We start from the raw sequence: 72,089 nt of genomic DNA, 5'->3' as shown, positions 1-72,089 counted from the left end.
AAATCTAAGGATGTTGCGTTCAAAGCACTAATGGATACTAAATTACTTGATAAAAGTAAAAAAGTGTATATCTCTGAAGATGATCACTCTGAGACAAATTCATCTGATGAAGATCTTGACAAATCAGTCTCGATGATAACAAGACAGTTTAGGGATCTTCTGCTGAAGAGAAGTAAACGGTTCTCCAGAGATAAGCCTGAGGCATCAGTCAAACCTCATAATCGTGTTTCTCTTAAAAATAAGGATACTGATAAAACTGATGACGAGGATATGCCTCATTGCTTTAAGTGTAAGGGATTTGGTCATTTTGCAAACGAGTGCCCAAATCGTAGAAAATACACTGGGAACAAAGGTCTTGCTGCAACTCTTGATGAAATGTCTGACATATATGATTCTAATGAATACGAGAAATCAAGTGTTGCACTTCTTAGTGACAATATTGATTTTGATTACTGTAGCAATACATACATCAATCTTGATATTCTTTTAGAAGATAATCCAACTATTCTGGAAGATAAAGTTGACCCATCCTTTGGAAACTCTGTTTATAATGTTTCAGGTTCCACCATGTGCCTAGCTGCTCGCACATCTCAAAAGCCTGATTTTTATCCTAACTTGACATGTTCTTATTGTTCGTTAAAAGGTCATGAACTATAAAGGTGTTACAAGTACAAACACCAACGAAGGCACGTCAACAAACTTCAACGAAGAGAAAATCATTTAGCAAGAAAGCTTAAACTTGCTCAGAAGACCGCTGAGGTATGTAGGATTTTATCTTCGTCTAAGAAGTTAGTTTCCAAGGATAAACTAAGACCATTAGAAAAGAAAGTATGGTCGAGTCATTTTGATAGACAGAGGTCTGTAGATTTCTCTCAAGAGGAAAATGGTGGACAAATTGTTGTTCACCACAACACAACTTGATTGTGTTGTGTTTTGAAATATTGTCTCATGTGCATGATCGAAAGAGACAATGATTTTGTACCACTCGGGCTTTAGGAAAAGTTTGTTTTCTTCTTTTCTTATATTTTCCTTCTTTTTGTCTATAAAACAAAAGAAAGGGTACTATCGACAATTTTACTCTTCATAGGGTTGAGAGTTGGTCGTGTACGAACCTGTTTAAAGGTTTCAAAACCCTGCATTCCTTTTTCCTTCTTTGAAACCTATTTTTATCTCAAGACTACTTGTTGAGCAAATTGTGATTTCCTCTCACAAACCCATACGTTTATGGATACTCCAAGCATGATGTCTTCTGATGGAAAAGATGTTAATATGATTGTTAAGCCATCAATCAAGAAGGAAAAAGAAAAATCTCCATTATCTCCAACATTAAAAATCAAAAGGAGGAATGTGAGGAAGCCAAGAGCCGTTCCTTCAAATTCTCAGAAGTTTTCTGATGTTCTTGATGGGTTAAAGGAGATGCGTAAGGAGATTCAACAAATAAAGGCTTTTGTGTATAAGACTCATGAGATTCAGAAGACCCTGGTTCGACAACATCAGCCAAGAAGGTTTATTGATATAAACTCCTATCTTAATAAACCTTATGTTCCAATGGAGGTTGACGACAAGGAGTTCGGGGACGATAAAGAATTCTTTAAAGGTCTTATTGCCTAGTAAATCTTCTATTTTCTTGTTTTGCTTAGAAGAATAACTAGAGTTTGGAATATCCATTATTGTGATTACACATAGCTATGTCCAACGTTTTCATCTTCATGTTTTTAGATTTATTGGTTTAAATTCAAAATTTGTTTGGAAGATGATTTTTGCAGTATTAATCTTTATGGTTTTATACATTGCAATATTGTTATGCGATATGTGTGTTTACGTCCGTGAACTTGATTGTCCCATACTTTGTCAAAAGTAAAGTCGTTCGTGAGTTGATATGTATGTATTGATGAAAGAATGAATTGACTTTTAACAAATACAAAAGTTAAGCCTATTATGTCAATTTTTGATGGAAGATAGGTTAAAATCTTTTGTTTTCAAGTATTATGTCTATTGGTTTTCATTGTGCAAATGGTGATAGAAAAATAGAATGAATCCTTGTGTATTCCGCAGTAATTGATCTTCCCTGATCCATATTTTATGTATTACTGTGAGGCTCCGTAATGTGTCTTATGTTGAGCACTAAACAATCAAGTTGATTATTTTTATGATTAACCTTGTTATTGTTCCGTCAGGTACTTTATGTCGAGCATTTTGAACTAAATTAATCATCTTGTTTGGTTATTTAGTTATGACTCCGTAATTTTTCTTATGTTTGAGCGTTTTTTACTGGGTTGATTATTTTCATGATTAACTTAGTCATTGCTCCATAGATTCTCTTATGTCGAGTATGACCGATTAAATTGATTACTTTTGTGATCAGTTTAGTTGTGTATTTCTATTAGATTAATTGTGGGGTTTCTTGTGATTAATCTAATTGAGTGTTTTTAAGTCTCCATAAGTTTACTTGTGTTGAGCATTTAAGTAAATCATGGGTCCTCTTATGATTAATTTAATAGAGTTTTTTGGATTCAAATTCATACTTGTATGTAATTTGTTATGTCTAAAGAAATCCTTCTTTTTTTTTTGAAATTAGGGTCGCTCTTGTTGTTCTTTCGGGAATGACATAAAATAGGGGAGAGTTCTTAAGAACTTGTGATTAATTGCCAAATCTTTGCGGGGAGTGCAGCTGTGGAATATTTTAGGGGTTATCTTATATCTTAATAGACTCCTTGATGAATGCATTTCGCTTCGGCTTTATGATTGCATCTAAATAAGATGTTTTGGTCATGAAATGTCTCTTTCGGAAATTTCATTAGGATCCCGTTCTTGTACCTTTGCTAATTTTATTGACAAAAATGGGGAGAATTAATATGTAGTTCACACTATAAATACATATGGTTTTCGGATCATTATGTAAGGGGGAGTGGTTTCCATGTGAGATGGATTATTGACTAAGGGGGAGTGACATATCACCATAGTATTGTTTTTAAAGTTGTGATACAATTGAACTTTGACGCTGTGTAATGATATTATGACACTGTATAACACTAATTGAGAACTCTTGTTTTCTCGTTGTTATAGCTACGGATTTTCAACAACGGTGATGCTAAACTTACAACCTTTGGGATCATTGGAGTACTTGGAAGTGACGAAGATTTCAAATAATGTTGAAGATTAGGCATGTGGAATAGGAGTTACAAAAGTTTATTTCTACATTTTTTTTGTATTCCATATGTATTGATAGTTTTGTCACTAAAATTGACAAAGGGGGAGATTGTTAGAGTATTGCTCGGTCGAACTCGCATGCGTTGCTATCTCAAGTATGTTTGTCAATGTTAGTGATCAAAACTGTAAGTCTTGATTTCTAGTCTACTATAGCTAAGGTCTCAGACTAGGATAGAAAGTGTAGTTGAGCTCAAGAACTCCATGGAAATCATCATACAAGACGAAAGAATACTCAAGGAACTGGTGGATCTTCATCGAATAAAAGGTACTGGAGACTTGAACTTATCTATCACTCAAAAGTATATTTATCTCCTATCTTGAGACAAAAGTCGTTTTGCTATATAGACTTAGATTATACACATTTGGTATTTCGAGCCGAGTTTACCTCGCCTATATATTTCTCGAAATATGTGTTGGTAAAGCTTTCGCTTTAGCCAGTTCATCTTTACCTAGTGACGAAAGTCATGTTATGTTTCAATCACTTTGAAAATTGCTCTGACGAGAAATGGTTTGTGAATAACAACTATATAACGTCCTCTGAGAATGTTTCAATGATTGAAATGAGAGTTTAGACTATATAACCATTTGGAGGATATGAGCATTGTTGTGGAAACACATATATGTATAAGTCCTTATTGCTTGAACCGAAGTTTGCGAACTTTGTGAACTTTGTTGATCAAGTTAACCGGAGAAGTGCATGAGCTAAGTCCGCGAACTGGCGAAGTTCTCAAACCCGAGAATTTCTGCTGGAGTTTGTGAACTCCATCCAGGAACTTAAGTCTGCGAACCCAGTCCGCGAACTTGAGTAGGTTATGTCTAAAAACGATGTTTAGTAAAATTATCTTTATAAACTAAGGAATACCATTGCAAACCATGGCTATAGAGTTCATGAACCGATTCATGTGAATCAAATCGTTTTTGCTTCAATTGTGTCTTGTGTAGTACATAAGATTTCCTTGCAATTGAACAACCCTCTAACTAGTTCATTTGAGTCATTTGAACTAATTATGGTGAAGAAGAATATGGTTGATATGAAAGTGATCATATGGCTAACCATTTAGTTAACTATTTTTGAACCAACTAATGTACAAGTTTGGGTAAGGTTACACAAGCCCAAGAACGTGCATTTCATTTGTGTATAACAAGCTATGTTTTCGATCTAACAGTTGATAAATATTAGCTTGAATCTAATCAGATTTTCATCTAACGGTGAATATTGAATGCTTTGTTACTAAGCTAACATTGATTGCAAACCCTGATTTGAAAGACTATATAAGGGAAAACTCTAACAACTGGGAAACCTAATCCCCACACATTCTGTGTGATATTAGTTGTGCTAAGCTAGAGTCGATTTTCCTTTAAACTTTGGTTTCTTCTTCTAAACTAGGTTAACGACTTAAAGACTTCATTGGGATTGTGAAGCCATACCGATACTAATTTTCTTGTAGTTGTGTGGTCTGATCTTGCTGTTTCTATCGTACGAGTACAATTGTAATAATTGGCTTGAGATTTCTATCTCTGATAGGCAAGATAAAAAGTAATCACAAACATCTTCGTCTCATCGTTTGTGATTCCATAATATCTTTTTTCGTTGCGTCGATTAAGACTATTGGAAGGTGATTGATAATACTAGGTTGTTCTCCGGAAGTATAAGACCGGTTTATCAATTAGTTCTTGTTCACCTTGATTTATCAAAAGACGGAAAAAAACTCATAGGTATATTCGTGGGAGACGGATTCATCTATTATCATATACTTTCTGTGTGATACATATTTGTTTATTAAAGTCTCCGACTTTGGGCCGTAGCAACTCTTAGTTGTGGGTGAGATCAATTAAAGGAATCAAGTATGTAGCATCCTACTGGGATCAGAGACGTATGAGCATAACTGTACCTTGGATCAGTGTGAGATTGGTTGGGGTTCAACTACAGTCCAGACCGAAGTTAGCTTGGAGTAGGATAGTGTTTGTAGAGGCTTAATACAGTGTGTGTTCAATCTGGACTAGGTCCCGGGGTTTTTCTTCATTTGCGGTTTCCTCGTTAATAAAATTCTGGTGTTTGTGTTATTTCTTTTCCGCATTATATTTTTTTAAATAATTGAAATAATGCAGGTTGTGCGTTGTTCAAACAATTAGAATATCCGACCTTTTGGTTGTTGATTTAAATTGATTGACACTTGGATATTGGTCTTTGGTACCATCCAAGTTATCTCTCTTTAATAAAGACTCGCAGATTTCTATTTGCTTGAGTATAGATCAAATCGAGAGATTGAGATAAAAACTCTTTGATATACTTTTATATTGATTGAGTCTAACTGTCTAGTTGATTTTCTAGAAAGTATAATCGAGTTTGTCCATACACATTTCTAAGCGAAAAATTGGGTGTGGTTGTTAGACCCCCGCTTTTTCAGATAGGTACAACAATTCACAGACATGCTAAATTAAGGATTGAACTGCTTCCTAAACAGGTGGTTCAGAGAGAGTGAAAGTTCTGACTAGGACAGGATCTCTGTGAACTCCTTCAGTCCCTAAGTTAAGGTCTCTTGATTCGACTTTCTCTTTGAATATGCGCTTCAAAATTCTGCAGTCACTTGTAGGGTGATTGACGAATCTGTGAAAGCGACATTAATGAGGATTTTTCATGTCCTCTTCAGTTGGTTCTTTCTTGATATATGGAAACTTGATTACACCGTCTTGGACCCAGACATCTAGTAGTTCGATCACCTCTTCAATGGGAAAAGGGAAATCAGGTGCTTATTGATCAGTTCCCGTGCGTTGGGTTGAAGCTTGTGCGTCTCGGGTTTGATTATCCTTCCTTTGTTCTTTAGAATGAGCTAAGGAAGTATGCTTGCGCTGTGGCTCGGCTTTTCGTTTTCTCCCTTCTGCAACAATATTTTTGGAAGGTTCGAGGTTGTACTGTTTGTTGATTAAACGTCTGCTACCTCGAGTTTCTCGTGGTTTTTCAGTTTTTGTAGCTTTAGCTCTCTCCAGTAAAGCAGGTGCGGTAGTTGCTGATCTCTTAGCCGCTTCATGAAATTCTGAAAAGGTATGGGACCGGAGATTTTCCAGTAAATCTCTGTAGACCGGGATCATTCCATTGATGCACAAGTCCACAAGTTGTTGTTCTGTGACATTTGGATCATGACAGTCCAGGGCTTGAACTCTGAACCTTTTCACATAATCATTAGGATGTTCATTGCTCCTTTGAAACATCCTTCCAAGATCAGAGAGGGTGATTTGCTTTGAAACGAAGAAATATTTTCTGTAGAAAGCATTAATAATCTCTCCCCAACTTGTGATACTTCCCGGTGCGATGTTGTTGTACCAGGTATATTCCCTGCCTTTTAGAGACTTTGAAAATTCCTTCAGACGAACGACATGGTTGTGCTCATGTTCACCCAATGCTTCCAGAAACCGAGAAACATGTTCCCGAGCATTTCCTGTCCATCATAAAGGGTGAATGTTGGAGAGGTATAACCTTTTGGCAGAGGAATCTTTTGTGTAGCAGCAAGGTATGGAGATTGGTGACGGTGGACAGAGGTCGTCTTATCTTTTCCACGATCCTCCAAGAGGCGCTCCAGGTCTTCACAAATGATGAATTTGGAGGGTTCTTTCGCTGACGGGTTTTCTGCAGCCTTATGAACTTATTCATCATCTATTACATGGATTGGAGTGACTTCAGAGAGTCTGGAGACGTTTCTTTAGCTTTTCCTTTCTCCGCGCCAAGTCATGCCAACCATGCCAGCCACATCTCCACGCCAAGGCATGCCAACCATGCCGGCCGCGCCACTGTGCCAATAGCAAACCATGCCAGCCACATCTCCGCGCCAAGGCATGCCAACTATGCTAGCCGCACCAATCGCCGATGGCATGCCAAACCCTTGGCCCCACCATGCCAAGCCAACAACACCTTGCCTTGTCACCAACAATGCTAGCCGCACCATGCACCAATGGCATGCCAAACCCTTGGCCCCACCATGCCAAGACAACCGCGCCTTGCCTTGGCCCCAACCATGCTAGCTGCACCATGCGCCAATGGCATGCCAAACCCTTGGCCCCGCCATGCCAAGCCAACCGCACCTTGCCTTGGCCCCACCATGCCAAGTCGTCCGTACCAAACCCTTGGCCCCACTATGCCAAGCCATCTGCGCCATTGGCCTTGGGCGCACCATGCCGGCATTCCCCATGCGTCTACCAAAACGAAGGAGTGCGACGATCAACGCCCACCCTTCCATCCTGGATGCAAATCCTAGCCGTCCAAGGTCGTCAAACAACGCATGGTAACCTTTGGCTCAAAACCCTAGTTTTGGCCATGCCAAACCGCGCCAAGGCATGCCATGCCACATGTTCCAATAGCATGCCAACCACCTTGCCGCGCCATACCATGTCGGCCTTCCCTATGCGGCTACCAAAACGAAGGCGTGCGACGATCAACGACCACCCTTCCATCCTAGATGCAAATCCTAGCCGTCCAAGGTTTCCAAAAAATGCATGGTAACCTTTGGCCCAAAACCCTAGTTTTGGCCACGCCAAACCGCGCCAATGCATGCCATGCCACATGTGCCAAAGGCATGCCAACCACCTTGCCGCATCATACCATGCCGGCCTTCCCTATGTGGATACCAAAACGAAGGCGTGTGACGATCACGGCCACCCTTCCATCCTGGATGCAAATCCTAGCCGTCCAAGGTTGCCAAACAACGCATGGTAACCTTTGGCCCAAAACCCTAGTTTTGGCCACGCCAAACCGCGCCAAGGCATGCCATGCCACATGTGCCAATGGCATGCCAACCACCTTGCCGCGCCATACCATGTCGGCCTTCCCCATGGCTACCAAAACGAAGGAGTGCGACGATCAACGACCACCCTTCCATCCTAGATGCAAATCCTAGCCGTCCAAGGTCGCCAAACAACGCATGGTAACCTTTGTCCCAAAACCCTAGTTTTGGCCTCGCCAAACCGCGCCAAGGCATGCCACATGTGCCAAATGGCATGCCAATCACCTTTCCGCGCCATACCATTCCGGCCTTCCCTATGTGGCTACCAAAACGAGGGCCTAGAACAATGAACGACCACTTTTTCATCTAAGATGCAGATCTTAGCCGTCCAAGGTTACCAGCTAACGCATGGCAACCTTTGTCCTTAGTTTGGTCGCGCCTAAACAAAGCCAAAACGCTAACTTTTGGCCGCGCCTAAACTGGGACACATTAAATCCATACTGATCATACTTTCATGCCATTGGCTACCAAACGAAAGGTTGCAATAATCAACGACGACCTTCCTCTTAAGATGCAAAATCTCGACCGTTGAAGGTCACTACCGAGCCGGCAAGTCTCTCAAGCTCAACTTGACAGACAAAAACAACATGCTACATGTTTTCCACGAAAACACTCGAGACATCAATACATGTCACAAACTGGGGGATGCTCATTGGGTATTGGTTTGGCGGTTTACAGCGTGCGGCGTACACTACGCTCGTTATAAGAAAGTGTCATAAGGATGAGGCGGTTAGTAAATATAGGGAGTAATGGTGAAACGCTTTATTTTATGGAACATCAATTCCAAGTGTTACCGGTTACCACCTCCTCCCATTTACTCACCCGTTTTCCATTTCTTAATGAAACTAGAGTACGTTTCACTTCGACTTGTATAAATAGGCATTACCTATTTCCACCGAACGACAAGTTCTGGTCAGGAGCATACAACACTCAGAAAACGTTTGCTATCTTTCCCATTTGTTAGCTTCCCACTTTCTTATACAAGCACAAAATAACTACTCATCCACAATCAACTATTCTGGTCTCAACACTCTCTTCGCTTCCTCCCCAAAACCAACCCTTCTCCTCCTCTTTGTGACCGGAGCAAGTCTGGAACGACCATTTCTTGGTTTAGGCCGGATTTGTACATATTGATCTCTCGAATCTAAAGTACTCCCTTGCAGTACATTGTTTAGGGTTTAGACTCGTTTCTCACCCACACGCCCGAAATTACCGAAATCAGCAGAAACTGTTTTCACCCTCAAACAATTAACGAACACGGTGAGAGATTTATCTTTCGGTTACAATGTCAATTTTCGACCATCGATCTCATGCTTCGACCCAGACATCAAGGCGGTAGAAGCAGGCGATCAGCTCAGGATCGACGACTCAGTTACCAGACGACCCGATTATCAGTCTTGACACGAAGAGGGATAACTGGGGACTGCCTAGAGGTTAAATGCAAACGATCCAACCAGGGATCGACAACTAGATTTTCAGATGAGACGACTGGATACTTTCCACAATTATGGCGGTGCCTCCCGTAAAACTCGGTCTTACACCCGGAAGATTCCCTTTTCATCAGGTGACCTGAAAAACCGAGTAAGTCTTACCTAGACAAAATACATGGTTTACTATTTCAAGTTTTCACGAGAATGATAAAACCGATAGCCATGTTATGTTTCACCCCATGTCATCTACCGACACGCAACGCTCACGGTTTCGTGGTTTTCCTGGGATGTTTGCGTCACTTGCAATCGTAACCATGACAACATCATTCCTAAAAAAATCCATTCCAAAACAATTCATTCCAAAAGAATAATCCAAAACCCTTAAGGTAACTTTTGTCTATCAACCCAAAAATCCAGGAAATCAAAACCATAAACTAGGCGTTTCATTTGCCTTACAAAAAAAAAAAACCTAAAAATAAGAAGTTCAGAAGACAGAAATACATTCAAGGAAAGTTTTTCAACAATGGCTTGATCTTCTTAGCAAGAGCCTCCTTCGTGCTTTGGAGAGCCGCGCTCTTTAACTTCAGCTTCTTGGAAAAATTTTCGACTTCCGCTTCCTGCTTCTTCACCATATCCGCGGAAGGACCTTCGACTGTTTCGACCAGCAACTTTTCAACCTCAGAGAAACCGTCAACGAACCAAGGAACATTGAACTCGAGGTTTACACACATGTCACGATGGAACCTCCAGCTTAAGATTACATCCTCAGAAACAGTATTACCGGTCACGTTGCACATGTCGTCAATCGAATACAAATATTCCTCCACACGCTTAACCAACGCAAATCGACTAGTAACCTTCTTGGTCGTGGAGATATGTCCGTAGCTTTCCCATATCTTGGTGTATAGCGCCGCATGTTTTGCTGGCACGTTAAATCCCCCAATCAACACATGATCCGGATAGGAACCAGGTATGGAGGGTTGAAAGTGGCGCCCGCGTCTACATCAGCAACCTACAAGGGATTCCTAACGACAATTGCACCTGCGGCCACTGGAGTACTCTCCATTGTCTGAGTCACAACGATGTTTTCATCTCGATCAACATCCATTTCAAGGTCTCCCGGTGCGGCTGCCACAATTGGAGACAAAGTTGTATCACCACCAGTCTCCGTCTCAGGGTCATCTTCAGAAACGGTTTCCCCCTATGACATCACGGATTAGATATTTTCCAAAGAGAAAGAAAAAAAATCATGCGGGAGACTCACTGATTCGCTTTCAGACTGGCTAGAGGAAGATTCAGCACTGCTGTCGGAAGAACTACTCTCGCCATCACTGAACTCTGAGCTTTCATCTTTCTCGGGTTCCCCATCGCCACGGATAGGCTCAGCACCGCAACCCTCCGTCTCGAGAAGCGATGTTTTCTGACTACTTGCAAGTTTGGTAAAGGCGCTCACGCTGCTGAGACCTTAGGCAAGATACAAAGACGGATACTCAGGAAAGAAACAAGGATATACACGATCCAACTAAAGTCAAGAGGAAAATCACACGTACCCGCGTATTGGACGAACTGAAAGTCGGTAGGGCTGTCGAAACTGACTGGGAACCATCTGCACGACTTTTAGATCTTCGCTCCTTCATTTTGGGAATATCTGCATTCGGGCTAACGGATTTTCGCTTGGACGAAGAAGGATCCCTCAGCAGTGGATGCTCCGCTAAAACCGCAGGAGAAGGCTTACCGCGACGGTTTTCTACCACATCATTCACAAATTCATGGAAAACGAGAAACTCATCCTTCCAAAATATGTTATATTTGGAGGTTGTTGATGGATTTCGTTCCGCAAGCAGGAAAGGGAGACTTTTACCCGACACAAGAACAGTAGCATCGAGAACAGTTGGCAACGTGACTTTTGGAACAACCGGCTGACGAACAAGTGGGACCCCTTGGTCAAAACCCATATGCCAAGCCGCCCTATCGATATTGTAAGAGACTGCTTTGCAAGATCCTCGAAAGAAAGATGGCACATAACCAGGCGTGCAGCTTCGCATGAACACCATCTCTCCAACACTCATATCCTCTTTATCAGAAGACAAAGACATGCTCGGAGCAGGAGCAAAGGTACTGATCTGAGTTATGGACGCATGCACTGGATCCCATGGACGAAAATTGACCGTGTGCGAGTTGTCAAGGAATCCAACCAGGTTCGAACCAATCTTTGGGCACCTATTCGACCAGCGCAGTATCCTAGAGCCACCCCAAGACTCGGGAAGTACGGTGAACGGTTTTGGAGCATACCTTTCGAAGTGATCCCACAACCACGCTTGGAGAAAGGCGCCATGAATATACGAATCCACTTTCATGTAACCATTTGAAGAGCACATGTCCGCGACCAGCTGATCCAAGTGTGTACAGAGAACCAAGAAACAAGCCGCCAATAGGGAGAATGACACCTTTTGCCAATTTTATGGCAAACTTGATAAGTTCCTATCTTATCCCCTTCTTACCCGAGCCGTCATTGAAAATATCTCTGGATAACCAAAGAGCCAAGAACGTCGCGACATGAAGCGTACTATTCTTCTGATTCGGCTCCAACCCATCGGGAAACCACTGAGACACCCACCAACCATAGAAGCACCTCGTCTCATTTTCTTTCCGAACGAATCCTTTTGATTTCGCAACCAAAGCGGCGTGCATTTCTTCTTCATCTGCAGAAAATTTGACATTGAGGTTTCCTATTACAGGAAGGTTCAGCAACACGGCCACGCTCGCTAAAGAGATAGTCATTTGACCCCACCTTCATATGGACGTGTGAGTGTCTGGACACCATCTAGAAATAAAAGCAACCAAGCCTGGAATATCTTTCCTAATTTGAAGCATTAGGAAGCCACGACAACATCAATGATCTGCGCCTTGGTCAAACTGGCTTTTACGCATTCCTGGCTCATCATGAATCTCATCCATTTCTCAAAGGGACGCAACAGACTCACAGAGATTTTAAAGTCAATAGGAGAAGCATGATACTCTTTCCTATGAAGACAAAACCTTATTACACCTCTTGGCCGAACCGACCGGGCCTTTTCTTCACTTTCTGGACCAGTCAGAAGAATCGACACATACTTGGGATGATTTCTCCTAATCGTGGCGGATGTTGTAAAGAACTCATCATCTATGTTTGGCTTGGAATTGCCAACATCTTTCGGTACGGCAGAACTTTTCTCAAATGACATCCTAACGAAAATTCTCTCACGCTACTTCCACCTTCGAAATAACTACAATAGAACAATACGAAGAGAAATTATTACGGAAAGTGCACGGAAATTATTTTATCAGACACAGGAGATCCATCCTGGACACAAGCCAATTTGTTTCAAAGTCATAATGCGCATAGGCAAAGAAATGGGGACTGACAGACCCTACTTCACCTCCTCATGCCAAGACCATACCCTGCAGCGGGAAATTTGCTCCCGACCGAGGAGGCGTGCCCCACCACGGGAACCATACACACGGTCACACCAGGAAAAAGGATAAAACCCTAGAAGCTAGGTTTTCGGGGGAAGGTAATGACAATTACCAGCTCATGCATGCCTACTTTGCACAGTAATTGAGGCGGCCAACATCACTACGGTATTCACGCCTAAATGTTACTACAAGTTCGTGCAAAGCATACCTACGGCTAGGATTCATACCAATGCAGAAGGACAACATTTCTACAAGTTCACGAAAAGGTACGCCTACAGCTAGGGTTTGCACTAACACAAAAAAAAAAACACAAGAAAAACAAGTTAAAGAGGAAGTGTTGGAAGACATACCTGGGATTCGCTCGTCCGCTTTACTGTTACCACACGGCCAGAATAAAAAAAAATAGGTGTGAAGTAAAAGGAGAGGCAGGCCCTCCTTTTATAGGCGTGATACTTGGGGGTTTGAATAAGGAAAGGACTTCCTATTTGAGTCAAGTAAGGAAAAGAGGCAACCGGGCCCGCGAAGACCAATCACCATGCCAAGACCGTCCGCGCCATTGCCTTGGCCCCACCACGCCAAGCCGTACGCCATGCTTGCCTCACCAGGACCGCGCCATGCCTTGGCCCCACATGCCAAGCCATCCGTGCATGCTTTGCATCACCAAACTGCGCCATTACCTTGGCCCCACCACGCCAAGCCGTCCGCCATGCTTTTCTCTCCAGCACCGCGCCATTCCTTGGCCCCACATGCCAAGCCGTCCGTTGCGCCATTGCCTTGGCCCCACCATGCCAAGCCGTCCGCGCCACGACTTGCCGCACCAACACTGACAACTCGCCAAGCCAGCGTCATGATGTTCCCTAACCCAGCCAAGGTGATGCATAACCAAACTAAGCCAACGATCTTCATCTCACCACTTCACGGTCTACACCACGAATAGAATCTACGCAAGGCCGCCAAACACGAGGATCATGGACTCTCCTTACCTCTCAAAAAAGGTTAGTCGGACCTTCCTAACCATCTTTCCATGACTTGTCGTTTCGATTTTTGTCCTTGACCATCACCATCTTATGCTTACCTCGCAACAATGCTCCTACTCCGAGCTAATCAGGGGACTTAATGTTGATGGTGGTTTTTAGCTTAGGGTTAAAATCGTAAAACCATACAACTGACATGACGTCACTATGACCATTAGCACATTTATTGAATTTATCAGCATGCCTACGTAAGAATTACCAGGGTACCCTTTTTTTATGTGTCATGTTCCACGGCAGAACCCTTAACATTTACCGACATCATCTATGCCAAGCCCTAATTCTCATGCTACCCCTCCAAGGCATGCCAACCATGCCAGCCGCACCACTGTGCCAATGGCAAACCATGCCAACCACATCTCCGCGCCAAGGCATGCAAACCATGCCAGCCGCACCACTGTGCCAATGGAAAACCATGCAAGCCACATCTCCGCACCAAGGCATGCCAACCATGCCATCCGCACCACTGTGCCAATGGCAAACCATGCCAGCCACATCTCCACGCCAAGGCATTCCAACCATGCCAGCCGCACCACTGTGCCAATGACAAACCATGCCAGCCACATCTCCACGCCAAGGCATGCCAACAATGCCAGACGCACTACTGTGCCAATGGAAAACCATTCCAGCCACATCTCCACGCCAAGGCATGCCAACCATGCCAGGCGCACCATTGTTCCAATAGAAAACCATGCCAGCCACATCTCCGTGCCAAGTCATGCCAACCATGCTTGCCGCACCATGCGCCAATGGCATGCCAAACCCTTGGCCCAACCATTCCAAGCCAACCGCACCTTTCCTTGTCCCCAACCATGCTAGCCGCACCATGCGCCAATGGCATGCCAAACCCTTGGCCCCACCATGCCAATCCAACCGCGTCTTGCTTTGTCCCCAACCATGCTAGCCGCACCATGCGCCAATGGCATGCCAAACCCTTGGCCCCGCCATGCCAAGATAACCGCACCTTGCCTTTGCCCCACCATGACAAGCCGTCCGTACCAAACCGTTGTCCCCATTATGCCAAGCCATCCGCGCCATTGGCCTTGGACCCACCTTGCCGGCCTTCCCCATGCGGCTACCAAAACGAAGGCATGCGACGATCAACAACCACCCTTCCTTTCTAGATGCAAATCCTAGCCGTCCAAGGTCGCCAAACAACGCATGGTAACCTTTGGTCCAAAACCCTAGTTTTGGCAACGCTAAACCGCGCCAAGGCATGCCATGCCACATGTTCCAATGGCATGCCAACCACCTTGCCGCGCCATGCCGGCCTTCCCCATGCGTCTACCAAAATGAAGCCGTGCGAGGATCAACGGCCACCCTTCCATCCTAGATGCAAATCCTAGCCGTCCAAGGTCGCCAAACAACGCATGGTAAACTTTGGCCCAAAACCCTAGTTTTGGCCGTGCCAAACCGCGCCAAGGCATGCCATGCCACATGTTCCAATGGCATGCCAACCACCTTGCCGTGCCATACCATGCCGGCCTTCCCTATGCGGCTACCAAAACGAAGGCGTGCGACGATCAACAGCCACCCTTAAATCCTAGATGCAAATCCTAGCCGTCCAAGGTCGCCAAACAATGCATGGTAACCTTTGGCCCAAAACCCTAGTTTTGGCCATGCCAAACCGTGCCAAGGCATGCCATGCCACATGTGCCAATGGCATGCCAACCACCTTGCCGCACCATACCATGCCGGACTTCCCTATGCGGCTACCAAAACAAAAGAGTGCGACGATCAACGACCACCCTTCCATCCTGGATACAAATCCTAGCCGTCCAAGGTCGCAAAAAAACACATGGAAACCTTTGGCCCAAAACCATAATTTTGGCCACGCCAAACCGCTCCAAGGCATGCCTGCCACATGTGGCAATGGCATGCCAACCACCTTGCCGCGCCATACCATGCTGGCCTTCCCCATGCGGCTACCAAAACGAAGGCGTGCGACGATCAACGACCACCCTTCCATCCTAGATGAAAATCCTAGCCGTCCAAGGTCGCCAAACAACACATGGTCACCTTTGGCCCAAAACCCCAGTTTTGGCCACGCCAAACCGCGCCAAGGCATGCCATCCCATATGTGCCAAATGGCATGCCAATCACCTTGCCGCGCCATACCATGTCGACCTTCCATATGCGGCTACCAAAACGAAGGACTGCAAAAATCAACGGCCACTTTTTCATCTAAGATGCAGATCTTAGCCGTCCAAGGTTACCAGCTAACGCATGACAACCTTTGTTCCTAGTTTGGTCGCGCCTAAACAAAGCCAAAACCCTAACTTTTGGCCGCGCCTAAACTGGGCCACATTAAAGCCATACTGATCATACTTTCATGCCACTGGCTACCAAATGAAAGGTTGCAATAATCAACGGCGACCTTCCTTTTAAGATGCAAAATCTCGACCATTGAAGGCCACCACCGAGCCGGCAAGTCTCCCAAGCTCAACTTGCCATACAACAACAACATGCTACATGTTTTCCACGAAAACACTCGAGACATCAACACATGTCACAAACTGGGGGATGCTCATTGGGTATTGGTTTGGCGGTTTACAGCGTGCGGCGTACACTACGCTCGTTATAAGAAAGTTTCATAAGGATGAGGCGGTTAGTAAATACAGGGAGTAATGGTAAAACGCTTTCTTTTATGGAACATCAATTCCAAACGTTACCGGTTACCAACTCCTCCCATTTAATCACCCGTTTTCTATTTCTTAATGAGACCAGAGTACGTTTCACTTCGACTTGTATAAATAGGCATTACCTATTTCCACCGAAAGATAAGTTCTAGTCAGGAGCATACAACACTCAGAAAACGTTTGCTATCTTTCCCATCTGTTAGCTTCCCACTTTCTGATACAAGTCACAAAACAACTACTCTTCCAAAATCAACTATTCTGGTCTCTTCGCTTCCCTCCACAAAACCAACCCTTCTCCTCCTCTTTGTGACCGAAGCAAGTCTGTAACGGCCATTTATTGGTTTAGGCCGGATTTGTACAGATTGATCTCTCGAATCTAAAGTACTCCCTTGCAGTACATTTTTTAGGGTTTAGACTCGTTTCTCACCCACACTCCCGAAATTACAGAAATCAGTAGAAACCGTTTTCACCCTCAAACAGTTGTGTAATAATACTATGACACTGTATAACAATGATCAAAAATTATGTTTTCTCATTGTTATAGCTACGGATCTTCAACAGAGGTGATGCTAAACTTACAACCTTTGGCATCGTTGGAGTACTTGGAAGTGACGAAGATTTCGAGGAATGTTGAAGATTAGACATGTGGAATAGGATATACTAAAGTTTCTTTATCTTTTTTGTATTCCATATGTATTGATAGTTTTGTCACTAAAATTGACAAAGGGGGAGCTTGTTAGAGCATTGCTCGGTCGAACTCGCATGCGTTGCTATCTCAAGCATGTTTGTCAATGTTAGTGATCAAAACTATAAGTATTGATTTCTTGTATGTTATAGCTAAGTCTCGGACTAGGATATAAAGTGTAGTTGAGCTCAAGGACTTCATGGATATTCATCATACAAGTAGAAGAACTACTCAAGGAACCGGTGGAACTTCTCGACAAAAAGGTATGTGAAGACTTAAACTTATCTATCACTCAAAAGTATATCTGCTCTATCTCCTACTTTTTGAGTCAAGAAGTCGTATGCTATATATATATATATATACATTTGGATTATACCCATTTGGTATTTCGAGCCGAGTATACGTCGCCTATCTATATCTCGAAATATGTGTTGGTAATCTTTTCGCTTCGATCAAGTTTATCTTTACCATGTGATGAAAGTCATGATATGTTTCAATCATCTTGAAAATTGCTTTGACGAGAAATGGTGTAACAACTATATAACGTCCTCTAAGAATGTTTCAATGATTGAAATGAGAGTTTAGATTACATAACCAATGGTGGGACATAAGCATTTTTGTGGAAACACATTTATGTATAAGTCCTATTCCTTGAACCAAAGTTTGTGAACTTTGTTGATCAAGAGAACCGGAAGAATGGCGTGAGCCAAGTCCGCGAACTCAGTCCGCGAACTGCTGAAGTTATCAAACCCGAGAATTTCTGTTGTAGTTGACAAACTACTTGCGTGAAGCTAAGTTCGCGAACTCAGTCCGTGAACCCAGTCCGCGACCTGGGAAAGTTCTCATACCCGAGAATTTCTGCTGGAGTTTGTAAACTCTGCCCGGTAATTTAAGTCTGCCAACCTAGTCCGCGAACTTGAGAAGGTTATATATCTGAATATGATTTCTGAACTTAAACTTAAAAGAAGAGATTTTCATGACTATCACAAACTTTATTATCAACTTTTCTTCCAACAGAACCTGCATCCAAATCTTAGTAGCCAGGAACGGGAACGAGGACGGGGACGGAAGCGAGGACGAAAACAGGGAACGTAAAATTTTCAAAAAATGAGATACCAGAAGCGAGTTGGGAGCTTGAATTAAATATTTTCATAAATATTAGTTATATTACCAATTTTTCAATTTTCCAATCAAGAAATAAGACAAGTACATAAAATATTTAGAAATTTTCAATTGTGCTTTTTAATTTATTAAAAATTTTCTATTCTTTATATGCTTAGTGAAAATTGTTTTGGGTAGTTTAAATACCGTTCTTTTATAACCGAAGGAAAATTAGGCCTTAGAATAGCGATGAAAGTCATAAAAAAAAGCTTGTATTGTTATATCTTCCAAAGCATGAGATTGGGTTTGAAACTGTTTTGAGTAAAATATGAGTTTTTGGCGCCAAAAAAAGTTTTTGGCGCCGCCGACGCGGATTTGTATTAGGTTTTAGATTTATTTGATTATTTAGATTTTTTTTGTTCTCTTTTACGCATTTGGTATTTTTTTGATTCTTTTCAGATTTAGAGCGAAGCTACAATGAAAGAAAAAGTGTTATAAAAGGAAAGCATCGCCAAAGAAGGAAAGAAAAGAGGAATCCGAAAGGAGTGAAGAAGAAGATTTTGTACATAACTATTTTATTTCTTTTTATTTTTGGAAATTATATTAGGGTTTGGTTTGTTGTAATTTTTCTTTTTATTTTTGGACAACTTTTTGGACTTTATTTTTGACTTGGACATTATTATTAAACCCTAAGGAAGGGTCAAAAAATTAAATAAAACTGTTTGCAGGGAAGGACGACAGTTACGATACTGTCTCGGCCCCTCGGGTTCGTACACTGACATAGGAGTCGGTGGCCTGAGTCGACTTCAACGGTTCATCGCCCGTCTGGTACGGGAGGTAAGACTCTATCCACCCACGAATCCCCTGTCAGTGGGTTATATTTTGTGATACAAACACGTGCACACACCATATTGCATCGTCAGACGCCGATTTTTAGGAAAACACGTGGTTTAGTACGGTGAACCCTTTGGGCGTTATCATCCGAAACACCACAAGCCTCAGCATTGTACCTTTGACCAGTCTTTGACTGTAGGTATACTTCGCTGTGGTAACCTGAGCTTACCCATTTTAGTCGACCCTGCATTTGCACGTACACAAAAGTATGTCGAACTGGTATTACAATAGCCAATACAATGAATATCCGACTGATTTTCAAAATGAACATTACTTTGACCGTAGTGTGAATAGTGATTGGGAGCGCTGACCTATTCAAGGTTATGGCCCATACCATGGTGATCCCAATTACTATCCGCACGCGTACCGGTCTTACGAGCAAGAAAATAAGAAATATCATAGTACTAGCTCTTCGTCTTTGGACGACTTAATTAAACAGTGAAAGACTAGTCCTTATGATTATTTTGTTCCTATTCTTCCTCTAGAAGAGTCTCTGAAGATAATAGTTGATCATTCTGGTCATATCCTTCCTCTAGAAGAGTCTCTCAAGATACTAGCTGAAAATACAGATAAGTTTGCGATAGAGAGGAACGAAAGAATTGCTCAAAATAAGCTTAATTTCCAATATGGTGTTTCCAATATTACCCTTAATAATGAAGATAGTTATTCACATAATCAAGATGACAAGGTTAGAATTGATAACACTACATGTTTAGATGAGGTTCAACCATTTTCATGCTATTATAATGATGATTATGATGAGGAGAGTGTTGATGAAGAATTTGAAATATGTAGGCATAATGATCAGGAATTTGTTACTCCAATTAAGCTTTGTAACAATAATGTTATTTCTAGTTCAGATCCAAATAATTTTAATAATTATTCACCTATTCAAAAGTACGGGGATTTGACCAGAGATACCCCCGTTTTAGACGATGTAGTATTTCCTTTTGATTACGAAGCCGATGATCGTTTAGAGGAACGAGTTTATTATGAGAATACTGTTTTAGAGTACAATGATTTAAAAACTATAGTCTTAGACAAAGAAGATGAACTCGTAGAAATTTTAAATTTGCGCGAGGATGCATCACCTGAGTATAACCAAAAAGAAGCAATTGACTATTTTCAGGATTCTGACGATCTAGAAATTATGGAAATTGTAGCTAGTCTATCTAGAGACACCCAAAACTCTAAGTTTGGGGGTGATTATCATTCTCCATGTGCCTTATATTTAGCTCATACTGACATATATACCTCTACCATTTTAAAATATCATCTTCAGACACATTTTCCTGAACCTAGTGATGTCCATAAGGAAGTTCAACTGTTAGAAACTCATCCTCTGGTTGATGTGGTTTTCCAGGCTATGATACCCAGATTGATTTTGTTTTCCTACCAAAAACTTTTTTTCAATTGTGGGAACATTTGAATTTGAAATGTGTCAGTTATTAAGTTCTGAGACTAAACCTAAACACTTTAGGAAAATAAAAACGACACATTTGCTTAAGAATGACCACCACTTTCATTATGGTCAACTGTATGAGTGAAATATGATTGACTATGCGGATCCTCAATTATTCAGGTTATTATTATGTGCTTCTAAGTTTTCATTTGAGTTTTTACAGACTTTGCAACCTGATAATTCGGATCTTACTTATGAGAAGGTGAAGCCCATGAAGATATTTTATTTAGACCCCTTTATTGAACCTGAATCTGAACCACAACTAGATATAGTTGTCTTAAACAAGAAACTAGGCAAGGGTATGCTATGTTTATCCACTTTCTTGGTTTGTTGCAGTTTCCTTTTGTCCGTGATGACACTTTTTGATGCAGAAGATCCACAATTGTTTCGGTTATTTCTATATGATTCGATGTGATTAGTTCTTTCTTATGTCTGGCTGAAGACTTTAAACTTAGCACTTCTTGGGAGGTAACCCAATCTCATGCAACACGGTAATATATTTCCTTATCTCTTTTGCTTCAAATGGTAACAGTTTCTCCTTGTTCATGCTTTTAATTTTATCTTTAGAACATTGAGGGCAATGTTAGATTTAAGTTCGGGGGTATGGGAGAAAATTTTTAGTTGCAATAAATAAACTCCAGAGCCTAGAATATGCTTATTAAGGATGACACTAACCAATCTAAGTGGATGGAAACATCTTGGTTGTAGGAGTTGAGGAACCAATATGATTAGATGGAAACATCTAAAGAATCTATTCATAAAATCACAGATCTCAGTTGTTAGAAAAAAACATGGTAGTTTGGCCATATCTTGTTGAATCCTTTTCACCTTCTGTTTTTATTTTCTTTTCTTTTAAATATGTTTCTAAGTGATTTGGTGGGGCACACGAATCAAGTTATTACCACTGCTAGGGTGAAATAGAGTGACTGAGTTACCAAAAGAAGAAAAAAAATGAAAAGAAAATGAAAAAAAATGAAAAAGATGAAAAAAATTATTATGGAAAAACAGAAAAGAGAAATTGAGACCAGACCATCAGACCAACCGGAATAAATTTAATAAAGTCGACCACTGGTACTCTTGTATATGCCAGTTGTGTTGACCTAGAGTTAGGATTATTAACCACTGGTTCCCTTGTACATACCAGTGTGTTGATATTAGTCCAGACCAGTATCTCAGTCCATTAGGATAGGTTCGTTTTGGCAGTGGCCTTCAGACAGATATGGGAAACACCGTTCACCTTAGTCAACATCAAAACCATCTATGTTTTTCTACATCCATCTTCTTAATCTATCCATGTGATTGGTTGACTCCGGTTATAATGTGCAGAAACTATCTGAGTAGAAATCTGTCACTTATATATGAATTTTAGTATGCTTGAGTGCAAACTCGTGTACAACAATTGGAATTTCGCATCAGGGTACTTACTCATGTAGTCAAAAAGTATGCCAACCAAGGAGATTCTTTAGTGCCTTCCAAGGTTTCTCCTAAATAGCTAGGGTCTGGAGTAAAGGTTTTGTGGGTATATCTCTGGTAATCCCTCCCGAGACTATAACTCGTCTACTAGGGTCACCTAGGGGTTTAAAGGCTTGTTGGACATGCTAAGTGCAACCGACGATGCCTGCGATAGTGAGTTAGGATTTTTATTTTTTAGATTTGATTTACTCGAGGACGAGAAAATAATAAGTTTGGGGATATTTGATAGACACATTTTTGTGTCTGATATGATCTCAATTCTATGTATTTATAATGCTCGATTTTATACTTATTTGGTTATTTTATTGTTTTGTAGGTGTTTTTGGAGAAATAAGCTTTCGCGGCAAAATTGGTTCGAAAAGTGGTCCTAAAAGAATACTACAGGCACCCCGGAAGTATGTTGGAGATGACCCAGAAAAGTTATATTGACATCCCAAAAGAATTGCTAAAGGGACCCCAGCAGTGGATAAGGGGTAACCAAATTACTAAGGGGAGACCACCTTCTATTCGCACCCATGGTCTGGATAAGGGGCACTCATCCCCCAGCTTTTGAAAATTCAATTTGGCGAGAAAATTTCTTTCACACTGCCAGATTTAGGGTTCGAAAGTTGGACGTGATTTGACGAGATTCAATCGCTGATTCTCATGGATTGGGCATGTTATGGATATATGAGAATGGTCTGGGTGTTTTATTGGACTGGATTTGGTTAGAATCTCAAGTTGAAGTAAAACAGGGTATCGGGTTTTTGGGTGAGTTCCTGGAAATATTTTGGTAGAAATATAATCGGATTTTGTCGATCAGTTGGATTGGATTGGGCTCGTTTGGGTGAAATAGGGAAGGTAGTTGAACGAGTCACGTAAAAGAAGAAAATCCGGGTATAAGGTCGTTAACAAGTTTAGTCTTTATTGTATGCATCATATGACCTCACGAACTTAATCCTACTTAATAACTCATATTTATCAAGTTTGGACGAGTTTAGGAAAGTGAGAAGACGCGTAAAGAAGGTGGAGAGAGATTTATTCATGTGACTTGGTCGAGGGAGAAAAAGAAGTTATTTTTGGGATTAACTTGAGTTTTACGGGACCTGTTGGTTATATATAGAGCTGTAGAGACTCCAGAGAAGGTAATCGGGAGTTTGGGGTAAATACAGAACGTCTCTGGTTCAAAGAAAGAAAGTTGCAGACGAGTTCTGCACTTTCAGGGAAGAAGACGAAGGTGAAGAACATAAGACCCAGTTAGACAGTCGCAGAAACCGTGATCTATACTTTCAAACTCAATAACTTTGTAACAATTTTTCCAACAATTATTTTGAGTTCGCAACAGTTCAATTAGGGTTCTCTGTAGCATTGGGTTCTGTAATAATTATAACTGTTACAAACACACTGCTTTATACCGTTTCTTCAATAAAACACCTTTTTGAGATATGGATTATTATTTTGAGCGAGTTTTCACCATGAAGAGCTAAACCCAAACACTGGGACGACGGAGGAATCCCTTTTTCATCACTGTGGTAATTCTTTTAATTCTTTATATAACTTTTTGCACTAATATTGAGTCGATTTATGATTTCTCTTGAATGGTTGTGATTTCAATTGATGAGTCATGCTTAGCTTAAGTGTTTTGATGTCCCATGCTTTAGATTTACAGTCATTACTTTCAGAATCTACTTTGGCAAAGAATAAGAGTCAATAATCTTTATCATATGAGTTATAATTGTGTACAATTGATTTTTGAACCACATGAGTATGAAAATTGGTGAAATCCCGAGTCTCAGTACCTCTCAATATTGTGAAAAATCTTTTGTACATATTTTATTTATTTTTAAGTCTAGATTCGAGTCTTCACAAGTCCGAGAAACGAATGCCATACTCACCACTTGTAAAACTACATCAGTTTTTGGCGCCGCCGACGCGGAAAAATAGGAGTTTTTGGCGAAGAAGCAAATCTCAGTATAATTGGAATGTTTCCATGAAACAGGGAGGTGAAGAAAGTCCGGTGTTTGGATCTTTGGAAGGTACGTGTGATATGGGAGAATATATTCTCCTAGGATTTGCTTCTATCAGTAATGAAGAGAGTTTGGAAACAACTGGTGGAAGTTTGGAAATAAATAGAATACCAAGGGAAAGAAAGAAGAAAAAGCCGTAGGTTTCCGTGGAGGAAAAGTAGAGAATTTCTAGATATTTCTCGATCCTGTTGTGTATAAATAGGGTGGTTCGAGTTCAAAAAGGGATAGACGAGGTGCCTTAGAAGAATAGTTAGCTAGAATTCGAGAAATAAGAAAAAATAAAAAGTTCTCGCTGCTGCTGCAAACCAAGAGCACGAAGAACAAAGCCTGTCCGAAACAATCGCAGAAAGATATCGTTAATAAATAGTAGAAGGCATATATCGTATTCTGTTTGGTAGCAAAAAAACTTTCAGCCACTGCCGTGTAATAACTAAGCTTCTCAATTCAGTAGCTAAACACCTTTAGCGACTGCAGAATCATTGTAAGCTTATTTATTAATCATTGTATTCAAAAAGATATAAATAAGCTTACAATGATTCTGCAGTCGCTAAAGGTGTTTAGCTACTACAGAATCATTGTAAGCTTATTTATATCTTTTTGAATACAATGATTAATGAATCCTCTAGCAAATCAAATAAAACTAATTCTAAAATTTACATACAACTCGGTGTCGTCGAGGCTACGGTCACACTTAGCATTATAACAAGCCTTTGAACCCCTAGGTGTCCCTAATGGACGAGTTATAGTCTCGTGAGGGATTACTAGAGATATACCCACAAAACCTACTTTTCCAACTTACTAGTTCTCCTTAATGATAGCATCCAACGCGCTAAGAAGACATAGATATTATGCACACTAGTCATAATAAGTTAGACACATATATGAACACAATCTCATCCTTAAAAGTTGAGAGAGAAATAACCATCACTTATCGAAGAAATCCGGGTTCGGGGTGATCGAAAGTCTCGACTCTGCCTTACAAAAAAGGGTTTTATGAAATTGCTCTCAATAATAAACAGCTTTTTATGGGTCACACATGTGTCCAGGTAGGAATGAAGAGAGATTCCTGGGACACGTTTGAATAATAGGAAGGCAAAACCATCTGAATTGTTTTGAAAACCCACATCTTTTATTCATTTTGAAAACCATTTTTTCTGACGATCTCTAAGAAAGGAAATCAACCACTTAACGAAAGTGGGAATATGCTTACTTACCTCGTTATCCGTTCGACGTGCAGTTAGCACCACTTTCACAACATCCATTGAAACATCTTCGGTCTTCAATCCTTGTCTTCATCTTCGTCTTCGGTCATCAACTCTTGATGATGAAACCTTGAACTTCGTAGAATCTCGACAATGTGATTCTTTCCTCTAATTCTTGTTGCTTGAAACTTCATTACGAATATTTCTTATTCCATTGGCTTTATTAGATGAATACAAAACCAAAAACAAACTAAACAAACCAAAATATGATGCAATGAATTATTATTTTTTTTGTAACATGCAAGATAGATAAAGTAAATACAAAATGAAAACAAAAAAAATATTAAAACTAAATCATGAAACCTAATAAACTTTTCTCTTGTCTTTTATTTATTTATTTTCTTTTTCTCTTTTTTTTTTCATTTTTTTTTTGAGACAAGAGAAAAAAAATACAAATTAACAAATAAGATAAACTAAAGATGCAAGTACAAAGGCCAAGGTGTAAGTACTTTACCGCTTGATTCTTAACAAATTGTATGTCTCGATATCATAAACTTCTTGAATTCTCATCTTGATAATCTTCACTCTTGTACAATAATCTTCAACTTGTAAAAATTCTGCTTCTTGTCTTGTTGCTTTACTTGAATCCAAAATCTGCTCATTTCTGTACCGTTGCTTTTAAACCTTGAACGTCTTAAAGTTTCCTTCGAATTTGTGATGCTCATCTTGTTGATGATGATGGTGTTTCTATATACCTATTGGTGTAGAGAGATAAAGTGAATGGTGCTAACTGCGAACAAGATTACAAGTGGTGCGTAAGTTAGCAATTCGATGTCACCATCATGATTGATAAAATAACACTCAAGAGATCAAAATAGTGCTTCTATTGGTGGGAGGTTGGTTAGCTCACCATTTTACCCGGAGTTTACGTACGGTGACACACACTCTAAAAGCACAAAGTTAGACACGTACAAAGAAGTGAAGGTTGGTGCCTCTCATGATGTAACATGGGTAGTCTCCACTGTAAGGGACCACAACTCTAACACTGAATTCATTCTGCACCTCATTTTCCACTGGCATGGTTAATTCCAACTTTAACTCTCATGCAAGTAAGAAACCCGATCATATTCTCTGTCATCTCTAAGTTCAGTCACTCTTATGAGAATCTCGATGTAATAATAGCGACATGCAGACCATGTGACTCTAAACTATCCACAAGTTGGAGTTTTTTTATTCACTATTTTACACAAAAATTGAAAATTTCATGAAAAATTTACAATGCAAATGCTTAACCAGTCCCCCACACTTAAACTTTACATTGTCCTCAATGTAAATTGAGTCATCCAAAGTAAGTCAAGGTGGGAAATCCTACATGATAATGTGACAAGAAATCATAAAAATTAAATGCAAAACAAGAAAAACTAAAAACAAGACAAAAAAAATAAAAATAAGACAAGAAATACTCATCCGATGGGTTGCCTCCCTTTTAGCGCTTGATTTAAAGTCGTCAGCCGGACTATCTCCTTGCTTGCTAAGCATCCTCCAGAGGGAGTGCATCCACAAAATTAACTCCTTCCACAACTTCAGAAGTGAAGTTCTCATAATATGGTTTCAACCAGTGCCCATTCACTTTAAACTCCTTTCCTGTAACTATGCTACGAATTTCTACTGCACCATGAGAAAACACATTAGTAACAATAAAAGGTCTGATCCATCGTGACCTTAATTTACCAGGAAATAAATTCAAGCGAGAATTAACCAAAGCACTTTTTTTCCAACACAAAATTATTTTCTAGAAATCATAGTATCATCAAATGCCTTCGTTTCTCCTTGTAAATGCGTGAGCTTTCAAATGCATCACCGCGAAGTTCTTCTAGCTCTTGGAGTTGTAACTTCCTTTGCTTTCCGGACCCATCCATCTCCATATTGCATTGATTAATAGCCAAAAACTCCTTATGCTCAATTTCAACGGGTAAATGACAAGGTTTACCATACACAAGTATAAAGGGAGACATCCCGATAGGTGTCTTGTATGCGGTTCTATAAGCCCACAAAGCATCATTAAGTCGCATACTCCAATATTTCCTTGTTGGATTCACCGTCTTCTCTAGAATGGGTTTCACCTCCCGGTTAGAAACCTCTACTTGTCCATTTGTTTGGGGATGATAAGGTGTTGCAATCTTGTGCGACACATTGTACTTCTTCAACAAGCTTTGTAAGATCCTGTTTTTGAAGTGAGAACCCCATCGCTAATTATGGCTCTTGGAATTCCAAACCTTGCAAAAATATTATCTTGCACAAAATCTGAAACAACTTTAGAATTGGGGTGGCCTTAGATTTTAGCCATTTAGAGACATAATCAACAGCAAGTAAGACATAAAAATTCCCATGGGAGTTGACAAAAGGACCCATAAAATCAATACCCCATACATCAAAAACTTCAATAAATTGAATAAAAGTTTCTGGCATTTGATTTCGAGCACCTAGATTGCCTGTTCTTTGGCACCTATCACAAGTTCTACAAAATATATATGCATCCTTGAACAAGGTTGGCCAATAAAAACCGCTTTCAAGTACCTTGTGAGCGGTTCTCCTACTCCCTAAATGTCCTCCGCAAGCATAAGAGTGACAAAAATACAAGATAGAATGAAATTCGGATTCGGGAACGCACCTTTGTATTACTTGGTCGCTACAATGTTTCCACGGGTATGGATCATCCCATATGTATTGGTTTCCAAACTTCTTAAGCTTGTCCCTCTCAGCACGAGACAAGTTCTTTGGGATTTGTTTAGACACCAAGTAATTCACAATATCAGCATACCATGGTTCTCCAAAGGAAATTGAGAATAGTTGTTCATCCGGGAAACTTTCACGCAATGGGATAGGTTCCTTGTCCACAGCAAGAAGGCTCAAGTGATTCGCAACGTTATTCTCAATTCCTTTCTTATACTTGATTTCAATATCAAACTCTTGCAAGAGTAAAATCCATCGTATGATCCTCGGTTTCGATTCTTTCTTTATTAGCAAGTACCTAAGTGTTGCATGATCAGAAAAGACAACAACTTTTGTACCAATAAGATAAGAGCGAAACTTTTCTAAAGAAAAAAAAATAGCTAACAACTCTTTTTCAGTGGTTGTATAGTTTTGTTGGGCCTCATTTAACGTTCTAGAAGCATAATAAATAGCATGAGGTATCTTCCCCACACGTTTCCCAAGCGCCACACCAACCGCATAGTCACTTGCATCACACATGAGATCAAAAGGCTTGCTCCAATCCGATGGTTTAACGATAGGGGCTGAAATTAAAAGTTCTTTCAAACGGTTGAATGCCGCCACACACTTTTCATCAAAGTTAAAAACAACATCTTTTTGCAATAAGTTGCAAACTGGTGATGCTATCTTGGAAAAATCCTTGATAAATCTATGATAGAAACCTGCATGACCAAGAAAAGAGCGTATCTCCCTCACCGTAGTGGAAGGGGTTAAAGCACGAATAAGGTCTATCTTAGATTTATCTACTTCCAAGACTTTAGAAGATATTATATGGCCTAAAACTATGCCATGAGTTACCATAAAATGGCACTTTTCCCAATTCAGCACAAGGTTTGTTTCAACACATCGTTCAAGGATTAGAGACAAGTTGTTCAAGCAAAGGTCAAATGAATCACCAAAGACACTAAAGTCGTCCATGAACACTTCAATTATGTTTTCAACATATTTTGAAAAGATACTTGCCATACACCTTTGAAAGGTAGCTGGAGCATTGCACAAGCCAAAAGGCATCCTTCTATAAGCAAAAGTACCGAAAGGAAAAGTGAAAGTGGTTTTCTCTTGATTCTCCGATGCTATCACAATCTGATTGTAACCTGAATAGCCATCAAGGAAGCAATAGTAAGAGTGTCCAACAAAACGTTCAAGCATTTGATCAATAAAAGTTTTAGCAATGTAGCCTCTCTCACACTCCTCTCTATGCCATGGATTTCTCACATGGTATCAGAGCTGGGGTAGAGAGTTGAGGTGAGGGAGGAAATGAATTTTTGTCATCAATATTATTTTAAAAAAGTGGAAAATTGTTTTCATCAATGGCATTTAAAAAAACAAATAGTAATTTTATGTGTTTGAGAAAATATTTTATTTGAAGTCAACGATATGATGCTGATCAATGGTGGTTACTGTTATGGTAAAGTATGAAGGTATGTTCATCTGGGAAAACTTATTTCATGGAAACCAGTGATGACATATGATGATGAAATAAATGTAACGGTGATAATGATGTTGGGGTTACAAAAATGCATGTTGAAATTACGTGAAAGTTGCTGCAACAGTTGAGTGATTTCTTGAAGATGCTCGACAACGGTTCAACAAATGGCTCCATTGAAGTGGTGAAGCACAGATGTTGTTGACGTGAGAAGACGATGAGGATGATGTATGAAGATGCAAATATTTGATTTGGATAATACGTTTCATTGGTTAATGATGGTGATCTGCTAATGATGATGATGATATGATGATGGTGATTATTAAGATGATAATGAACATGAAGAAGATGATATTTTGAATTATGGGAGGATGTTGGAAATAATTCAAAATATGTGAAATCTAAATTGTAGGAAATTTAAAATTTGAATAAGTTTTGGGTTGGTTTTTGATTTAGTCCAAGGGGTGCACCTATTGATTATGAGTCATATAAGTTAGGAGTATATTGTTAGGGTTTGTTCATGTAATTCCTATTTAAAGTCTCTTGAATGTTTAATGAAAAATCAGTAAGAGTGTTAGCAATGTAGCCTCTCTCACACTCCTCTCTATGCCATGGATTTCTCACAAAATGGATTGATACTTTTTCTTCTAAAAAAAAAGGTCAATAAAAGGCAATGGAAAATGATCCTTCCTAGTGGTGGCATTCAATTTCCTGTAATCAATACAAACCCTCTAACCGGTTTGCACACGAGTTGGGACAAGTTTGTTCTTATCATTCTCCACCACTGTCACACCTGATTTCTTTGGTACTACTTGTACATGGATCACTCACTTGCTATGGGATATGGAGTAGATAACACCCACGTCCAAAATCTTGAGTATCTTCTTTTTCACAACTTCCATCATAGGGGATTCAAACGACGTTGCGCTTCCCTTGTAGGCTTTGCATCATTCTCTAAACGGATTTTGTGCATACAAACGACAGGGCTTATACCCTTGATATCATCAATTGTCCATCCTATGGCCGTCTTGTACTTCCTTAGCACCCTTAGAAGTTTTTTCTCCTGTAATTCACTAAGCTTGTTAGAAACAATCACAGGTAGATCTTCCTTGTCACCTAAGTACAATTACTTTAAGTGATCGGGAAGAGGTTTCAATTCTAACTTTGGAGATTTAATAATTGAAGGTACAAGCTTTTCATCACTGCATGGTAAAGAAATAAAAGATATATTATGAGTTTCTGTGCATACTTTTAGTGAGTTAAGATCACCAAGAGATTCCTTGACTTCATTACCACACTCTACACCATTATCTATGGATGTAGTTAAAACGGTTTCCAAAGAATCTCCACCATTCAATTCAAACACTTGTTGTGCCAATGTATTGTTTCTACATCAAACTCCATACTTAGCGTTCCCTTGTCCACGTCAATAATAGTTTTCTCCGTTTTATGAAGGGACGCCCAAATAGCAATGGAAGAGATGAGTCCGGTGAACCTTCATTCATCTGTAACACACAAAAGTTAGCTAGAAATACAAGTTGATTAACCTGCACAAGAACATCCTCGACAATACCCATAGGGTAGACATTAGAGCGATCGGTTAATTGCAACACAATTCCAGACTTTTTAAGAGGACCTTGATCAAGTGAATTGTACATTGATGCAGACATAATATTAACGGATGCACCTAAATCCAACATAGCTTTGTTAAATATAGTGTTACCAATTGTGACAGGAATATCAAAGTGTTGATGGTGGTTTTCATCTTAGGGTTAAAATCGTAAAACCTTGCATCAGATGTGACGTCACTCTGCAAGGAAACGGTGCTGCGAGTACTAACCTCTCCACCGACACATTTATTCAGCCGCTCAATATACCTTTTCTGGAGCCTCGCCAATACTAGACTCACTGATTACTTTCTTGTGCTATGTTCCCCAACAGAACCCTTAAATCGGTATGGCATGACGGATTTATGTTCACTCGCAGCGGAGTAGCATGAAACCTCCAAGTACCAAAGTTAAGACCATTGCACGAAATGCTCAGACAGAAAGTACACTGCATTCTGTAGATAAAATTTTGTGTGGAAGCATACAAAATCCAGCCAATTATTGTGATAACTCACAAAGAATTCATAAATCCGACTAAATTACATTAAGGTTTCGCGCCCCGCGGAGCATACTAGACCCCGTTGGTCGAAACCATGCTTAGTCAAGCTAGGCAACCAAATCCGCCACAGCGCACTAAAAGTGCGGCCGCACCCTAGCATGTCGGCCCTCTTTCCATCGTCCAATCAGGTTGATTCAAATCCGCCACCTTGCGTTAAAAGTGTGGTCGTGCCCTAAGCTTGCCGGCCCCCCCACTTTCATTGACCAATCAGGTTGCTCCAAACCTGGCACGGTCTCAAAAGAGGTCGTTATACATGCTAGCTTCCCAAAAAAACGCCAACGCGCCAAAAATGTCGCACGCGCATACTACATGCACTAATTAGGGTTTCAACATGCTAAACCCTAATTTGGGCAAGTTGCTACCAACATCCATCCTGAATTCTTCCCGAATGAGCTCATAACCTAAATATTCCCGCTTAGGGAGATAGGAAATTCTTTTCTGCAGAATGGAGGGGAGGACCATCAAACTCCGAGTTTGTACGAGAATTATACAAAAATTCTAGTAAAGGGCGCTAATTAAGGTTTCAACATACCATAATTTAGACAAAGCCGAAAGCGCTTCCCTTCCAAGCTGCAAACTTACAGCGGCTCCACTTCATGCCAAAGCCATGCCGGCCATGCCTCCATGCCACTGGCTTCCGAACGGAAGGTTGCAACAATCAACGGCTACCCTTCCTCCTGAGATGCAAATATCATCCGTACAAGTTTGCCACCAAACTTATGGCAATTTTTGGTCGCAATGCCAAATTCCATGGTTTATGCCAAAACCCCTAATTTGGCCGTACCTAAAATATGTGCGAGCATGTTGGCCATGCCACCATGCCACAGCTGCTAGCACGTCGCTATGTCACAACTGCTAGCACGTCGCTATGTTACGGATACTGGCATGACACATTTCCACATCTACTAGCACGTCGCTATGCCACAGCTGCTAGCACGTCGCTATGCCACATCTTCTAGCACGTCGTTGTGCCACGTCTACTGGCATGACGCGATGCCACGGCTACTAGCACGTCGCTATGCCACGGCTGCTGGCATGCCACCATGCCACATCTACTAGCACGTCGCAATGCCACGGCTACTGGCATGCCACCATGCCACAGCTAAGAGCACGTTGCTATGCCACGGCTACTGGCATGCCACCATGCCACGGCTACTAGCACGTCGGTATGCCACAACTACTAGCACGCCGCCATGCCACATCTACTTGCACATCGCTATGCCACGGCTATTGGCATGCCACCATGCCACAGCTACCAGCACGTCGCTATGCCATAGCCACTGGAATGCCACCATGCCACACATAGCAACCTGCTACACGTTTTCCACGAAAACGCTCGAGACATCAAAACATGTCACAAACTGGGGGATACTCATCAGGGTATTGGACTAGCGGTTTACAACGTGCGGCGTGAAATACGCCCGTTACAAGAAAGTGTCATAAGAGTGAGGCAGTTAGTAAATACAAAAAGTAATGGTGAATTGTTTTCTTCATTATGGAAACATCAATTCAAGGCGTTACACGTTACCGCTTTCTTCCATCACTCAACCGTTTCCACTTCTTAAGAGGCAAGGGTACGTTTTATTACGACTTGTATAAATAGGTTTCACCTATTTCCACCAAAGGACAAATTTTTGGCGAGGAGCATACAACACTCAAAAATCACTTGTTAGCTTTCCCATCTGTTAGCTTTCACTTTCTGATACAAGTCAAACAACTACTCTTTCAGAATCAACCATTCTGGTCTCAACACTCTCTTCGCTTCCCTTCCCAAAACCAACCCTTCTCCTTCACTTTGTGACCGAAGCAAGTCTAGAACGGCCATTTCTTGGTTTAGGCCGGATTTGTACAGATTGATCTCTCGAATCTAAAGTACTCCCTTTCATTACATTGTTTAGGGTTTAGACTCGTTTCTCACCCACAATACATGAAATTACCAAAACCAGCAGAAATTGTCTTCACCCTCAAACAATTGGCGACCACAGTGAGAGATTAATCTCTCGGTTACAATATCAATTTCCAATTCCAAGTTTCATTTTTCAACCCAGACATCAAGATGGTAGAAGCAAATGATCGCGCGGGGTTCAATGGCTAAGTTGTCAGTTATCACACGATGAGGAATGACTGGGGACTTATCACGGACACAACGACGTCGCTCATAAAAGAGAGTAAGTCTTATTAGACATGGTACACAATCTACTACTTTAAGGTTTTCGCGTTGGAAACCGATAGCCATGTTATTCCCAAATTTCATCTCATGCTTTCCACCGTCATGCAATATTCACGGTTTCACAATTTTTCCAGATGATTTGCTACTTACACTTGCAATTCAGACTTTAACATATTAAAAGACCATTGTTCCAAAATAATCCAAAACTCTTATAAAAAGCAACCATCTATCAATCCAAAAACCAGAAAACCAAACCATAAACTAGGCGTTTCGTTTTCCCTACTAAAAAAAAAAAACCTAAGCAAAGAGGTCCAGAAGACAGAAGATGTTCAAGAAAAATCATTCAGCAATGGCTTTCTCTTCTTAGAGAAAACCTCCTTTGCACTTTGGAGAGCCGCCTGTTTCAGTTTCAACTTTTTGGACAACCTTCCGATTTCCGCTTCCTGTTTATTGATCACATCCGTGGAGGAACCTTCGGTCGCCTCAATTTGTAACTTTTGGATCTCGGTGAAACCCTCAACGAACCAGAGAGCGTTGAACTCAAAGTTTATGCACATGTTCCGGTGGAACTCCCAACTCGAGATTACATCCTCGGAAACTGTCCGTATCAGCAACAAACCCTGAGAACACTGGTACTGAAATTATTCTCGGTGTTAACGTTCCTTCCAGTGGGGTTAATACACCACCTGCCAACACCAGCGGCGCGGAAAACGTTCCTTCAGGTGTTACGCCGCCGATCATCATATCCAAAGACGTTGTCGCCGCTCCCAACGTTCTCCAAGTGTGATATCTCCAACCGTCACCAGAACCGCTGCTACTCCACCATCAGGACGGGAGACTGGAAAAGCCAGCAGAAGCCGATCTCTTCTTACCACTATTGATTTGATGGAAATACAAAAGGTTCTCGTAAGGCTCAGACAGACATGGCTACGACTCAGAAAGAGATACCTATTTTCCTCAAGACACTAGCGGAGCGGTTACCACGAGAGTGACGTCAACCCAGATGGAACCGGCAAAGAATACTTTTAACATCTGGCGCAAGCACTTCAGCATGACGCGCCTTTATAAATGAAGAGGCTCGCGTTGCTCCTAAACGCTCAGTAGAAAAATCAGCAATCCAATTTTATCACACGTAGAGATCAGGAACGATTTCTCCAAAATCGAGGCAAAGAAAATCAGCAACCCTCCTGGGTTCACAGAGACCCTCTTCCCATCAGTAGCTGCATAATTTCTTGGGACTCCATCCAAATCGTGCAGTCCATGATAAACCATTTTTATGAGATTCTGTATTTCTACAAGGCGCATCATCAAGATATACTCGCAGCCCTCGACCGCACTGCATCAGGAAAGCAGTTGTTTCCAGCCAAGGAAGCCATTCCCGAATCCCAACCTCTCCTTGGAAGCACGATTAATAGACAGAACTGGGGACTCCTAACCACTGTTCACTTGAAGGATGTCGAGTTTGACAGCACGCTGATTGACGCGGCCTCCGACTTGAACATTATAGCCGTCAAGGCTCTGAGAGGTGCAAGGTAGAATCGAACAGAAGAAGCGTATTCTTTCTCATAAGGAGAAAAACGCTACTTGCCGACCAGCACCATTTGTGACGTCTTCCCATCCATATCGTATCAATTCTTTTTTCGGAGTCAAGGGCTAATGGCACCCTCACTGGAGTTTTCTACAGGAGCCGCTTCAATATTCACTCGGGAAACCGCCTCCGCTTTCAGAGCCAGAAGCCGCTCTGCTTCAATGTTTTGCTCTGGAAACCACTTCAACATTCTCTCGGGAAGCCTCCTACGCTTCCAGAGCCAGAAGCCGCTCCGCTTCAATGTTTCGCTCTGGAAACCGCTTCAACATTCTCTCGGGAAGCCACCTCCGCTTCTAGATCCATAAGCCACTCCGCTTCAATGTTTCCCTATGGAAACCGCTTCAACATTCTCTCTGGAAGCCGCTCCGCTTCCAGATCCAGAAGTCGCTCCGCTTCAGCTTCCTCTCCATAAACTGCTCCAGGATCCGAAGCCGAAGCTTCATCGTTTTGCTCCATAAGCTTCAACGTCCTCTCCAAGAGCTGAAGCCGCTTCAACGCCACACTCCTTCCTTCCAAAGTTCGTGCTTGTATCCACCACACTCTTTCCTGTCAAGGATCGTGATCACAGCCAGCCAAGGATCGCAGTTGTGGCCGTTTTTTGATCCATCTCGCCAAACCTCGTGGTCATAGACAGTTTACTCGCTTACGCATACATCCGATCCCTATACTTCCATGGACGCCCGTACAATTCCAGCCGACCTATTTTGGTTCCCACGCGGTGTAGTCTCTTCTGATCACATCTGCTGCCAAGAACTGTTGTTGTTTGTTTGTCGATACCAGCCAGAACTTCACCATAGCAGCAATTGCTACAAGGGTAATCCGTACTTCTCCATGTTTTAGTTTCACATGGAAGAAGTAATAGAGTCACCACTACGGATGCGAGATGGTGATATCCTTATCATGGTCAACTCACCAACCATACCGGATATAAGCATGTAAACCACACCTGGGGACTGAAGCTTCCTTCGTGTTTAGAATATTAAACACAGTCACCACCTTACCAGCGAATGCACCAGAAGCACATCTTCCACGATAAAATAGGCTCAGGATAATTACACATGGGGACTACCAGAACGGGACTCCTTTGCTGCTCTCAACCAGGTTATTTCCGATTTCAACATCATCATTGTCGAAGTTTTACAAGACGTAAGAATTTCTCAACATGAAGCTGTACACGTGCATCAAAGTTCCCAAAAGCACGCCACAGAGATACATTCACATATCCGGCCAGACCATCGGATCTAACAGAAGTATAACTGGGCGCTGCTCATTGCATCCCATTCTATACAATAGTTCAAGGTTCAGAAGATGGTTCAAAGGATGTCATTTAGAACGAAGTCCTTGGGAAGTTAATAGAAGCACATCGGCAACGGAACATCTCTCAACTCATCTACTTCACCCAATGGTTGTGGAAGATTTCGACCATACAAGCATCGACAGTATATCATCATCGCAATCAAAAGTTTAGGCACCAAATAACCTAAAGTCAAGGATGAACCAACAACACAACCACAATCTCAAAATTAGCCCTGACATTATTTCATCCATCCATCCCAAGAGTGCAATGGAGTTTGGTGAATTTTTAAATCCGTTGTCAGATACTCATCCTTCTTGAGTCAGAACCTTATTACACATTCTGGAGAAGATCGATGGAACTGTTGGGCGGGTACATGCGAGAGCACCTACCTTGAGTTCTCCTGGCTCGCCTTGATGATGATTTGGAGATTGCTTTGTTACCATTAATTCTCGCTCTACCACCGCTAACAAATGTCGAAGAGGAGCCAGATACTGCAGATGAAAGCACGAAGCTGGGCGAACAAAAAAAACAGAAGTGGGTCGATACCCCTTTTCATACGAACGCAATTTTTAGAGTTTGAACAGAATAAGGATTCCTTACTGCCATGAACGGGAATAGATGACTGGGCGCACCACACTCATGCTCCATAGCCGAATAAATAGTGTGCCAATATCTCCGCTCCATGACCGAACCAACATCGCGACAGTACGAGGAACACCAGTCGCTCAACATGCAACTCTCCATGACTCCAACACTATGTGGTTAAGTTAGCGCCAACGCTCCAGCATTCCGTGATCCACCCTGCAAGCCTTCCAAGTGCCATTTCCACCGTCCCACGGACTGAATCCATTAGTGCTATCATCACCGCTTGGTATCCAAGTTCCAGCGCCCACAGTCCGCGTCCAAGATAATGCAAAACGCGCTCACCAGACGCGCATGCCAGACGCGCTTACCAGACGCGCTTACAAGATGCGCATGCCAGACGCGCTTACCAGGCACGTTTACAAGACGCGCATGCCAGACGCGCTTACAAGACACGCATGACAGACGCGCTTACCAGACGTGCTTACAAGACGCGCTTGCCAGAAGCACTTACCAGACGCGCATGCCAGACGCGCTTGCCAGACGCATTTACCAGACGCGCATGCCAGACGCGCGTACAAGATGCGCTTAATAAACGTGCTTACCTGGCGCGCTTACCAAGCCGCACAATGCCCGCGGCTCCCATTCCAAGCCGAGCCAATCCAAGCCGTGTCCAAGACGCGCCAACCAAGTCACGCCCAATCCAAGCCAAGTCGCTCCCAAGCCGCATCCAAGCCGCGCCAAGCCCAGCCTTACCAAGTCGACCGATGCCAGCGGCTCCGTTTCAAGGCGCGCAATGCCAACGGCTCCCTTTCACGCCAAGTCTATGCTAGCGACTCCCTTCTAAGATGATGCCAACAGTCTGCGTCTCAGCCAGCAACCATCTCTACCACCTCGTGGCCTAGCCAACAGCAAAAAATTTGCCCTCGTCTGTCACCATCTCATGTTTACCTCGCAACAAGGCCCCTGTTCTGAGCTAAGCAGGGGACTTAATGTTGATGGTGGTTTTTAGCTTAGGGTTAAAATCGTAAAACCTTACATCAGATGTGACATCACTCTGCAAGGAACGGTGTTGCGAGTACTAACCTCTCCACCGAAATATTTATTGAGCCTCTCAATATACCTTTTCTGGCGCCTCGCCAATACTAGACTCACTAAGTACTTTCCTGTGCTATGTTCCCCAGCAGAACCCTTAAATCGGTATGGTGTATTTATGTTCACTCGCAGAGGAGTAGCATGAAACCTCCAAGTACCAAAGTTAAGGCCATTGCACGAAATGCTCATACAGAAAGCACACTGCATTCTGTAGATAAAATTTTGTGTGGCAGCATACAAAATCCAGCCAATTATTGTGATAACTCACAAAGAATTCATAAATCCGACTAAATTACAAAATTAAGGTTCCCGCCCCCCGCGGCATACTAGACCCCGTTGGTCAAAACCATTCTTAGTCAAGCTAGGCAACCAAATCCTCCACGACGCACTAAAAGTGCGGCCGCACCCTAGCATGCGGGCCCTCTTTCCATCGACTAATCAGGTCGCTTCAAATCCGCCACCGCGCGTTAAAAGTGTGTCCGTGCCCTAAGCTTCCCCCCCCCACATCCCCCCACCCCCCACTTTCATTGACCAATCAGGTTGCTCCAAACCTGCCACGGTCTCAAAAGAGGTCGCTATACATGCTCACTTCCCAAAAACGCGCCAACGCGCCAAACATGCCGCACGTGCATATTATATGCACTAATTAGGGTTTCAACACGCCAAACCCTAATTTGGGAAAGTTGCTACCAACATACCTCCTGAATTCTTCCTGAGTTTTACTTTCGGGCTGTTTTCACCTCCCGAACGAGCTCAAAACCTAAATAATCCATCGTGGGGAGATAGGAAATTCTTTTCCGTATAAAATGGAGGGGTGGACCATCAATTTACGAGTCCGTACTAGAATTATACAGCGATTCTAGTAAAGAGATCTAACTAGGGTTTCAACATACCAAACCCTAATTTAGCAAAGCCGCAAGCGCTTCCCTTCCAAGCCGCACACTTCTAGCGGCTCCACTTCATGCCAAAGCCATGCCGTCCATGCCTCCATGCCACTGGCTTCCAAATGGAAGGTTGCAATAATCAACGGCTACCCTTCCTCCTGAGATACAAATCTCAGCCGTACAAGTTTGCCACCAAACTTATGGCAACTTTTGGTCGCAATGCCAAAACCCCTAATTTTGCCGCACCTAAAATATGTGTGAGCATGTTGGCCATGCCACCATGCCACAGCTGCTAGCACGTCTCTATGCCACAACTGCTAGCATGTCGCTATGCCAGGGCTACTGGCATGACACCATTCCACAGCTACTAGCACGTCGCTATGCCACATCTTCTAGCATGTCGCTATGCCACAGCTGCTAGCACGTCGCTATGCCACATCTGATATCACGTCGCTATGCCACGACTACTAGCATGACACCATGCCACAACTACTAGCACGTCGTTATGCCACAGCTGCTGGCATGTCACCATGCCACATCTACTAGCACGTCGCTATGCCACGGCTACTGGCATTCCACCATGCCACAACTACTAGCATGTCGATATGCCACGGCTACTGGCATGCCACCATTCCACAACTACTAGCACGTCGCTATGCCACGGCCACTGGCATGCCACCATGCCACAACTACTAGCACGTCGCTATGCCACGGCTACTGGCATGCCACCATGCCACATCTACTAGCACGTCGCTATGCCACAGCCACTGGCATGCCACCATGCCACACATGGAAACCTGCTACACGTTTTCCACGAAATCGCTCAAGACATCAAAACATGTCACAAACTGGGGGGGTACTCATCAGGGTATTGGTCTGGCGGTTTACAGCGTGCGGCGTGCAATACCCCCGTTACAAGAAAGTGTCATAAGAGTGAGGCGGTTAGTAAATACAAGAAGTAATGGTGAAACGTTTTCTTCATTATGGAAACATCAATTCCAGGCGTTACCCGTTACCGCTTTCTTCTATCACTCAACCGTTTCCACTTCTTACGAGGCCAGGATACGTTTTATTACAACTTGTATAAATAGGTTTCACCTATTTCCACCGAAGGACAAGTTTTTGATCAGGAGCATACAACACTCAAAAATCACTTGTTAGCTTTACCATATGTTAGCTTTCACTTTCTGATACAAGTCAAAAAACTACTCTTCTAGAATCTACTATTCTGGTCTCAACACTCTCTTCGCGTCCCTCCCCGAAACCAACCCTTCTCCTTCACTTTGTGACCGAAGCAAGTATGGAAAGGCCATTTCTTGGTTTAGGCCAGATTTGTATAGATTGATCTCTCGAATATAAAGTACTCCCTTGTAGTACATTGTTAAGGGTTTAGACTCGTTTCTCACCCACAACACACGAAATTACCAAAACCAGCAGAAAATGTTTTCACCCTCAAACACAAATCTACCGAGATCCTTTCACTTAAGTGGGAGTTTGTTTTGTAATATTGCCGAAGCATTCTTCCCCACACTTAGCACTTCATTACCTTTGAGATTCTGCTTATTGGTACATAAGTCTTTCAAAACCTTTGCATACTTTGGAAATTGCTTAATAGCATCAATGAGTGGTATGTTCACATGGATCTTCTTGAGAATGTCTAAAATATCCTTTTCTAGTTCCTTTTTCTTGGACTTTGCAAATCTGCAAGGGAAAGGTAAAGGAGGAACATAAGTAGAAACCGGAGTTTTAGAGTTAGGAATAGGTACCTCAGAAGTTTGGGGAGAATCATCATTCTTCTTCTCCAAAACAGGTTTCTTTGGTGTTTTCACCTTTCCTGAATCAGTAACCTCGGGTTGCACAAGTTGTGTATCACTTCTCAAAGTAATAGCATTGACACCCTCTTTTGGGTTAATAGGCTGAGAAGGGAGTTTCCCACTATTTTGTGCCTTCAATTTGTTTATATCAACCACCATGGATCCCATTTGTGTCTGCAACTCCTTGATAGCACTCTTAGTCTCCTGCTGCCTTTCTTTAAACACGGTAGAAATGCCTTGCATCATTGTTTGAAGCTTTGCATCGATATCAGAACCTTGATTTTGCATTGATTGTTGAGGTTGCTGAAATTGTTATTGTTGCGGATGGAATTTTTGTTGTTCTGGTTGAAATCCACTCGAACGGTTGAAAGTAGGTTGTTGAACCGCTCCTTGCTTGTTAGCATAGCTAGAATTGGGGTGATCTCACCATCCCGGATTGTACGTATTGGAGTAGGGATCATACCTGTTAGAGCATTGCTCGGTCAACCTCGCATGCATTGTTATCTCAAGCATCTTTTTCAATGTTAGTGATCAAAACTCTAAGTCTTGATTTCTAGTCTAGTATAGCTAAGTCTCGGACTAGGATAGAAAGTGTAGTTGAGCTCAAGTACTTCAAGGCGATACATCATACAAGCAGAAGAACTACTCAATGAACCGGTGGAACTTCTCGACAAAAAGGTATGTGAAGACTTGAACTTATCTATCACTCAAAAGTATATCTACTCTATCTCCTACTCTTTGAGACAAGAAGTCGTATGCTATATATATAGACATGGATTATACACATTTGGTATTTCGAGCCGAGTATACCTCGCCTATCTATATCTCAAAATATGTGTTGGTAAGCTTTTCGCCTCGATCAAGTTTATCTTTACCTAGTGAACAAAGTCATGATATGTTTCAATCACTTTGAAAATTGCTTTGACGAGAAATGGTGTAACAAATATATAACGTCCTCTAAGAATGTTTCAATGATTGAAATGAGAGTCTAGATTACATAACCAATAATGGACATAAGAATTGTTGTGGAAACACATTTATGTATAAGTCCTATTCCTTGAACCAAAGTTTGCGAACTTTTTTAATCAAGAGAAGCCAGAAGAATGGCTTGTTGCCAAGTCCAAGAACTGCCGAACTTCTCATCCCGAGAAATTCTGCTGGAGTTGACAAACTAGTTGCGTGAGTACCAGTCCACGAACCCAGTCCGCAAACCGGCGGAAGGTCTTTTGCCGAGTTTTTCTTCTGGAGTTTGTAAACTCTGTCCGGTTGCTTAAGTCCGCGAACCTAGTCTGCGAACTTAAGAAGGTTATAAATCTGAAGATGATTTCTGAACTTAAACTTAAAAAGGCTAAGGAATGCAGTTTGCAAACCGTGGCTATAAAGTTCATGAACCGATTCAAGTGAATCAAATCATCTTTGCTTCAATTGTGTCTTGTGTAGTACATAACATTTCTTTGCAATTGAACAACTCTCTAACTAGTTCATTTGAAGTCATTTGAACTAGTTATGTTGAAGAAGAACATGGTTGATATGAGATGATTATATGGCTAACCTTTTGGTTACCTATTATTGAACCAACAAGTGCATACGTTTGGGTACGGTTAACAAACCTAGAAGCGTGCATTGTCAAGTGTGTGTAACAATCTAAGTTTTCGATCTAACGGTTGAGAAATATTAGCTTGAATCTAAATCAGGTTTTCATCTAACGGTGAATATTGAATGCTTTGTTACTAAGCTAACATTGATTGCAAACCCTGATTTGAAAGATTATATAAAAGAGACATCTAGTATTGTACAAAACTAATCCCCACACCTTACGTGTTATACTAGTTTGCATACTAGAGTCGATTCTCCTTTAACCTTTGGTTTTCTTCTTCTAAAACTAGGTTAACGACTTAAAGACTTCATTGGGATTGTGAAGCCAGACCGATACTACTTTTATCGTAGTTGTGTGATCTGATCTTGCATCTTCTATCGTACGAGTAGAATCATATTGATTGGCTTGAGATTGATATCTCCGATAGGCAAGATATAAAAAGTAATCACAAACATCTCCGTCTCATTGTTTGTGATTACGCAGCATCTTGTTTCCCTACCATATGATTAAGATTGTTGTGAGGTGATTGATAACTCTAGGCTGTTCTTCGGGAATATAAGACCGGATTATCAATTGGTTTCCGTTCACCTTGATTGTTATCAAAAGACGGAACAAAACCTTTACGGTTTATCTGTGGGAGACAGATTGATCCTTTGATATACTTGTCTGTGTGAGATAGATATGTTTATTGTTAAAGCCTACGATTTTGGATCGTAGCAACTCTTAGTTGTGGGTGAGATCAACTAAGGGAATCTAGTGCGCAGTATCCTGATGAGATCAGAGGCGTAGGAGCATAACTGTACATTGGATCAGTGGGAGACTGATTGGGGTTCAACTACAGTCCAGTCCGAAGTTATCTTGGAGTAGGCTAGTGTCTGTAACGGCTTAATATAGTGTGTTCAATCTGGACTAGGTCCCAGGTTTTTTTTTCATTTGTTGTTTCCTCGTTAACAAAATTTATGGTGTCTGTGTTATTTCAATTTCCGCATTATATTGTTTATCTTTATAATTGAAATAACACAGGTTGTGCGTTAGATCATCAATTAGAGTAATCCAACCTTTGGTTGTTGATTGTCATTCCTTGGATATTGGTTTTTGGTACCATCCAAGTTATTCCTTGTGTTTGATTAAAGACTCACTGATTTCTATTAGTTTGAGTAAATCAAAACAAGAGAGAGATATTAACTCCTCGATATACTTTAGTCTAGATTGAGTCTGACTGTCTAGATTGAGTCTGAAGTCTTGGATTTGCAGCTTCCTTCAGGGAGTGAAAAGGAACTTAACTTTTCTTTCTTTCTCCTATGCCTTTTTCTTTTGTCAGGGTGATTTACCTGATCAGTCAATCTTTTTCCACTATTTCTTCTATTATTGTAGGTATTTTTAGTTTTGAACATGCAATTAATAAGGGACTTATCACAGTGCATTCTTAGAGTGTTCAAAATGCATTTTACTCCAACAACGTGGGAAACCGGTTTAATAACTTCCTTAGACATCCATGCAAGAATTTTATGAAGTTTTTCATTCCTCAACCGATAACGACATCTTTGCTCAGAATGTCCTTTATTTCCAGAATAATAGCAGTTAAAGGAATTACTTTTAACTGTTCTCTTGCGAGCAGGTTTTGAAAGAAGAGAATTCTGTTTTTTAGAATCATTGCAGACTGCCAAGGATTTTTCACATTAAGAATTATCACAAGCTTTAAAAAAATTGATCTTACCAGTTTTTGGAGCGTCTATTCCTTTATATCCCAGACCACGTATATCACGATGTTCTTTACATGCTCCGAGCATAGAAGATAATTTTGTGGAGCTAGAATTGAATTTTTCCAGACTCTCTTCTAGTGAATTTACTTTATTAAGGGCAGCTGCAAGTTTAGTCTCCAAGGATTTTTCTTTGGCAAGAAGACTGCGTTCTTTGTCGTTAAAATTTTTTTTTTGTTAAGATTCACATCTTTCTTCAGTTTCTGCAAGTCTTTCTTTCAACATGAAGAGATTTCGAAGAAGGTTATCACATTCGATCCTTTTTGAGCAAACTTCTTCTCTGTGATCTTTAACGGTAGATTGGAAGAGTCTGTATCCACCATCATAAGCTTTAAATAGTTTTCTCAACTTCCTGTTTTCTTGACAAAGATGACCCATGTATTCTCTCAAGAAAGTTGTCGACTTCTTTTCTTTCAAAGAACGGTCAAACAACTTGATATATTGGGAGACTTCCTCATCAATACTATGTCCTTCTTCTGAATGACTATCGTCTGAAAGATCATCCAACTGTTCCTCAAGAGATTTTTTTCCAGTCGAAAGAATATTCAATCAATGGACAAGTTTTTGAGTTTTTCTCAGAAGTTTCAACCCTGAACTGATGTTTCGTTATCAGAGATGTACTTATCGTCCATATAGTTAGATCGCTACAAACACAGACTTGTAAGGTCTTGAACGTGTTTGCCTGCTCTGATACCAATTGAAAAAGCGAGGGTCTAAATACACCACCCAATATTTCGCTTAGAAATATGTATGGACTAACTCCAATATACTTTGCTAGAGAATCATCTAGACAGTCATACTCAATCTAGGCTAAAGTATATCGAGGAGTTAACATCTCTCTCTTGTTTTTATTTACTCAAACTAATAGAAATCAGTGAGTCTTTAATCAAACACAAGGAATAACTTGGATGGTACCAAAGACCAATATCCAAGAATCAATCAATGATAATCAACAACCAAAGGTTGGATTACTCTAATTGATGATCTAACACACAACCTGTATTATTTCAATTATAAAGATAAAACAATATAATGCGGAAATTTAAATAACACAGATACCATCAATTTTGTTAACGAAGAAACCGCAAATGCAGAAAACCCCCGGGACCTAGTCCAGATTGAACACACACTGTATTAAGCCTCTACAGACACTAGCCTAATCCAAGCTAACTTCGGACTGGACTGTAGTTGAACCCAAATCAATCTCCCGCTGATCCAAGGTACAGTTATGCTCCTACGCCTCTGATCCCAGTAGGATACTGTGCACTTGATTCCCTTAGCTGATCTCACCCACAACTAAGAGTTGCTACAATCCAAAATCGCAGGCTTTGACAATAAACAAATCTGTCTCACACCTACAAGTCTATCAAAGGATCAATCTGTCTCCCACAGATAAAACCTAAAGGTTTTGTTCCGTCTTTTGATAATAATCAAGGCGAACATGAACCAATTGATAATCCGGTCTTATATTCCCGAAGAACATCCTAGAGTTATCAATCACCTCACAACAATCTTAATCGTATGGTCGCGAAACAAGATGTTGCGGAATCACAAACAATGAGACGAAGATGTTTGTGATTACTTTTTATATCTTGCCTATCGGAGATATCAATCTCAAGCCAATCAATCTGATTATACTCGTACGATAGAAGATGCAAGATCAGATCACACAACTATGATAAAAGTAGTATCGATCTGGCTTCACAATCCCAATGAAGTCTTTAAGTCGTTAACCTGGTTTTAGTAGAAGAAAACCAAAGGTTAAAGTAGAATCGACTCTAGTATGCAAACTAGTATCACACGTAAGGTGTGGGAATTAATTTTGCACAATACTAGATGTCTCCTTTATATAGTCTTTCAAATCAGGGTTTGCGATCAATGTTAGCTTAGTAACAAAGAATTCAATATTCACTGTTAGATGAAAACCTTATTTAGATTCAAGCTAATATTTCTCAACCGTTAGGTCGAAAACTTAGCTTGTTACACACACTTTACAATGCACGCTTTTAGGTTTGTTAACCGTACCCAAACGTATGAACTTGGTTGTTCAATAATAGTTAACGAAAAGGTTAGCCATATGAGCATCTCATATCAACCATGTTCTTCTTTACCATAACTAGTTCAAATGACTACAAATGAACTAGTTAGAGAGTTGTTCAATTGCAAGGAAATCTTATGTACTACACAAGACACAATTGAAGCAAAGATGATTTGATTCACATGAATCGGTTCATGAACTTTTATAGCCACGGTTTTCAAACTGCATTCCTTATTATTTTTAAGTTTAAGTTCAGAAATCATCTTCAGATATATAACCTTCTTAAGTTCGCAGACTAGGCTCGCGGACTTAATCAACCGGGCAGAGTTTACAAACTCCAGCAGAAAATCTCGGCAAAAGTTTGTTAACTAGTACTCACGCAACTAGTTTGTTAACTCCGGCATAATTTGTTAACTCCGGCATAATTTGTTATCTCCGGCAAAAGTTCGCGGACTTAATCGTGGACTGTTACTCACGCAACTAGTTTGTTAACTCCGGCATAATTTCTCGGGATGAGAAGTTCGGCAGTTCGCGGAGTTGGAAACAAGCCATTCTTCCGGTTTCTCTTGATCAACAAAGTTCGCAAACTTTGGTTCAAGGAATAGGACTTATACATAAATGTGTTTCCACAACAATGCTTATGTCCACCATTGGTTATATAATCTAAACTCTCATTTCAATCATTGAAACATTCTTAGAGGACGTTATATAGTTGTTATACCATTTCTCGTCATAGCAATTTTCAAAGTGATTGAAACATATCATGACTTTCGTCACTAGGTAAAGATAAACTTAATTGAAGCGAAAAGCTTACCAACACATATTTCGAGATATAGATAGGCGAGGTATACTCGGCTCGAAATACCAAATGTGTATAATCCAAGTCCATATATATAGCATACGACTTCTTGTCTCAAAGAGTAGGAGATAGAGTAGATAGACTTTTGAGTGGCAGATAAGTTCAAGTCTTCACATACCTTTTTGTCGAGAAGTTCCACCGGTTCCTTGAGTAGTTCTTCTGCTTGTATGATGAATCGCCATGAAATCCTTGAGCTCAACTACACTTTATATCCTAGTCCGAGACTTTGCTATAATAGACTAGAAATCAATACTTATAGTTTTGATCACTAACATTGACAAACATGCTTGAGATAGAAACGCATGCGAGGTTGACCGAGCAATGCTCTAACATTTTTCATCTTCTTTTTAGGTTTATTTTAGTTTAAATTCTAAAAATATTTGTAGGATGATGTTTTTGTAGTATTACTCCTTGTGATTTGTTATGAGATATTGGTGTTTACGTCTGTGAACTATGTTTGTCCCATACTTTGTCAAAAGTAAAGTCGTTTGTGATCGGTATTCACGTACTGGTAAAAGAATGAATAGTCTTTTGACAAATACAAAAGTTAAGCCTATATTGTCAATCATTTGATGGAAGGTAGGTTAAAATCTTTTGTTTTCAAGGATTATGTCTATTAATTGTCGTTATGAAAATAGTGATGGAAAATAGAATGAATCCTTGTGTATTCCGCAGTATTGATCATCCCTGATCCATATTTTTATGTATTACTGTGAGGCTTCGTAATGCATCTTATCTTGAGCATTAAACAACCAAGTTGATTTATTAGCTTAGTTGGTGTTCCGTGAGATATGTTATGTCGAGCATATTGAACTAAATTAATCATCCTGTTTGGTTATTTAGTTATTGCTCCGTAAGTTTTCTTATGTCGAGCAAAAAAAATGACAATTAAATTGATTACTTTTGTGATTAGTTTGGTTGTGTATTCCAATTAGATTAATTATGGGTTCTCTTGTAATTAATCTAGTTGAGTATTTTTCGTATCTCCATAAGTTCTCTTATGTTGAGCATAATCAATTGAATTGATCACCTCTTGTGTTTAATTCGATTGCGTATTCCGATTAAATTAATCATGGGTTTAATTGTGATTAATTTGATTGAGTTTTTTGGATGTAGAAAATCATTCTCATGGTTTTTGGTGTCCAATAAAATCCTTCTTTTCTTTGAAATTAAGGTCGCTCTTGGTGTTCTTTAGGGAATGACATCAAATGGGGGAGAGTTATTTTGAACTTGTGCTTAATAGTCATATCTTGAGGGGTGTGCGGCTGTGGAATATTAGAAGGCTTATCTTGTATCTTTAAACTCCTTGGTGAATGCATTTAGCTTCGGCTTTATGATTGCATCTAATTTAGATGGTATGTATTCTTCTTTTAGTCATGAAACTTCTCTTTCAGAAATTTCATTAGGATCCCGTTCTTGTACCTTTGCCAATTTTATTGACAAAAAGGGGGAGAATTAATATGTAGTTCATACTAAAAATACATATGGTTTTCGGATCATTATGTAGGGGGGGGGGGGTGGTTTCCATGTGAGATGGAGTATTGACTAAGAGGGAGTGATACATATCACCATAGTATTATTGTTAAAGTTGTGATACAATTGAACTTTGACACTGTGTAATAATACTATGACACTGTATAACAATGATCGAGACCGATGCTTTCTCATTGTTATAGCTACGGATCTTCAACAACGGTGATGTTAAACTTACAACCTTTGGGATCATTGGAGTACTTGGAAGTAACGAAGATTTCGAGGAATGTTGAAGATTAGACATGTGGAATAGGAGCTACTAAAGTTTCTTTATCTTTTTTGTATTCCATATGTATTGATAGTTGTGTCACTAAAATTGACAAAGGGGGAGATTGTTAGAGCATTGGTCGGTCAACCTCGCATGCGCTGCTATCTCAGGCATGTTTTTCAATGTTAGTGATCAAAACTATAAGTCTTGATTTCTAGTCTATTATAGCTAAGTCTCGGACTAGGATATAAAGTGTAGTTGAGCTCAAGGACTTCATGGAGATTCATCATACAAGCAGAAGAACTACTCAAGGAACCGGTGGAACTTCTCGACAAAAAGGTATGTGAAGACTTGAACTTATCTATCACTCAAAAGTCTATCTACTCTATCTCCAACTCTTTGAGACAAGAAGTCGTATGCTATATATATAGACTTGGATTATACACATTTGGTATTTCGAGCCGAGTATACCTCACGTATCTATATCTCGAAATATGTGTTGGTAAGATTTTCACTTCGATCAAGTTTATCTTTACCTAGTGACGAAAGTCATGATATGTTTCAATCACTTTGAAAATTGCTTTGATGAGAAATGGTGTAACAACTGTATAACGTCCTCTAAGAATGTTTTAATGATTGAAATGAGAGTTTAGATTACATAACCAATGATGGACATAAGAATTGTTGTGGAAACACATTTATGTATAAGTCCTATTCCTTGAACCAAAGTTTGCGAACTTTGTTGATCAAGAGAAACCAGAAGAATGGCTTGTTGCCAAGTCCGCAAGCTTCCGAACTTCTCATCCCAAGAAATTATGCTGGAGTTGACAAATTAGTTGCGTGAGTACCAGTCTGCGAACCGGCGGAAGGTCTTTTGCCGAGATTTTCTGCTGGAGTTTGTAAACTATGTCCAGTTGCTAAAGTCCGCGAACCTAGTCTGCGAACTTAAGAAGGTTATATATCTGAAGATGATTTCGGAACTTAAACTTGAAAAGACTAAGGAATGCAGTTTGCAAACCGTGGCTATAAAAGTTCATGAACCGATTCAAGTGAATCAAATCATCTTTGCTTCAATTGTGTCTTGTGTAGTACATAAGATTTCCTTGCAATTGAACATCTCTCTAACTAGTTCATTTGAAGTCATTTGAACTAGTTATGGTGAAGAAGAACATGGTTGATATGAGATGCTCATATGGCTAAACTTTTGGTTAACTATTATTGAACCAACAAGTGCATACATTTCGGTACGGTTAACAAACCTAGAAGCGTGCATTGTCAAGTGTGTGTAACAAGCTAAGTTTTCGATCTAACAGTTGAGAAATATTAGCTTGAATCTAAATTAGGTTTTCATATAACGGTGAATATTGAATGCTTTGTTACTAAGCTAACATTGATTGCAAACCCTGATTTGAAAGACTATATAAATGAGACATCTAGTATTGTGCAAAACTAATCCCCACACTTTACGTGTGATACTATTTTGCATACTAGAGTCGATTCTATTTTAACCTTTGGTTTTCTTCTTCTAAAACTAGGTTAACGACTTAAAGACTTCATTGGGATTGTGAAGCCAGACCGATACTACTTTTATCGTAGTTGTGTGATCTGATCTTGCATCTTCTATCGTACGAGTACAATCAGATTGATTGGCTTGATATTGATATCTCCGATAGGCAAGATATAAAAAGTAATCACAAACATCTTCGTCTCATTGTTTGTGATTCCGCAACATCTTGTTTCGCTACCATACGATTAAGATTGTTGTGAGGTGATTGATAACTCTAGGTTGTTCTTCGGGAATATAAGACCGAATTCTAAATTGGTTCCTGTTCACCTTGATTATTATCAAAAGAAGAAACAAAACCTTTAGGGTTTATCTGTGGGAGAAAATTGATCCTTTGATAGACTTGTCTGTGTGAGACGATTTGTTTATTGTCAAAGCCTGCGATTTTTGGATCGTAGCAACTCTTAGTTGCGGGTGAGATCATCTAAGGGAATCAAGTGCGCAGTATCCTACTGGGATCAGAGGCGTAGGAGCATAACTTTACCTTGGATCACTGGGAGATTGATTGGGGTTCAACTACAGTCCAGTCCGGAGTTATCTTGGAGTAGGCTAGTGTCTGTAGCGGCTTAATACAGTGTGTTTTTAATCTGGACTAGGTCCCCGGGGTTTTTCTGCATTTGCGGTTTCCTCGTTAACAAAATTTCTGGCGTCTGTGCTATTTCAATTTCCGCATTATATTGTTTTATCTTTATAATTGAAATAATACAGGTTGTGCGTTAGATCATCAATTAGAGTAATCCAACCTTTGGTTGTTGATTGTCATTGATTGATCCTTGGATATTGGTCTTTCGTACCATCCAAGTTATTCCTTGTGTTTGATTAAAGACTCACTGATTTCTATTAGTTTGAGTAAATCAAAACAAGAGAGAGTTATTAACTCCTCTATATACTTTAGTCTAGATTGAGTCTGACTGTCTAGTTGATTCTCTAGCAAAGTATATTGGAGTTAGTCCATACAGATTGCTAAGCGAAATATTGGTTGGTGTTGTTAGACCCCCGCTTTTTCAATACCGTCTTTGTTGATTTGGAAAGACTGCATTAGCTTTCTCATCTTCATAAATTCGAGGAGAACTTGGTATAACCGCGGATGCAACTTGTTGCATCATTGCTGTCATGTTACCCATTTGTTGAAGAAGTTCCTCGACCTCGCTCACTTCATTCACTCTTCTTAGAAGCACATCTGAACCACGACTCAGGAATTGTTGTGAGTCCGTTGCCATGTTTTCAATAAACTCTCTAGCTTGTGCCACCGTCTTGTTCACTAGTGCACCACCACATGCAGCATCAAGGAGATTCCTATCACTTGTTTGGAGTCCTTCATAAAATTATTGGATAATCATAGAGTCACTAAATTGGTGGTGAGGGCAGCTTGCCACCAGTCTCTTGTATCTTTCCCAACACTCATATAATGATTCTCCCACATTTTGCTTCATCCCACAGATTTCCTTGCGAATTTGAATAGCCTTTGATGCAGGAAAATACCTCTCTAAGAAAATTTTCTTCAACCCATTCCATGTAGTGACACTTCCGGATGGAAAACAGTACAACCAATCCTTAGCGTTGTCCACCATAGAAAATGGAAAAACTTTCAACATTGCACCATCGGAATCAGTCTCCGCTGGAAGCATGGCCATGACAATGGTATGGAAGTCCATAAGATGCTTGTTTGGGTATTCATTCACCATGCCATGGAACTTTGGTAACTCTGTACGCAACCCCGGCTTGATCTTTAAAATTGAGTTTGTTTGGATACACCATTATTGTGCATCAAGCCTATGAGAGCCAAGACTTTGAGTATACGATTTGCATCACCCATTGCTTCTTCTTCTTCAACTAGTGGTTCTTCTACGAATGGAAACTCTTGTTCTTCTTCTAGTTGTAACTCTTCTTCCACTTCTAACTCTTTTTCTTCCGTTGTGTCTTGACTTGGTTAGAGTATTGTGCCACTTCGAGTAGCTATCCCACACCCTGGATAGTTCCAATCTTTAGAAGACAGGGATTAGGTACCTGAAAAAAATTCTCGCAAACAAGTGAGAAACAAGGCAAGAAAACAGAAAACAAAGATAAAAGTATAAATTATAAAAAGAAATTAAAAACTTAACAACAAGCCGTATGCCTCCCCGGCAGCAGCGCCAAAATTTGATCGTTGTCGTATGCGTCAAAAATAATTTCACTTTCTCACGCAACTAAATGAAGTATGTGGTAAGAAAGTTTTCGTTCCCACAGAGAGGCTTTTGTTGTTATAAAATTTCAGTTTCTTAGTAACAAAGGGGAGGATTTTTGTTTTAGCAAAGCAATAAAAATAATTGAAAGCAATAAAATATGAAAGTAATCAATAATAGGAATACATTGGTCATGGGATAATATCATTCACAAACATGTATTTTCATCAATGACTAGAATTGGTAATTTAATATCTCGTTTACTAAAAGTCCTAGGATACCTTGATCGCAAGTATACCCCGCCAATTCCCTGATTTCATCACAACCACATTAAAAGATGTATATGTGAATTCTTCCTAAAAAGCAACCTAAAGTGTAAAAGCACAATTAAGTTTAACTCCCTAAAAGCACTAAGTTATATGGAATAAGACTAATCAAGGCAATCAAACGTGTAAAAGCACTAATTCGATTTAATCAAGGCTATGATTCATATGTGACTAGTAGGATATATCACTACAAGCACTACCCATAATTATGCTACTTAAAATCAGGGATAAACAACTTTTTCGTATTGAACACCCTAATATAGCTTTAGAAATGAATGCAAATCAGATTGATTCCGGACTCAACTAAACAAACAATCAAATCATATGAAAATATAAACCATGAATCATAAACAATAAATTATTGAGACAAAACTAATTCATTGATACAAATATTATATTTGAGAAATCAACTTTATCCCATAACCAATATTATGTGTTTAGCTACTCATAACGTTTGAGTTCATCATAATCATAATCAATAATAAAATGAATAAGATGAAAAACAAATGAAAGCAAACCCTAGTCTCTGCTCTCGAAAGCTCCAAGTAGAAAAATACGTGATCACCAAAGTTTAAAAAAACTTTCCTTTTGTAGCTTTTCTCCAACTTCTAAAATTAGGTCCAATCTCCAAAGTCCAATATAAATATGTCCACCAAGCCCATATGTGAAAAATACCCATACAGAAAATATGCTCCAGAAGTGGTCACCGGTCAAACTGGTCAGGTCATCGAGTCAACTCAGTCAAGGTCACTGAGTCAAAGGCTGAGTGAGCTGAGTCAGAGTCTAACTCAGTAGCTGAATGGTCTTGGCCAAAGATGTTGCTTGCACCGGCCTTAACCTTCTACAGCGTCATTCCAGTTCCTCTTGACTTATATACTCATAAATTCAGCTTCACTTGGACTCATAACAGCTGCATCTTCTCCAGCATCTCTAGTTTCACTTCAGCTGCAATATCTATAACCATCTTCCATTTCCATCTCGAACTCAGCACCATACTATGGTTCTTTCATCTCAAAGCCACCACTTCCATCCTGTTCAATTGCAATTTCAGCTACAAAACTCATCCTGCAACTCCCATTATACACAACCATTGTTCGGGTTTAATCACCAACACACCCATTCTGCAATACAGTCCCAACTCCAGAACAATTACAAAATCATCTTCCTTGGACATCACCATTCAAGCCATAGCAAACTGCAGCTCCAACATCATCTGTACCTCAACTCAACTCTGATTTCAGTTCAATCCCAAGCCAAAACCCATTTTATCTCAACATTCTCAGCCTTCACCTGCAACTGCAGTTCCGTCTCCTGCCAACAACAACTTCAATCTAACGTATAACTATTATAGCTCAAGCCTTCAATATCTCCTGGCACAACAAGCAATCTGCTTCACATCCCAACATCTCCAATGCCAATTTCATTCACCACTGCCTTCATCCCTGCTCAAACTGCAACATCTCACCAGTTCAAGCACCCAACAATGCTTCCAATCATTCCTAAGCATACATCTAATCATCTCATAGCACCTGCAATGGATCACCTCCTTTACATCATCAGACTCAAACCTTATAACTGCATCAGCTTAAGCTCTCCAGGCTAACTCCATGACTCCCTTGCAAACAACCACCAGAACCCATTTCATCTCATCCAAGATTTCAGATTTCTTCTCTTCTTTTGTTTTGCAGCACAGCCATACCTAAACCAACTCCATCATCATCTTCACTGTGTTCAAGAACCAGCCACATCAATACAGATTCTTAACAATCCAGACATGTAGTTCAACATGAACATCAAGACAACAATTTTCAGAAACCCATCTTCATCTCCTGCATGCTCTCCATTTTTCTCCTAAAGTTCACAATCGAACTCAAAATCAAACATAACCCATCTGCAATTTATCATTCTTGAGCTAATTCAAACCCTAACATACATTTATCTCATCTTCAAGCCTTCTCACCACCAGCATCTACCATTTCTTCTTAACCCATGAACAGATTCATCACCAACAGCTCCAACCTTCACCAATTTCCTCCATCTGAGCTTCAATCTCAGATCCCCTTCTCTGTGTCACAAACATCAGTATCAACCCAGCCAGCTTCTGCTCATTCTCAATCTCCATTCATGACCACCTGTAATGAACTCAAACAGCAGCAATCACTCAACACCACTGCCACAGGCCATACCTGTATCCTTTTTCATCTCAGATTCATTACCAGCGAATACAAATATCAATACCACCAGTTCCATGCTTGTGCCGACTTCAGATTCACACATTACCATCACCAGATTCTGCTGATGTTTGATCTATGCATAAACCCATCTCAGATTTCATCTCAATTTCTCAGTCTCATGATGGTGCCGCCTCAGACAGTACAGGAAGGATAGAAATAAGAGAAAATGATTTCTCTGAATTTTAGGTCAGGTGTAGGAATGAGAGTGATATAGACACCCATGTAGTACTGGATAAGGGCCAACCAGCTGAACTATCAATTTCCCTTCAACTGTCGGTCCTGCGAGACTGACAGTTCAGTTTTCGTAATTCTTGTTCCTCCAGTTCCCTAGAACTGACAAGCTGGATCCGTCACTCGCCTGTGAATTTCCCTTTTTTCGTTTTACGCTCCAAATAGACGATTTCTCCTTCTTTTGCTCCCAATGACTCCAAAGCACCTAAACACTCAAAAGTGAACATAAGATACATATTTTACAAGAGACATAGTAAAGAAAGCATAAACAATAGATAATAATTAAGGTGTTTACAACACCTATCAAAATCACACGGTTCTTAATGTTGGGAACACGTTTTTTGCATGCTAGGAGCGCTAACACGTTTCTCACTTGGGAACGCAAAACCGTGAATCTCGTGGAGATACCAGATATCCTTTGACGTTCCTGGCTACTAAGATCCAGATTGATCTTCAAAAACAAACCTTTTCTTCTATTTTCAGCCTCTTTCATATTTATTTCCTCTTTAGGAAGTTTTCCCTAATGGTGCTTGAGCAGTCTTAATTTTGCATTTAGCAACACAACAAAAACAAAGTCAATGCATGATCAAAATTTCCAAACCAACATTAAGTAATACTTCAAAAGAATCCAGGGAGAGAGAAGTTCTCACCATGGACGTACTCTAATGCCTCATCCTGTTCAAATAGTAGTTCCGTTGAGCTTCGCTATCTATTATTAATATGGTCAAATTTCCAATAGCATAGGAAATGACGCCGTTACTGAGTACCTTTAAGCTTGTGTGCTAAAAACGGAACAGTCAGCAAATATTGTTAAATCCTCCACCAACCCTAGTTAGCAATTCATAGTTCGACATACGTACGGAACGGTATACGTACGTGTATTATTCGGATTTGTAAAAATCAAGTTCGGTCAACGGTTCGTGAGTCGGGAATAAATCGGAACGGCATACGTACGTGTATAATTCGTTTTAGAGTTGTTGATTCGCTACACAAAATTCGGCACACATAAATAACATATTAATAAGTATTTATATCATAAAAGACTAACTTTTGTATAAGTCTAGGGATTTAAAGATGGAAAAAATGTTGATGAATGAAATATATATGGACTAATGATATTATAACAAATATATATGACAAATATAACAAAAACTAACAGCTGGAACGGTGGTCTGGCATGCTCCTTTAGGAGCATTTTGACTCAAGTTCGATCCCCATCATTCTTTTCTTTTTTTAGTGAATTGACCGAGTCTAGTTCTTACCGATTCGGATACGCGAATTATTCGCGTATTATACGACTAGTTCATATTACACGCGTATTAGGTTCGGAGTTAGGTTTGTACGCGTATGATTCGCGAAACGTATCGGTTCGGAATAATTCGCAAATTATTCGCCGAATTACTAACTAGGCCACCAACTGGTTAACCTGCTGCCTTGTATTGAGGAGGATATATATATATAAGTTATGTTATACTGTCAAATCCAAAAGATAAACTTCAAGACGTACTTAATTATACACAGTAGGCAAGGCTTACTATTGTTGCTACAGGTTCAGAGAGACGTCGTTTTTTCTACAGATAAAAATAAAGCATAAGAAAAAATGAACGTAGAAGGGGCTTAAGAACTAAAATACGTTGTCTCGGAAGATTATCAATTTATACATGAATATCAAAAACATTATGGTGGTCAAAATTGTGGAAATCAGTATATCCATCTTTACCTCTTAATACCTGATTTCCACCACTACAAAATGCTTGGTACCCTACGAAGTACATAACACACCCAAAACATTATGAAATTGAAATTGGCACTCATCTATAGATTAGTCTAATCAATAGAATTTGGTCAGAATGATTAGTTTATATTCGACATTTAACTCTGAACCTAATTTATATTTGCATTTGAAACCACTTGACACGGATATATCAATTTTTAGGGAACAAAAACACAAACTCAGACCTATATTTTAATGGTGGTGGTTTTTGTTAAAGGAAGAAACCCTAAAAAATTAGTAAAATAAAAAATACAAACCTTGAATCTTCGCAAGCTTGGTGGTGATTCAATGTTTGTCAACTTGAATCGAACCCATGGTTCTTCCACTAATTTGAATCGAACCCAGAATGCCCAACTACAACACAACATCGAAACGAAAACAGACCCAGATTTAATTATCAGTAACTTTTATCTTGGAAACTCAATTCTTTCACTATCACTGGTTCTCATAAAACCCTAATTCACTGATTCTTCCGTGTGAGTAGAGAATCAGGAGCTAAGTCTCCTCCCTTACTCCCAATACACAATACCCATCTCTATTCTCCATTTGCATTTTCTAAATCGAATCCCTCTTCCAAATATACAACTTATTCAATTCTAGCAAAACCCCTAATTTTCATTTCTTGTGATTTCTTCTTTTTTCGGAGCTCAATCAGTTTCCAGATTGATCACCATCTTCTTCGATTTATCTGGATCTCAAGATTTACATGAATCCCTCACAAAAAAAAGATATTCATTGGATTTGAGATCAACAGGGAGAAAGACATGAAGAACAAAAGAAAGAGAAGAAGAAGAAGAACAAAATAAAACTCAATTCGATATATTGGTGTCCCTGCTAGCTTCAGGTCTAGTTTTTTATGTAGGTATTGTCCACACTAACGGCGTCAATTAAAGTACAGTTAATATTCGATGTAAACGAAGTGTAACGAATTTTTTTGCCACAATAACGGACAGAAATATTGTATACCCACATTTTTTCTAACGGTGTTACTAACAGTCAGTTAAATACAGGGTGTAAACAGAGTGTAATCCAGCTTTTAATGTCTCAACCAATAGAGTTCCACCACTTATCCTCTCCAGAATTACTCTATGTGAAAGCTTTTATCTAATTTAATTTGAGGGATGTCATACTCACCGTGCGACGTAGGAGCTAATATGACTTAATGTTTTAAAGGAGGGGAGATGCGTTTATCTTTATCATTGAATCCAGGTACGTTAATGCCAAACGTACAAAATTAGAATGTTTTTCCACGTGTGCAGAAGAACAATTAAGTACCAACTACCAACCTAGTCTCCCTTCCACTCCCACCTGCAAACGGATCTAAACTCAACGAATCCAAATACAGTTTCAAATAATTTAAGCAGCATTTAAGCTTTTCTTTATGTAATTGTAAGCTCTTTTTTTTATCACACCAGGACTAACATAATGATTTGACGAAACTCCCAATAAACTTAAAGAGTCATAAACCCCTCTAATGGTCAAACTATACACGGGCTTTATATGAACTTGGAGATGCTTGCAGTGTGAAAAAACTTATCCATTGATACAATGTTCACAATTTTAAATGCTTCCGGGCCGCCTAGAGTTCCTATTGTGCATAGTCACCACCAAAATAACAATATGTCAAGGATTAGGTAGACAGAAAAAATAGCCTAACAAACATAAGTAAAATCGTAGAAAACAAACCATAAAAGTATGAAAATGCATCAACAAACTGGTCATGATTATTAATCCAATACAAATCAGAATTTCGATACCTGCCGCATAATTAATCTCGAATTCATGTGCATTTCAGTTTGGCATGCCACATCGAGGAAACAAAAACAATTATAACAGGGAGAGCAACAAGCATAACACAATGAAACACAACCTTACGTTATACTCACTTTGATCCGGCTCCGTTATTTCATTAAACGCTTCCTTTTATGCATGATCATTTTTCAGTAGAACTTCGTTAAATTAATCCGAGATAAACTAATAACTTCGCGAAGATAATATTTTCTGTCAGTCCTGATTTGGGCCATTGTGTTAAATTAATAACCCCGTTAAATTTATAAGATAATAAAAATTTTAAGTTTCCAATATGTCCCAATTAATATATTAATTAATAATCAGTGTAATAACATTATATTATGGTGCTTATTAAAATAGGCGTCTAAGGTTATTCGGTTTTGTTCATATTAATCATACATTGGACTTCATCTTTAATTTTCTGTATTCCCTTGAGAAGTTCCGAAATGATTTTATTTTATTTTCTTTTTCTTATTTTAATTTTAACGTTAAAACATATACATTTATACACATAAAATGCCATAAAATAATTAAAAAATAATTTGAATTGAAAATAAATATCTAGATATTTGATACTGCACACTTATTTTAGAAATTTATATTAAATTTGGTATCTTTCGATATAATAATAACTTATTAATTTATCGATAAATTAATACTTAGCTAAATTAATTGAACTTAACAATCCCAAAACTAATAATTTAACGAAGTTTTATTGTATATTAAACTTGAGTTGTGGCATTAGAAATTTAGAACACTGACCTCGCCTAATTCGTTATTTTTTCTTCAGCTTCTATTTTTCCTTGCATATTATCCAATTAAAAGGTCATTAATATCTAGTGCAAACCAAATTATACATCTTACTTACGGTCATATAAACATTGAAAATCATACCTGTGAGCACCATGCTCGTTCAGCTGTAACTCTTATTAACGTAGGAAAACAATGAAATCTTACATATTTATGTGGGGAGCATTTTTACAGTTTGTGATTATGTAATGTAGGTTGCAACTATACAGGTAGGAGACAATGGCGGGGAATAAAAAAACGTGGGGTAGCTTAAACTATTTCTTATGGATTTGTAGGGGATGCAGATTTATAGATTGCACTTTAGTTGTCACTTATTTTATATAGTGCTCCATACTATCTGAACTTTTTGTTATGGATTCGTGGGAGTTAGTGTACCGATTTGTTTCCATATTACCTTGTCGATAATGTTCTTGTGATTTAATCTATCTACCCTTGGAGCATCCCAATGATAAGGGTGGAGGTGATCCTATGTGGGGTCTAAATATCACTTTTTTTATGAGGTCATTCATATATGGACAAAGCAAATAAAGTTAACACCTTTCAACCCATAACATGTATACTTTTCTGAGCAAAAAGCTTAGAGAGGTTACGGAAAAATACATCTTTAATAAGCACAAAAAAAAAGGTGATAGAGGGTCACCTTGCCGCACACCTCTTGTTATGATAAAGAAACCTCCAGGGCTGCCATTAATCAAAATAAAAATCTGAGAAGAATGCAAAATATTGAGAATCGAACTACACCAAGTTTCCGAGAAGCCATACCTTTTAAAACCTCAGCAACAAACTCCCAACTAGCAGTGCCAAATGCTCGAGAAATATCCAGTTTTAAGCCAATATTACCATGTTTCCTACTCACAGTAATTTCATTAATTTGTTCAAAGATCAAAGCAATATTCTCATGTATATTTCTTCCCTTCACGAAAGCAACTTGTTCTTCAGAAATCAACTTGTTGAGCACCAAACCAAGCTGCGTATCCAAAATCTTTGTAATGATTTTGAAGAATAAATTACTCAAACTAATAGGCCTATAATCCTTAAACGCATCAGATGCGTTCTTTTTAATAAGCACAATAAAACTAGAGTTGATGTCATTTGGAATTTTCCTCATCTCCCAACAGTTGACAATAGTTTTAACTAAGTCATATTTGATAGTATCCCAACAATGCCTATAAAAGATACCTGAGAAAGCATCCGGGCCAGGTGCAGAATCGGCTCCTTGATAGACACATTTATATGTCTGATTTGTCTCAATTTTATATATTGTTAGTGCCCAATTTGATACTTATTATGGTGTTTTATGTGTGTGTAGGGTATTTTCGGAAAATAAACATTTTTGGAGAAATCTGCTCAAAAATTACTAAATGCACCCAGAAAAGTGTTAAAGTCCCCCAACTTTGGATAAGGGCACCCCCCAGAAATGAATTGAAGACACCCCAGAAAAGTTATAAAAGCACACCCCAAGAATTACTAAAGGCACCCAGGACAAGTGATAAAGGGACCCCCAGATTGGATAAAGGGCACCCTTTTCTTCCTCATTTGAAACGAAAAATTGGCGGGAAAAGATGCGGTAAACTTGCAGAATTTTTGGCTCGATTTTGGAAGCGATTTAGAGAGACTCAATGTTTGTAATCAATTGGGAAGACTTGATTGGGTTAAACAAGCCTGCTATGGGATTTAGATCCAGTAAACGTGGGCTACATCATCAGATTGGAGCAAACAGGGGACACGAGTTTTTCACGGGATATCAAGAGTTGTTGCGAGTTTTAGATGTGCCCTTTACGTGTTTGGAAGAATTGGGATACTGTCAGGAGTGTGAATGAGATAAAAAAGGGAGATATGACACCGGCAGAAGGGTGCATGAGATAAAAAAGGGAAATTATACTTGTGTCATGAAAAATAAGGAAAGAAGATCAATGGGAGTTATTGGGAGAGATTCGAAGGTGTTGTTGGGTATAAAAAGGTTGTTGAGATATCATAGAGGAGATACCGAAAGTCTGGGAGGGATTGAGAGGCTTAGAATCGGAAAAAAAAAGTTACAAAAAATCTTTTTTGCTGCTGCAATCAAGAACACGAAGAATATAGTGCTGTCAAAAACAGTCGCAGAAACACTCGTTTAATCAACGACGAAAAAAAAAACAGTTTTAGTGGTGATAAACCTTTTCTAGCTGTACTGCGTTGGTGGCTGAATTGTTTTAGCAAAAAACTGTTTAGTCGCTGGAGACCTTTAGCAACTGAAAATTGTTGTAAGCATATTTATATCTTTTTGAATACAATGATTAATCAATTTTTCTCCGATGTTCGATTCATGAGTAGCTAAATTTATTTTTTAGGGTTGCGGAAGAAGTTATTTTTCTGTGAGTAATTCTTAGTAATTATTTTCTTTGACATATTTACTCCATTTTTTGCTTTTAATTGCTTAAGATTTTTCTGTTCTTTATATGCTTCTGTTATGATAGCAACAACTGATGGGAGGAACCCTAGATAAATCTGTTTCTTGCGGCCTACAACTTAACTCTTTCATTCATAAGACAACACAGTGAGTACAACTTCACTTAAATACTCATTCGTATAAACCCTAATTGAACGAGTGCACTCAGCTTATCTCAACCATTCATCTCTAATCTTATCTAAACATTAATTAAAGATATTTATTACTAATTAACTTGCTAATTAAGTTACTGATAATTAAGTGAACCCACACAGAATAAATAAGGGCACCACTACTCCTCTCAGGGCTAGCCACGGATATGACAATGCATTCCCCTAAATGAGTTCCTTGTTTTCAAGGATAAAAAGATGGAAAGTGTGCCCTGATGTTACTGACATCTTCCCAGGTACTATCTTCAGTAGTAGTGTTGGACCATTGGATAAGAAGCTGAGGGACGGTGGTGTTGTTGCGTGAGATGATCCTTTCTCCCAGTAAAGCTACTGGCTTGACCATGATTTGTCCTTGTTGGTCCACCAGTGGAAAATGAGGGATAGCTGTGACAGAGGATCATATCTTCTTCTTGAGTTGAGATACATGGAAAACTGGGTGTACCTTAGAATGTGCAGGTAACTGTAGTTTATAAGCCACAGATCCAATCCTCTCAATGACTTGAAATGGCCCATAGTACTTGGCAGATAGTTTGAATTTCTTCCTCAGAGCTATGGTGATTTGCCTATAAGGCTGTAACTTGAGATATACCATGTCATTAACTCTGAACTGCCTATCAGTCCTCTTCATATCTGAGAAGTACTTCATCCTCTCTTGAGACTTGAGTAGTGACTCCTTTAGAAGGCTTAGTACCTGATCCCTTTCCTCAATATAATCTTCAACATCTTATACTGAGGAGGTGACTGAAATAGGAAAAGCTAGATGAGGAGGGTTGTATCCATATAGAGCCTTGAAGGGAGTCATATGAAGGCTAGTATAATAATTTGAATTATACCACCACTCATCTAAAGGTAACCACTTGTACCAAGACTTTTTTTGTGGCTATACATACACCTCAAATAGTTTTCCAAACATGCATTCACTCTCTCAGTCTGGCCATCTGTTTGAGGATGATAAGCTGTACTGAGGTTCAGACTGGTGCCAATGGATTTGAACAAGTCTTGCCAAAAATTGATGATGAAGATCTTGTCCTTGTTAGAAGTAATGGATGCTGGTAATCCATAGATCTTGAATACATGGCTTAAGAAGTCTTGTGAAACAGTAGAAGCTGTGTAGGGGTGACTAAGGGCAATAAAGTGACTGTATTTAGTCAACCTGTCTACTACTACCAGTATGACATCCTTCCTCTCAGAATTTGGCAGCCCTTCAATGAAGTCTAAGGTAATGTGTTGCCAAGCATGCTCTTGTATGGGAAGAGGCTGTAAAAGACCTGCAGGGTGAGTGTGCTCTCCTTTATTTCTTTGGCAGACATCACAAGAGACTACATATTCCAATATTTCCTCCCTCATCTTTGGCCAGTAAAAGTATGCTTTTGCCCTCTTGTAGCTTCCTTGAACCCCAGAATGGCCTCCAATGGCAGATGAGTGAAGAGAAGATAGAAAAGTTTGCTTGACACCATTACTGTTACTCACATAAATTATGGATTTATACCTCAACACTCCCTTGTTTTAGGTGTAATTCTCTATTGAGGTTGGTGAAATTAGCAATTTACCAATAATGTCTTGAGTTGTTGTATCTTTCTCATAGCTTCTACCAATCTCCACTTCCCATTCTGGTTGAGAAGTAATAATGGTGTTACATGAAGATCTAGGAATTCTGGATAAGGCATCAACTGCTTTGTTTTCCAAAACTTTCTTGTATTTGATCTCATAATCAAAACCAAGTAGCTTCATCAACCACCTATATTGCAATGCAGTTGACATTCTTTGCTCTAGGAAGTACTTAATACTTTTTTGATCTGCATGTATGATGAAGTGGCTGCTCATTAAATAACTTCTCCATTTGGTGACTGCCATTAAAATTGCAAGGAGTTCCTTCTCATATGTGGAAAGACTTAATGATCTAGAATCCAAATGCTTGTTGTAATATGTTATTGGCCTCCCTTCTTGCATAAGCACAACCCCTAACCCTTTAGAGAAAGCATCAATCTCCACTATAAAGGTTTTTGTGAAGTCTGGCAAGGCTAACACTGGAGTGATACTCATAACTTTTTTAAGCTCCTTAAAGGCATGTTCAGCTTCCACTGACCATGAAAAAACATTCTTCTTCAGTAGATCAGTGAGTGGTTTGCATATAATCTCATACCCCTTGAAAATTTTTCTATACTAGCCAGTTAAGCATAAGAACCCTCTCAGCTCTTTGACAGTTGTGGAGTAGGCCAAGAAATCATGCTGGAGACTTTAGAAGGGTCAGCTGCCACACCACTCTGAGTAATGATGTGCCCCAAATATTCTAGCTCTTCTTGAAAAAAACAACACTTGGATTGATTAGCATAAAGTACATGTTGTCTCAAAACCTCTAAGACTTGCCTTAAATGTTGAACATGCTTTGTATGTGACTTGTTGTAGATAAGAATGTCATCAAAGAACACCAAGACAAACTTCCTCAAGAATGGTTTGAACACTTCATTCATAAGAGCTTGGAAGGTTGCATGAGCATTTTTCAACCCAAATGGCATCACCTTGAATTCATAATGCCTCTCATGAGTCCTAAAAGCTGTTTTGTGGATATATGGTACATGCATTCTTATTTGATAATAACCTGACCTCAGTTCAAGTTCGGTGAATATCCTTGCCCCCTTCAGCTCATCTAATAACTCATCTATCACAGGGATGGGAAACTTGTCTTTGTTAGTGATTTCATTTAGTTGCCTGTAATCAACACAAAATCTACATGTGTTGTCCTTCTTCTTGACAAGTAAAATGGGTGAAGCAAAAAGGCTGTGGCTATTTTGTATGATCCCTGCCTTAAGCATTTCTTGAACCAATGATTCTATTACTGATTTTTGAACATAAGGACACCTATATGGTCTTTGATTTAGTGGTGTGGAGTTTTGTTTCAACGGAATGGAGTGGTCAAGGATCCTGTTGGGTGGCAGTGAATTGGGCTCTTTGAAAACATCTGTGAATTCTTGTAAGAGGTCTTGAATAGGTGAGGGTATTGATTGAGAAATGGGTGTTGATGTGACTGCAAAGAAATGGAACATTACTCCATGAATATTTTTCCTTAAGAATTTCTTAACTGCCTTGAAACTAATCATTTTTAATGATGTCTTCTCCCTTGCTCCAGTGAGAGTAATCTTGTTTCCCTGGTGTTTGAAACTAATGCTGATCTTCTCAAAGTTAAATAGAACATCACCTAGAGTCCTCAGCCAATCTTCCCCTGAAACCATGTCACACCCTCCAAGTGGTAAGACCCTCAAGTCACTCTTGAATTTAATACCTTTCATTGCCCAAAGTAGTTCTTTGCATACCCATGAACTGATTGTTTTTCCCCTATTGGCCACAGTGACTAATAGGTGGGCAGTTGGCTCTATCACACAGTTTAGTTCTTGTGCTAAGCTGTTGTATATAAAAATGTGTGTGCTTCCTGTGTTGATGAAAATTGAGATAGATTTTCCTTTTAAAAGGCCAGGAATTCTTATTGTCTCACTACTAGAGCTCCCAGTTATAGCATGTAAGGAGATTTCCATGTCTGTCTCTACTGGTGGTTCTTCAACTTCTTCTTCTTTTTGAAAGTCTTCATGATTCTCCACCTACTCTGTCTCATCTACCTGCAACATGAATAGTTGTTGCTACTTGCACTTATGTCCCTTTTGAAATGGTTCATCACGGTTGTAGCATAAACCTTTGTCTCTCCTCTCTTTCATTTGATTATAAGTTAACCTTCTGATTGGGGGATTATTGTAGTTTGGCCTTGCAGTGGAAGGTTTAAAAGGGAATGGGTTTTTGTTAAAACTGTTCTTGGGTGGTAGATAAGTTGTGGGAGCCTTTGAGGGGCTTGGGTTTGAAGAAGAAAAGGGATAATGAGTGGTAGGTTGTAGTTTAAGAGTAGATATGAACTTTTTATGTTGGCCTTCTACTGTAAGCTCTTGTAATTTAGCTAGGTGAAAGGTTTCATTGAGTGTGGTGGGTATGAACATTTGAACAGTGTTTCTGAGTTTATCTTTTAACCCAGTTATGAAGCTTAGGATGAAATAATCTTCAGTAAGATGGGGATTTTTGCTTAACATAATTGCCTTGAGAGTTTCAAACCTCTCATAATAATCGTCAACAGTAGAGATCTGTATCAACTTATTGAACATTCCAACATAATTATCATTTGCTAAATCCTCAAAACGAGTATAGATGGCGAGAGAAAAATGAGACCAAGAGATAAGATCCTTACCAGTTTGGTGATCTAAGAACCAGGAATCTGCCTTCCCCGTGAGGTAGAGAGATGTTGTGTTAACTTTTTCTGTTTCCACTATACTCTTCATACTGAAAAACCTCTCATACTTTTCCAAGCTCTAGGATTATCACCATCAAACCTAGGAAAATCAAGTTTAGGGGGTCTGTGATTTTGAAAGTTTGAGTATTTATGAAAGCGGTAGCTTATCTCTCCTCCTTTGGGTGATTCTGAGAAGAAAGGGTTGCCAGAGCTCTCAGCTTTTTGATGTGGGATGGTGAGTTTTTTATTTATGGAAGAGAGAATCTTTGTATTTGTAAAAAGTAACTCTTGCAATTTTTCCTGTGTGGTTGAGATTTTAATGATAAGGTTGCGTATAGTCTCCATCGATTCTTCTGAACGTTTTACTGCTAGTGTACGAGCCTGAGATTCCTCTTTGGAACTAGAGATGAGCTGAGCCACTAGTTTCTCCAGATCTTTCACGTGATCATCAACAACTTTTTCTGAAGGACCTGTCATGGTTGGATCGTAACCTGCTCTGGTACCAATTGTTGTGATAGAAACAACTGATGGGAGGAACCCTAGATAAAACAGTTTCTTGCACTCAAGAAGACAGCCTACAACTTAACTCTTTCATTCATAAGACAATACAGTGTGTACAACTTCACTTAAATACTCATTTGTACAAACCCTAATCGAATGAGTACACTCAGCTTATCTCAACCGTTCATCTCTAATCTTATCTTAATTAAAGTTATTTATTACTAATTAACTTTCTAATTAAGTTACTGATAATTAAGTGAACCCACACAAAACAGATAAGGGCACCACTACTCCTCTCAGGGATAGCCAGAGATATGACAGCTTCATACTAATTGTTTTGGGTAATTTTTAAGCTACCGATATTTTATAAGCAAAGGAAAATTAGGCTTTAGATTAACGACAAGAGTCATTAAAAAGAGTTTGAAACGTTATATCCTCCAAGGAATGAGATTGGGTTCGAAATTTCCTTGAGTAAATTAGGAGTATTGTGTTAAAGCTATTGTTATTGAGTTTACAAACATAAGAAATAGTTAAATCAAAAACCACAGATTTGTCTCTCCTTGCTAAACAAAATCAAATTTAGTTTTTTTCTTTGGTATTTTTAGTTCTTAATTACTATTTAAACCAAATCTTTAAAATAGTCCGAGAATCGAGTCCATTCTTACCACTATAAAAACTTCATCACTCATAAATCAAAAACAACTTCTTTAATCTCCTCCAAAGTTGGCAAAACATCCATAAGAGCACTTTCCTCTGCATTTATGCTCTCATGTTCAATATCAAACAGTTTAGGCTCAATATCAACATCACCACCAGTAAACTTGTCTTTATAATAGTTGAATATGTAGTCATTTATTTCATCCTGCAAAAACAAAGTAGTATCTGTGGAAATCTTAAGTTTTGAGATTGTATTTTGGCTCCTTCTCATACGGATACTATTATAGAAAAATCCAGTGTTCTGGTATCCATCTTCCAGCCAAGTAACTCTAGACTTCATCTTTAGCATCACTGCCAATTCAGTTCCCACTTCATCAACAGTTTTCTATGCATCCATCACCCAGTGAATTGTAAATCATCATCCAGATCATAATCAAGAAGATCATTCTCAGCTTCAAGTTTAAGTTAAGCTTGTTTTAATCCAAACTGAACATACCCAAAACGGTTCTATTCCATAACTTCAAAGTCTCCTTAAGTCTTTTTAATTTTCCAACAAACGCAAAAGGAAGATCACCACTAAGATAAGTCTGCCAACTCCCCCTAACCAAATCCATAAAACCCGGGTGAGAGAGCCACATCTTATGAATTGTAAATAGATCTCTATTTGGCCTTGGATTATCAAAAGCAAAGACAAAAAAGAGGAAAACGATCTGAAGTGATTCTTGGAAAAGCTTTGCATCTTCAATTCAAATACTTTCATACCCAAGCATCATTAACAATGGTCCTGTCAAGTTTTGAAACAATTCTATTATGGCCACATTAGAAATTAGACCATGTATGCTTATTACCTACAACATCAGCTTCAACCAACCCATTATCAGACATCCAACTTCTAAACTCATTAATATAGACAACTTTGGGAACCATACTACCATTCTTTTCATCCAAACGCAAGATACAGTTAAAGCTCCTAATGACAAGCCAAGGGATAGATATAAAACCCAATCCCAATTGATTCCTTAACTGTTTCCTAGTAACATGATTAAGAGAAGCATGCACAACCTTAATTATATTACCCCCGAAATCTAAAGTAATAACATGTTTTGAACAAGAAAGCAAACCTGGACAAGCCAAACTATTTTTCCTGAGGACCCATATATTACCTTTTGCACCATCATCTTTATTAGTAATAACATCTTCACAAAAATCTTCCAACTTCGAACTCCTCACAAAATGAAGAGTACAAAAAACCATTGGTTCAACAATACAAATAATATCCGATTTGTGCAAAGTGTATATTTCCTTTAACTTGGCATTTACACCATCCTTAGACAAGCCTTGAGCACTGTAGTAGAAAACACACATTAAACCTTCTTCTTTGGAGGGCTTGTTGAACCCTTTGACTGAGAGCTTATAACTCTACTTCTACCCCCCCCCCCCCCAAGTTTGTAGAAGTTCCAACAATTTTCTTATCCAAAAAATCACGCTTTTTTCTTGCTAATTTTTTCTTCTCTCTTGCATCTTGATCAGCCTAAGTTCCCCATTCCAGTTTCCCAGTTTCACTTTCCAAAACCCTAGATCTCGAATTAACTGAATGTTTAAGATTTGGTAGGTTGTCAGCAGAGATCTCCTCACAGACCTCCTCCTCCTCCTTAACTGCCTCCTCATCTCAAGTTTCAGATTCAATATATGTCGCAATGCCATCTTAACCCTGAGAAACCGAAGACGCTCTTATTGTTGTTTTAGATGGTAGGCCAAAACCACCATCATCTACAATTTTCTCTAACACATAATTTGTTGGTAAAGATCTAGTTCCAATATTCTCCAAATATGATTCAATCACAATAGCCTCAGTTTTGTTCTTATTTTTATCCTTCTCTTCCTTTTTATTTTAAGGAATTACAAACTTGTTTTAATTTTAATCCATTAAGGAATTAAAACCTATTTTAATTTTAATCTTGTTTGACTCATACATGTGCATACAAGCACTAGGTATGGCAAGTGTCACACGCCCACCCATATTTGCACTTCATCACTCATTGAAAATGAGTAAGTATCCTTAGACCTTTAGCTTATAAGATCAATTATATCCAAGACCAAAAAAGTTAACATACATTAAGAGGAATTTTCTCTGACAAGACATTTAACCCATATGAAATAAAATTTTTTTGCAGTGCTTATATAAATTAACATTAAATCGGTAGTATGACACGGCGACAAACATATGCGGTCGTTACATAATTTCTATTCTAACTAGATGACCAATATCATGGTGGAAGGTCGATTGAAAAAAAAAAGTGTATAATTTTTCACTATAATGAATCAGAATAGTATATAAATTGTATTGACTTATTTTAAAATATTTTTAGAAAAAAACCTGAAATTGAACAAATCATCAACCCCCCCCACCCCCCCCCAGAAAAACCTGATAAGAAAAACCGAATAAAAAGATGAAAATCTCAGTAATACATTACAAAAAGAACACAATTTGGCAGAGAATTTTTTTTTTTTAATCTCCGCCAAATTACTGTGTTCTTGTTTAGGCTTTTTCTTTATTTCACGATTTAGATAAGCCTAATAAGATAGTGAGAAGTAGGGATAATTGCAGAGAGTAGTGGAGGCCGTAATTTATAGACTAGGGGATGTAAGGAGAGTGAAATGTAGGGACAGAGTAAGTGAGACAGCTATATTCTCCAATACTCTTACCAGAGCTCTTCACACTATTCTCCACGTCATTTTGTGGTGGAGCGGATGAGGATTGAGTATTTGGTTTCAATTATATATATATATATATATATATATATATATATATATAAAAATATTTCCCAAAAACTAAGGTTTTCAGGCTAGAAACCATGGATCTCAATATGTTTCGTCTTTTTTTAACGAATATTGTTTCGATCAAGGTTCATCGTGATTGGGTGTACTTTTTTGGGGACCATCTTTTTTTGCACCATGCTTCTAGATTTACGGATTCACAAGAGGCCTCAGACCCTATTTGTTTTCACGACTTCACTTTCCGACAGGGTACATTCATTATACACCCCTAGTTTTGACACCCAATAGATATACTCTTATACAACAATAAAAACACCCATATCATGTAAAAACCTTATCCATTTAAAAATAGATTACTTTAATATCCTCACTCACATAATATTTTTCTTTATTTCAAAATATAACAAATTTCTTTCTCTTCCACTTCACCGCCGCCACCACCAGCATCATTCCAACACCACATATCCAACACCACGAACAACATTAAACTACTATTCAACCACCACCGCCCAATGACCACAACTTACCAACCGCCACCACTCCACCACCGGAATACCACCACTGCCAGTCCGCCGCCAGTTCATTGCCACCGCCACCACCAATCTACCATCACCGCCGTCGCTGGTGGTAGTGTCAACAACCGAAGTTGACATCATAATTTGGTGTCAACAACCGAAGCTGATTCTCAATCAGAAATAAAAAATAAAAAAATAATATGGTGTCAACAACCGAAGTTGACCCAAAAAACAAAAATCAGAAAAAATAAAATAAAATAATATGGTATCAATAAACGAAGTTGACATCATAATATGGTGCCACTAACATACGTACTTGTATCAACTGAAAATCATGACATTACCCATTAAGAGTCCATTACTTCAATTACATATGCACTTTATACTTGAAAAGAATTAATAACATGCACAAAGACACACATTTACAAACACTAAGTTGCTTAGTTTTGCACGAATCTATTAACACATATCTACTCTCCTAGTACACACGGTTTTCATTTAGTTTGTATCTAAACAAATCTACACCAAATGTAAAGTGAAATTAGCCAAACTGGACAAGAAGCCAGTTGAATCAATAATATATAACAACGTCATAACAAAACCATAAAATTGATTTAACACTGACTGGATACTGAACTGAACTTGGTGAAAACATGATCAAAATTTTCAACAATTCATTCGACATTTAAGTTATCATGTGTCTAATACAATCTTAGGCCTAGTTTAGT

General features: G+C 39.5%; 1 long non-coding RNA gene across 2 annotated transcripts; it reads right to left on the bottom strand.

The window, feature by feature from the left end:
• Positions 1-53,751: 53,751 nt before the first annotated feature.
• LOC113333756 lies at positions 53,752-58,257 on the bottom strand. Of its 2 annotated transcripts, XR_003352321.1 has the most exons (4): positions 57,702-58,257; positions 56,321-56,655; positions 55,971-56,209; positions 53,752-55,875 (listed from the first exon to the last, which is right to left on the bottom strand). It is a non-coding gene; the product is annotated as an uncharacterized LOC113333756 (long non-coding RNA). The 2 variants fall into 2 exon arrangements; XR_003352320.1 differs by lacking the exon at positions 57,702-58,257 and having other exon boundaries at positions 56,321-56,826.
• Positions 58,258-72,089: the final 13,832 nt, after the last annotated feature.

The sequence above is a fragment of the Papaver somniferum genome, unplaced genomic scaffold (genome assembly GCF_003573695.1).
Source record: "Papaver somniferum cultivar HN1 unplaced genomic scaffold, ASM357369v1 unplaced-scaffold_133, whole genome shotgun sequence".
Classification (NCBI taxonomy): Eukaryota; Viridiplantae; Streptophyta; class Magnoliopsida; order Ranunculales; family Papaveraceae; genus Papaver; species Papaver somniferum.
Note: the sequence above shows the minus strand (reverse complement) of the source record. Positions and strands in the feature narration are given on the sequence as shown.